Raw genomic sequence first — 72,089 nt, forward strand, 5'->3', positions numbered from 1 at the left:
ACAAAGCCAGCTTACAGCATGGCCACTGCTCTCCCTGCCCCCTGCCCGGGTCTGAATGTTACCTCTCCGCTCTCCCCCTCCTGCCCTGCAATTATACCAGAGCTCTGCAGTCGGGCCTCAAGAGGAGGGGAGGCTGCCCCACAGAGAAGATGGAAGAACCTGCATCATGTACAGAAAGGGTAAGTCCATGTGCAGTGTGTGTGTGTTTTATTTATATATATATATATATATATATATATATATATATATATATATATGTATATGTGTGTGTGTGTATGTATCTATGTCTATGTATTTGTGGACCATCAGAGGGGCTCACTCGCTGTCGTGGCCTGGGCTGCTTCCCCTGTGCAGGACCGCTGGCACTTCACCTGACATGGCCGTGAGCTGTGCGGCTGTGTCTGGTATTAATGACATGGCAGGGGCGACACTGCGCCTATAATTGTGCTTGTGTATTGCCCCTGCCGCGCCATTACTACCAGACAAAACCGCACAGCGCACGGCCATGTTAGGTGAAGTCCCGGCAATCAAGCAGCGCCAGAGGTCCTACACAGATGCTGTAGAAGCAGCCCAGGCCCCAACGGCGAGTGGGCCCCTCTGATGGTCCAGGGCCATGTCTGTGACATGCCGGCGGCCCTGCACTGAGACATGCCTGAGGAGCTGCTGGACAGGACAGTTTTATGTGTTTATAAGATATGTACGTATGCATGTGTCTTTGCGCATATCTGCGTACCGTGTGCATGTGTGCGCATATCTGCATATCGTGCGTGCGCAAGTGTGCTGGCCCGGCCGCATCACAGCTAGAAGACACGGCCCTGTGCGCGGCAGTGTCTGCTAGCGTGACGTCATGCAGTGTGCCCTGCACTGCTTCTTACCACCATAGAGGAGCTGGACGACTGGAGCCGAGCAGGGGGACGGTGAGTGATGTGTCAATGTGTGCAGATATCATTGTGTGATATGTCTGTTTATATGTATTTTTGTGTTTCAAATGTGTTTATGGCTATGTGCCCACGATGCAGAAATGCTGCATATTTTTTCCGCTTCTCCCTGGCAGGAAAAACGCATGCAGATTTTACATGCGTTTTTCCCCCCAGGTAGAAGTGTTTGTCAAGCGTTTTTGCATGCATTTCATGGCAGGTCCTTTCACACAACCGCGACGCATACAACAGACCGGACGTATCGCTGAGGAGACCGGGGGCCATCGGAAGGTGAGTATAATCTTTATTTTTTTTATTTTAAATTCTTTTTTTTACAAGTACTATGGTGCCCGGGTCTGGATGAGAGCCTCCTCTTCTCAAAACCCGGGTACCATCCGCACATTGAATCGCTTAATATCCGCATGTGCACATGTAGTCATGCGGATATTAAGCGATTCAATGCAAGTCAATGGCGGCAATTACGCTGCGTGTCCGCAAAATTAATTGACATGCTGCGTTTTTTTCCGCAATGATAATCCACATTGGAAATTTCCGCAGCATGTGCATAGCACATGCGGATTATCATTGGAGACCATGGGGCACGTATTACCAAGCGTTTTTTCAGCGTTTTCGCTGCGGAAATTCCGTGGCAAAAACGCTTGAAAAACGCACAGTGGGCACGCAGCCTATGCGTGTATGTATTTGTCTTTGTATATGTTTGTTTGTGTGTGTGCGGCCTCCTGCTGTATCTGGTGGGGGGCGCCGTGCGACCGCCGGCTGTATCTGGGGGGGGCACCGTGCGTCCTCCGGCTGTATCTGGGGGGGCCCCGTGCGTCCTCCGGCTGTATCTGGGGGGGCGCAGTGCGGCCTCCGGCTGTGTCTGGGGGGGGCGCCGTGCGGCCTCCTGCTGTATGTGGGGGGGGCGCCGTGCAGCCTCCTGCTGTATGTGGGGGGGCGCCGTGCGGCCTCCTGCTGCATCTGGGGGGGCGCCATGCGGCCTCCTGCTGTATCTGGGGGGGCGCCGTGTGGCCTCCGGCTGTATCTGGGGGGGCGCCGTGCGGCCTCCTGCTGTGTATAGGAGAATTATGTGAAAGCTCATATTATACAGTATGAGACCCTACATACATAGGGGGATGTCAGCATACTTAATTGTGCTCAATATTAAGTCATACAATTAATATAAAAAAATAATTATAATTAATATATTAATATTGTGCAGAATTAATTTCACATGAACTATCACATGATCTATCAAAGGGGATCATGTGACAAGTCATGTGATACATCAGGTGTGTGTGTGTGGGGGGGGGGCATGCCGTCTAAACTGCCCGGGGCCCTTGCTACTCTTAATCCATCACTGTGTGTATTACTCCTGTACTGTGACATCACTGTGTGTATTACTCCTGTACTGTGACATTACTGTGTGTATTATCACTGTACTTTGATATCACTGTATATTACCCCTGTACTGTGACATCACTGTGTGTATTATCCCTGTACTGTGACATCACTGTGTTTATTATCCCTGTATTGTGACATCACTGTGCGTATTATCCCTGTACTGTGACATCACTGTGCGTATTATCCATGTATTGTGACATCACTGTGTTTATTATCTTTGTACTGTGACATCACTGTGTGTATTATCCCTGTACTGTGACATCACTGTGTGTATTATCCGTGTACTGTGACATCACTGTGTTTATTATCCCTGTACTGTGACATCACTGTGTGTATTATCCCTGTACTGTGACATCACTGTGTGAATTATCTCTGTACTGTGACATCACTGTGTGTATTATTCCTGTACTGTGACATCACTGTGTGTATTATCTCTGTACTGTGACATTACTGTGTTTATTATCCCTGTACTGTGACATCACTGTGTGTATTATCCCTGTACTGTGACATCACTGTGCGTATTATCCCTGTACTGTGACATCACTGTGTTTATTATTCCTGTACTGTGACATCACTGTGTGTATTATCCCTGTACTGTGACATCACTGTTTATTATCCTGTACTGTGACATCACTGTGCGTATTATCCCTGTACTGTGACATCACTGTGTGTATTATCTCTGTACTGTGACATCACTGTGTGTATTATCCCTGTACTGTGACATCACTGTGTTTATTATCCCTGTACTAAGACATCACTGTGTTTATTATCTTTGTACTGTGACAACACTGTGTGTATTATCTCTGTACTGTGACATCACTGTGTGTATTATTCCTGTACTGTGACATCACTGTGTGTATTATCTCTGTACTGTGACATCACTGTGTGTATTATTCCTGTACTGTGACATTACTGTGTTTATTATCCCTGTACTGTGACATCACTGTGTGTATTATTCCTGTACTGTGACATTACTGTGTTTATTATCCCTGTACTGTGACATCACTGTGTTTATTATTCCTGTACTGTGACATCACTGTGTGTATTATCCCTGTACTGTGACATCACTGTGTTTATTATTCCTGTACTGTGACATCACTGTGTGTATTATTCCTGTACTGTGACATCACTGTGTGTATTATCTCTGTACTGTGACATTACTGTGTTTATTATCCCTGTACTGTGACATCACTGTGTGTATTATCCCTGTACTGTGACATCACTGTGCGTATTATCCCTGTACTGTGACATCACTGTGTTTATTATCCCTGTACTGTGACATCACTGTGTGTATTATTCCTGTACTTTGACATCACTGTGTATAATCCCTGTACTGTGACATCACTGTGTTTATTATCCCTTGTAAGGCAGTGACTGGGATCGTATACGAGGGACGTTATATATCCCCAGAATGTGTACAGAGACCTATTAAATCCATTGGAGTGCATTGTAGTCACAAACTCACCTGCGGCTGCAATGCAGAAATGAAGGTGAGCAATGACCTAGTCAGACTACCTGGCTAAGGCAGATTAAGTAAAACCCGGCAGGGCCTTCATTTCTTGGAGGAGGTCATAGGAGGCAGTGGGGCGGCCTCACCCCTTCAGCCCCGGTTTTCCAGTGGCTCTTGCCACAGGTTCTTTAAAACCCCGGCACTAAGGATTAGTGTTGTTCTATGTTGGGTCCTGCTAGGAGCATAGCAGGAAAGCTCAGCAGGATTGAGTGTGGCTGAACCACCGCCTGGGAAGGCTCTGCAACTGTCAGGCTCCGAGCGAACCAGCACGGCCGTTGCCCCCGGCAACCGTTGTTTATGGACTCATGTTAACCCGGCTGCGAACCGGAGGACTTTCTGTTTACCCGTGAGTTGCTGAATAAAAGCTGTTTATGTTATACTTGCTTGGGTCACTGCCTCAGTTTCTGCACGGTGTGAACACCGCCGCCTTACACCCTGTACTGTGACATCACTGTGTGTATTATCTCTGTACTGTGGCATTACTGTGTGTATTATCCCTGTACTGTGACATCACTGTGTGCATTATCCCTGTACTGTGACATAACTGTGTGTATTATCTCTGTACTGTGGCATTACTGTGTTTATTATCCCTGTACTGTGACATCACTGTGTGTATTATCCCTGTACTGTGACATCACTGTGTTTGTTATCCCTGTACTGTGACATCACTCTGCGTATTATCCCTGTACTGTGACATCACTCTGCATATTATCCCTGTACTGTGACATCACTGTGTTTATTATCCCTGTACTGTGACACCACTGTGTGTATTATCCCTGTACTGTCACATCACTGCCTGTATTATCCCTGTACTGTCACATCATAGGCGGATTATAATGAGGTCAATCCGGGCTACCGCCTGGGGCCCGGGGCTTCCAGGGGCCTGTGGCCAGATTGACCTCATTATAATGTGTGACAGGAGGGCCCAGGAGTCGGAAGATGGAATCTGCTCTGCTGTGTCCGGCGGCGCTGTGAGGATGACTCACCAGCAACTGACTGTGTAAGTGCAGGAGAGGAGGCTCCGCCCACCTGCTCCGGCCTCCAGCAGAGCACAAAGCCAGCTTACAGCATGGCCACTGCTCTCCCTGCCCCCTGCCCGGGTCTGAATGTTACCTCTCCGCTCTCCCCCTCCTGCCCTGCAATTATACCAGAGCTCTGCAGTCGGGCCTCAAGAGGAGGGGAGGCTGCCCCACAGAGAAGATGGAAGAACCTGCATCATGTACAGAAAGGGTAAGTCCATGTGCAGTGTGTGTGTGTTTTATTTATATATATATATATATATATATATATATATAATGTGTATGTATGTATGTATGTATATGTGTGTGTGTGTATGTATCTATGTCTATGTATTTGTGGACCATCAGAGGGGCTCACTCGCTGTCGTGGCCTGGGCTGCTTCCCCTGTGCAGGACCGCTGGCACTTCACCTGACATGGCCGTGAGCTGTGCGGCTGTGTCTGGTATTAATGACATGGCAGGGGCGACACTGCGCCTATAATTGTGCTTGTGTATTGCCCCTGCCGCGCCATTACTACCAGACAAAACCGCACAGCGCACGGCCATGTTAGGTGAAGTCCCGGCAATCAAGCAGCGCCAGAGGTCCTACACAGATGCTGTAGAAGCAGCCCAGGCCCCAACGGCGAGTGGGCCCCTCTGATGGTCCAGGGCCATGTCTGTGACATGCCGGCGGCCCTGCAAGGAGACATGCCTGAGGAGCTGCTGGACAGGACAGTTTTATGTGTTTATAAGATATGTACGTATGCATGTGTCTTTGCGCATATCTGCGTACCGTGTGCATGTGTGCTCATATCTGCATATCGTGCGTGCGCAAGTGTGCTGGCCCGGCCGCATCACAGCTAGAAGACACGGCCCTGTGCGCGGCAGTGTCTGCTAGCGTGACGTCATGCAGTGTGCCCTGCACTGCTTCTTACCACCATAGAGGAGCTGGACGACTGGAGCCGAGCAGGGGGACGGTGAGTGATGTGTCAATGTGTGCAGATATCATTGTGTGATATGTCTGTTTATATGTATTTTTGTGTTTCAAATGTGTTTATGGCTATGTGCCCACGATGCAGAAATGCTGCATATTTTTTCCGCTTCTCCCTGGCAGGAAAAACGCATGCAGATTTTACATGCGTTTTTCCCCCCAGGTAGAAGTGTTTGTCAAGCGTTTTTGCATGCATTTCATGGCAGGTCCTTTCACACAACCGCGACGCATACAACAGACCGGACGTATCGCTGAGGAGACCGGGGGCCATCGGAAGGTGAGTATAATCTTTATTTTTTTTATTTTAAATTCTTTTTTTTACAAGTACTATGGTGCCCGGGTCTGGATGAGAGCCTCCTCTTCTCAAAACCCGGGTACCATCCGCACATTGAATCGCTTAATATCCGCATGTGCACATGTAGTCATGCGGATATTAAGCGATTCAATGCAAGTCAATGGCGGCAATTACGCTGCGTGTCCGCAAAATTAATTGACATGCTGCGTTTTTTTCCGCAATGATAATCCACATTGGAAATTTCCGCAGCATGTGCATAGCACATGCGGATTATCATTGGAGACCATGGGGCACGTATTACCAAGCGTTTTTTCAGCGTTTTCGCTGCGGAAATTCCGTGGCAAAAACGCTTGAAAAACGCACAGTGGGCACGCAGCCTATGCGTGTATGTATTTGTCTTTGTATATGTTTGTTTGTGTGTGTGCGGCCTCCTGCTGTATCTGGTGGGGGGCGCCGTGCGTCCGCCGGCTGTATCTGGGGGGGGCACCGTGCGTCCTCCGGCTGTATCTGGGGGGGCCCCGTGCGTCCTCCGGCTGTATCTGGGGGGGCGCAGTGCGGCCTCCGGCTGTGTCTGGGGGGGGCGCCGTGCGGCCTCCTGCTGTATGTGGGGGGGGCGCCGTGCAGCCTCCTGCTGTATGTGGGGGGGCGCCGTGCGGCCTCCTGCTGCATCTGGGGGGGCGCCATGCGGCCTCCTGCTGTATCTGGGGGGGCGCCGTGTGGCCTCCGGCTGTATCTGGGGGGGCGCCGTGCGGCCTCCTGCTGTGTATAGGAGAATTATGTGAAAGCTCATATTATACAGTATGAGACCCTACATACATAGGGGGATGTCAGCATACTTAATTGTGCTCAATATTAAGTCATACAATTAATATAAAAAAATAATTATAATTAATATATTAATATTGTGCAGAATTAATTTCACATGAACTATCACATGATCTATCAAAGGGGATCATGTGACAAGTCATGTGATACATCAGGTGTGTGTGTGGGGGGGGGGGGCATGCCGTCTAAACTGCCCGGGGCCCTTGCTACTCTTAATCCACCCCTGTGTGACATCACTGTGTGTATTACTCCTGTACTGTGACATTACTGTGTGTATTATCACTGTACTTTGATATCACTGTATATTACCCCTGTACTGTGACATCACTGTGTGTATTATCCCTGTATTGTGACATCACTGTGCGTATTATCCCTGTACTGTGACATCACTGTGCGTATTATCCATGTATTGTGACATCACTGTGTTTATTATCCCTGTACTGTGACATCACTGTGTGTATTATCCCTGTACTGTGACATCACTGTGTGTATTATCCGTGTACTGTGACATCACTGTGTGTATTATCCCTGTACTGTGACATCACTGTGTGTATTATCCCTGTACTGTGACATCACTGTGTGTATTATCCCTGTACTGTGACATCACTGTGTGTATTATTCCTGTACTGTGACATCACTGTGTGTATTATCTCTGTACTGTGACATTACTGTGTTTATTATCCCTGTACTGTGACATCACTGTGTGTATTATCCCTGTACTGTGACATCACTGTGCGTATTATCCCTGTACTGTGACATCACTGTGTTTATTATCCCTGTACTGTGACATCACTGTGTTTATTATCCCTTGTAAGGCAGTGACTGGGATCGTATACGAGGGACGTTATATATCCCCAGAATGTGTACAGAGACCTATTAAATCCATTGGAGTGCATTGTAGTCACAAACTCACCTGCGGCTGCAATGCAGAAATGAAGGTGAGCAATGACCTAGTCAGACTACCTGGCTAAGGCAGATTAAGTAAAACCCGGCAGGGCCTTCATTTCTTGGAGGAGGTCATAGGAGGCAGTGGGGCGGCCTCACCCCTTCAGCCCCGGTTTTCCAGTGGCTCTTGCCACAGGTTCTTTAAAACCCCGGCACTAAGGATTAGTGTTGTTCTATGTTGGGTCCTGCTAGGAGCATAGCAGGAAAGCTCAGCAGGATTGAGTGTGGCTGAACCACCGCCTGGGAAGGCTCTGCAACTGTCAGGCTCCGAGCGAACCAGCACGGCCGTTGCCCCCGGCAACCGTTGTTTATGGACTCATGTTAACCCGGCTGCGAACCGGAGGACTTTCTGTTTACCCGTGAGTTGCTGAATAAAAGCTGTTTATGTTATATTTGCTTGGGTCACTGCCTCAGTTTCTGCATGGTGTGAACACCGCCACCTTACAGTTTGGTGGAGAATGCGAGCATAGTGACTGAGGCATACCCCACCGACAGCTGCATGACCACAATCCGACCTGCCACCTTTCAGTTCCTTTCAGTGGACAAAATGGACGAGCTGTTAAAACAGCTGGTACTTACCCAGCAGCAGCAGCTGCAGTCTCAGCGGCAACTGCAGGAGCAGTACCAGAGTCTCCAACGGCAACAGCAGGAGCGGGAACGGAAACAGCAGGAGTGGGAACGGCAACAGCAGGAGCGAGAACAGCAGCATAATCAACAGCAGCAGCTACTGTACCAGCAGCAGCAAAAAACAAACGAACTGTTGCTGCAACAGATTGCTGCCCTGCGGGAGACGCCGACGGTAACAGCCCCGGAACGTCGCGAGGCCCGGGACAAGGTTCGCTCAGCGTTGAGGAAGATGGGACAGGAGGACGACATGGAAGCCTTCCTGACCGTTTATAAGCGCACAGCGGAGCGGAAAAACCTACCAGCCTGCCAGTGGGCAGAAGTGGTGGCTCCGTTTCTGGTCGGCGATGCCCAAAAGGCCTACTTCGACCTCAGTCGGGAGGACGCCCAGGACTACCAGAGGCTCAACGGTGAGATCCTTGCCCGACTGGAGGTCAATACATACGTGAGGGCTCAGCGTGTATTTTCATGGGCCTATGTGGACCCCCGACCCGCCCGCTCTCAGGCTTATGACCTTTTGCAGCTGGTAAAGAAGTGGCTCCAGCCTGAGACTTTGTCTCCAGCCCAGATGGTGGAGAGGGTGGTGGTTGACCGGCTGGTTAGGACTCTGCCGGCCGCTATCCAATGTTGGGTGGGGCAATGGGACCCCGGCACCCTCGACCAGGTGGTCAGTCTGATTGAGCGCTACTCGGCCACTCAGGACTTCATTCGAGACTCTGCCCCCTCTCGGCTGCCACGCCGATCCCTGCCAACCCAGGAGTTGGGAAAGGGGTCGCGTCCCTCTGCTGGGGACAGTCAGCACCGTACCCGTGCTGAAGGGGAACCTCGGAGTGAGAATGACAGGAGACCGATTCCCTCCCAAACTGTCATAAGACCTAACAGTACCTCCACCCTTAGGTGCTGGCGGTGTCAGGGGCCGGGACATGTGGTTGCTAATTGTCCCCTGACTACGGAACCCATGAACTGCGGATATAGCTGCCGGGTCTCAATGTATGCCCAGACCGTCTGCACAGCGAGCGCCGACCCCCGGGACAGTGAACTCCAACTATGCCAGGTACTGGTTAATGGGTACCCCACGGAGGCCCTCCTGGACTCATGGAGCCTCGTGACTCTGGTACATGGGTCGCTGGTGGCATGAGACAACCCCAGTGGATGGCCAGTCGGGGTTGTGTGTATCCATGGGGACCTCCGAGAGTACCCAACTGCGGAGGTAGTTTTGTCCACGCCATATAAAACATGTGGTGGGGGTGGTAAAAACTCTTCCCTATGGGACTGTGTTGGGAAGAGACTTGCCCCTGTTCTGTACTCTGTGGAAAAACAAAATCCACTCTCCCCCGGTAAAATGTATTACAGGCGCTGTACCCGACGAACCTGCCGCAGGGGTGTTCAACCTAGGGACAGATTGTGACCCCGATAGGTTTCCCTTAGAGGTGCTGGCAGGAGAGGTCGAGGAGACCCCATCAATCCCCGAGCTGGAAGTGTCCCGGGACACGTTTGGGACGGCTCAGCTACAGGATCCCACCCTGAATCAGGCGCTGGAAAGGGTGGTAGAGGTAAACGGCGTAGCCCAACAGCCCGGTGCAGATACTGTATTTCCACGCATGGTAGACAACGGTGAGTTGCTCTATAGGATAGATAAAATCAGAGACGAGGTCGTGGAACAGTTGGTGGTACCTCAGTCGTACCGTCGGGTGGTTCTAGATTTGGCACACACACACTTGCTGGGTGGACACTTAGGGGTAAAAAAGACGCAAGAACGTATCTTGCAGCGGTTCTTTTGGCCTGGGGTTTACGTGGAGGTCAAAAGGTACTGCGAATCCTGCCCTGAATGTCAGTTGACCACACCCACCACAAGTTTCCATAGCCCATTGGTACCCCAGCCAGTGATAAAGGTACCTTTTGAACGGATTGCAATGGACTTGGTAGGGCCCATTGTAAAATCCGCCCGTGGCCACCAACATATAGTGGTGGTCGTCGACTATGCCACCCGGTACCCGAAGGCTATACCACTACGCCACACCTCAGCAAAACTGATTGCACGGGAGCTGTTTGCCATGCTCTGTCGCCTTGGACTACCTAAGGAGATCCTGACGGATCAGGGGACCCCTTTTATGTCCAAAGTGACAAGGAAACTGTGCAAATTGCTAAAAATTAAACAATTGCGCACCTCGGTGTACCACCCTCAAACCGACGGGCTAGTAGAATGGTTCAATAAAACCCTCAAATCCATGTTAAAAAAGGTGGTTTCTAAGGACGGAAGGGATTGGGACATGTTGCTACCCTATTTGATGTTCGCCATCCGTAAGGTACCCCAGGCTTCCACAGGGTTCTCTCCCTTTGAGTTATTGTACGGCAGACACCCTAGGGGTCTGTTGGTCGTAGCCAAAGAGACATGGGAACAAGAGCCGACTCCACATAGGAGTATAATTGAACACGTGGCTAGTATGCAGGACCGGATCGCGGCGGTCATGCCCATCGTGAAAGAACATCTGTTAGATGCCCAGGCAGCCCAGAGGCACACATATAATAAAAGAGCCAGAGTCAGGTCTTTTAACAAGGGCAATCGGGTGTTAGTACTGGTACCTACAGCCGAGAGTAAGTTCATGCTCATGGCCAAGTGGCAAGGGCCATATGAGGTTCGATAAAAAGTGGGAGAGGTAAATTACCGGGTGTATCAGCCCGGAAGGAGGAAACCTGAGCAGCTTTACCATGTAAACCTGCTAAAGCCTTGGAAAGATCGAAAGTGTTTAGTTACAGACGTCACCCCAGGCATATCGCCAGAGAGTTCTCTACCTTCAGCCAGGGAAGCGTCCGAGGGGGAGGTCAGGATAAGTGATGCCCTCACTAAACAGCAGCGACGGGAGGCTCGCTCGCTGGTGCAGCACAATACCGACGTGTTCTCAGAGCTACCGGGTACGACTACTATTATCCAACATGACATTGTCACCGAACCTGGGGTAAGGGTGCGAATAAGACCGTACCGGGTACCTGAAGCCCGGAGGCAAGCCATCACGGCTGAGGTAAAACAAATGCTTCAGTTAGGCGTCATAGAGGAATCACAGAGTGAGTGGGCTAGCCCCATCGTACTGATTCCAAAACCAGACGGATCGTTACGCTTCTGTAACGATTTCCGGAAATTGAATGAAGTGTCAAAGTTTGACCTCTATCCAATGCCCAGGGTGGACGAGCTGATTGAAAGACTGGGGCAGGCCCAGTACTTTACCAAGCTCGATCTCACCAAGGGTTACTGACAGGTACCTCTCACAGATTCGGCGAAGGAAAAGACCGCCTTCGTAACTCCGGAGGGTCTATACCACTATGTGGTCTTACCTTTTGGGTTACATGGGGCCCCGGCTACATTCCAGAGGTTGATGGACATAGTGCTCAAGCCTCATCAGGAGTACGCGTCCGTGTATCTAGATGATATTATCATCTTTAGCACCGACTGGCATACGCATCTATCCCAGGTACAAGCGGTTCTGGATTCTCTCAGAGCCGCGGGGTTAACGGCAAACTCCAAAAAATGTGCGATAGGGCTAGAGGAAGCCCGATATTTAGGATATGTGATAGGCAGAGGAGCTATCAAGCCCCAAATCAATAAAGTTGAGGCCATAAAAAACTGGCCTAAAGAGTCAAGTACAAAACAGGTGAGGGTGTTCCTTGGCATCCTTGGGTATTACCGCTGGTTTATACCTAATTTTACTGGGCGAACGGCGGCCCTGACCGATCTCTTGAAAGGAAAAAAATCGGTAATGGTTCGGTGGAACCCTCAGGCAGAAGAAGCTTTTCAGTCGATGAAGTTGGCCCTGTGTGGACAGCCGGTCCTCATCAGCCCCAACTTCAAGGAAACCTTCATTGTACAGACAGATGCCTCGGAGGTAGGCCTAGGGGCGGTATTGTCACAAAAAGTGAATGGTGAAGAGCACCCGGTCACCTACTTGAGTAGAAAACTTGTCCCGGCAGAGAAAAACTATAGTGTGATAGAGAAAGAGTGTTTGGCTATTAAGTGGGCCTTGGAATCGCTACGTTATTATTTACTCTGGCGTCAGTTTCGCTTGGTGACGGACTACTCACCCTCGGTATGGATGAGGAATGCCAAGGAGAGGAATGCGCGAGTCACCAGGTGGTTCCTGTCACTGCAAAATTTCAGTTTCTCTGTAAAGCATCGCCCTGGGAAGTTGCAAGCAAACAGGGATGCCCTGTCCCTGGCACCCTGTATGGTGACAAATGTTCAACCCTACAAGTTTGAACAGGGGGGGGATATGTGAGGCAGTGACCGGGATCATATACGAGGGATGGTATATAGCCACCAGAATGTGTACAGAGACCTATTTTTTGCCCTCCTCTGGATCAACTTTAGCAATTACAGAACTAATAGGTCGAACTTCATGGACGCAAGTCTTTATTCGGCTTTACAAACTATGTTACTATGTTACTATTAAATCCATTGGAGTGCATTGCAGTCACAAACTCACCTGCGGCTGCAATGCAGGAATGAAGGTGAGCAATGACCTAGTCAGGCTACCTGGCTAAGGCAGATTAGTAAAACCCGGCAGGGCCTTCATTTCTTGGAGGAGGTCACAGGAGGCAGTGGGGCGGCCTCCTCCCTCCAACCCGGGTTTTCCAGTGGCTCTTGCCACAGGTTCTTTAAAACCCCTGCACTAAGGATTAGTGTTGTTCTATGTTGGAACCTGCTAGGAGCACAGCAGGAAAGCTCAGCAGGACTGAGGGTGGCTGAACCACCGCCTGGGAAGGCTCTGCACCTGTCAGGCTCTGAGCGGCCCGGCGCAGCCGTTGCCCCCGGCAACCGTTGTTTATGGACTCATGTTAACCCGGCTGCGAACCGGAGGACTTTCTGTTTACCCGTGAGTTGCTGAATAAAAGCTGTTTATGTTATACTTGCTTGGGTCACTGCCTCAGTTTCTGCACGGTGTGAACACCGCCGCCTTACACCCTGTACTGTGACATCACTGTGTGTATTATCTCTGTACTGTGGCATTACTGTGTGTATTATCCCTGTACTGTGACATCACTGTGTGCATTATCCCTGTACTGTGACATAACTGTGTGTATTATCTCTGTACTGTGGCATTACTGTGTTTATTATCCCTGTACTGTGACATCACTGTGTGTATTATCCCTGTACTGTGACATCACTGTGTGTATTATCCCTGTACTGTGACATCACTGTGTGTATTATCCCTGTACTGTGACATCACTGTGTGCATTATCCCTGTACTGTGACATAACTGTGTGTATTATCTCTGTACTGTGGCATTACTGTGTTTATTATCCCTGTACTGTGACATCACTGTGTGTATTATCCCTGTACTGTGACATCACTGTGTGTATTATCCCTGTACTGTGACATCACTGTGTGTATTATCCCTGTACTGTGACATCACTGTGTGCATTATCCCTGTACTGTGACATAACTGTGTGTATTATCTCTGTACTGTGGCATTACTGTGTTTATTATCCCTGTACTGTGACATCACTGTGTGCATTATCCCTGTACTGTGACATAACTGTGTGTATTATCTCTGTACTGTGGCATTACTGTGTTTATTATCTCTGTACTGTGACATCACTGTGTGTATTATCCCTGTACTGTGACATCACTGTGTGTATTATCCCTGTACTGTGACATCACTGTGTGTATTATCCCTGTACTGTGACATCACTGTGTGCATTATCCCTGTACTGTGACATCACTGTGTGCATTATCCCTGTACTGTGACATCACTGTGTGTATTATCCCTGTACTGTGACATCACTGTGTGTATTATCCCTGTACTGTGACATTACTGTGTGTATTATCCCTGTACTGTGACATCACTGTGTGTATTATCCCTGTACTGTGACATCACTGTGTGTATTATCCCTGTACTGTGACATTACTGTGTGTATTATCCCTGTACTGTGACATCACTGTGTGTATTATCCCTGTACTGTGACATCACTGTGTGTATTATCCCTGTACTGTGACATTACTGTGTGTATTATCCCTGTACTGTGACATTACTGTGTGTATTATCCCTGTACTGTGACATCACTGTGTGCATTATCCCTGTACTGTGACATCACTGTGTATATTATCCCTGTACTGTGACATCACTGTGTGTATTATCCCTGTACTGTGACATCACTGTGTGCATTATCCCTGTACTGTGACATTACTGTGTGTATTATCCCTGTACTGTGACTTCACAGATACATAGATAGGTAGAAGATAAATAGATAGATAGATGATGATAGATATTTAATAGATAGATAATAGATACATAGATAATAGGTAGGTAGATAGATAATAGATAATATATAGATAGATAATAGGTAGGTAGGTAGAGGGATTTCACTGCATTTAGACATCAATCAGGTTTATGGCATAAAAGCAACAACCAATGTACAAACTTTCCTTTTCATTTTATAGAAGAGATGTATCTAAGATACACCATAAACCTCTTAAAGCATCTACTATTTGAATTATCCTTTTGTGGCCTCAAGAACATTATTTCAAGTGTTTATTGTTGCAACGTTATTATTATTCCTGGCTGCTCAGTCACAAATTAAATATGAATAGTCGCCTATCAGACTTCCTTGATGTGGTCTGCGGTGCCTGTACAGAGCAGCGGCCAATTTCCTTTTCATCTGTCATTGTTCCCAAAGGTAAACAAATCATATCCTCCTCCCTTATATCCACAACTTTTTTTTTTTTTTTTCGTGGGGCGCTATTATTTATATAAAAATAAAACACCTTTTATTTTGTCCCCCACCACCCCCCCAGGTATATTTTTCCATGGAAACGTCCGCATCCCAATATATTCGATGTAGAACTGAACCACTGGAGCAACGTTGACATATGAAGCTTTGATTCATGACTCCATGAAAGACTTTAATAAGTCTGTAGGACCAGGAGAAAAGGGAGATACTTAATTTATCTTTTACAAACAAGAGTCATTCCGTCTCGAGTCGACATGACGTCCATCCCTTCTTAATTGGATTTATTAGTTGAGTTGTCCTCCTCGGAAACACATACACATGAGGCAATTCAAAAAATCCCAAAAAGGACCAGGATGGCGACAGAAGAGCTGATCAAATATTGATGGAAAGGAATACACGGAAGCTTCTATTGTTCCGTGTTTCTGATTAAATCTTCTTGGGTTTATCAGCTTCAGGCAAATCAGCCTAATTTACAAATCTGGTCATATAAAAAGTGAGAACGTCCCACCTGGAGTCATTCACCTGCATTTCCTACACTGGGACGCAGCCTTACACGGTGAGTATAGAAGATTAAGACTGCTTTGATTTCAGTGGGGTTATAGTGAGGTTACACATTGGGAGCTGTAATTTCACAAGAGCTAAAGTTTGGATTCCCCACATCGAAAACAAATGTGCAAACTTTTTTTTTAGTATTTGCTATGTTTATGGTTTTTTTTTTATTCAATTCAGTTATTTCATTTTATTTTATTTTATTTATTTTTTTACATTTTTGAAAATTACTTTTTTTTTATGTTTTGTCTATTTAGGATTTTTAGGTTAGAATTTATCAAATAAAGAGTGTTTTAGGGTTTTTTTTTTGCAGCCGTTAAAAAGAAAATGGTAAATCTGTACAAAGTCTCTACTGTAAAATTTTTTGAACAAATTTACATATAGTTATATGTAAGTTTGGTCAAAAATTTTACAGTTGAGTTTTTGTACAGTTTTACCATTTTTTTAAGCATTTTTCTATTCTGTGGATGTTTATTTAGTACCAATGACGGAATCCAAATCTGTCCTATGAGATCAGGAAAGCTTGAGAAAGGTTATCCTGATTTTACAGGACAGGCTCTAATCCCAGCACTAATTGCACATTGTGGTCTTGGTGATTTACTTTTGAATTTTTTTATCTTAGGAACACAAAAATTTAAAGAATTGCTTACTTTGGCATTTTTTTTGTGTTTGCTTCACTAAACATTATCATTTACTGTAATCTGATTTCAATTTGTTTGGGTAACTATTTTTCAGAAGTGTTGGCTCCAGGGGTAAAAACTAAGATAAAAAAAATATATATTTTTTAATTGTACTTTAGAAGATGGGTTAGTGGAACATTAAGAGGATCTGTAAAACTTTCAAAAGTATTTTCCTATTAAGCAAAAATATTTGCATAACTCAAAAGAGACGATGAAATGTAATTTTTTCATGACTATGTCGAGTTATCTTTTTTTGTGGTGGTCAGTCCTAAGATACGGTTAAGAGATTTATACAAGATTGAAAAAATGGTTTTGGAGTTGGCACCTTCTATTGAAGACTGGTGACAATGTATTTGCCCATATAAAGTTAGAAATGTTGCTCTGTTCTGATATATATAACATTGCTCTGAATTTAAGAAGAGATGAAAGCACGTTTGCAGAATTTAGGCTAAGTTCACACGGCGCAGATTTGTGGTACTGATTCTGCACGGAAAATCCGCAGCAATTTACAGTACAATATGGGTTTTTCCCAAAATTCCCAAAATCCCAGTGAAAAAACAAAATCTGCATGAAAGTGTAAACACGGCGTGGATTTCAAATCTGCAGCATGCTCAATATTATGTGGATTTTCATTGCGGTTTTCACCTAATTCAATGCTTAGTAAATGGCACAGGGTGAAATCCACAGCCAAATCAGCATGTGTTACTGGATTTCGAGGCAGATTTGTGGCCAAATCCGCAGCGGAGATTTTAAGCAAAGTGTGAACTTAGCCTTAACATTCCAAACAACTGTTTGAATTTTTTTTAAAAATTCAAAAATGTTTCAAATGTCTCTTCAAAGAGATATCCCCACCTGAAGGACGGAGAAGACCCGGATTGTTAAAAATGAACATCGTTGTAGCGTGTATGGTCTTCTTCTTGGCTGCCACACAAGCATGGCCTGAAGAAAGCGACTGGACAGAAGGAAATTACTGGCCCTCCCAAGACCTAAACCAGGTAAGACTCTCATTCCATATGGAAGAATCATAGTACCGAATAGTGTACTGTGTATTGGAGCAATAGCTTCGAAACATGTATCAAATACATATAAATTATATTCTGATACTTGTGAAATATTAACAATATTTTGGGAAAAAAATTATCATGGACAAGTGATAATCTTATAACACAAACTCTATATTGGACCTTATTGGGGATGGGAGGGTTGATAAGGCATTCATAAGACCTATGGTCAGTCTTGATCCCATAGATGATAGATAATTATTGTCTCGTCCATATAATTTTGTCTCAGACATCCACAGATGATGGGGAAAGTTTTTTTGTTTTTTTTATTGAATTCGATTTATTCAACCGATCACAATTGTGTACCCCAAGATAAGAACTGTAGACAATGGGGATGTCTGTTTGGACTCCTGCAAGGATTGATATGCTTTTCCAAAAGATGATTTCCAACATTGGATTGTCTATGTCATCCTATAACCACCAATGGTCGCCTCATGGCCCGACACTCTCTAGACGGTGCACTATTATGAGTCCTCTTGTCATTGTTTAGCTTGTTTTTGTGATTATCTGTACAATGAATGGATATGAATGGCCAATTAACACAAAAACTGAGCTTGCAAGTTTTTAAGAGATTTTCAATCAAGATGATTTAGGATCTCCTTTTCTCTTGTTTCCAATCCTATGGTGTGTGTTACCCAAAGACAACATATGATGTCCCCATGGGGTAATCGGTCTATGTGCATGCTGTGTATTTATCAATCATCACTTTATATGATCATATACTTGGGTGTACTTTGGTTTGATTTGTTTGAGTAGAGGTTACTTGTCTCAACGTTGAGAAGCTCTTTCCTACACAACCTCAAGACTCCAACTTCATTTTTTTTTTAACTCAACCAATATTATCTTCTAATATGTCTATGGAGAACTTACCGATAGATCTAGAACCCAAATACTGAACCAGAACCTACATACCGATCCAGAACCTGAAGGCTATTCTGTAAGACAAAGATAAATCTAGAACACAAAGAATGACCCAGTGTAATGCTGTTGGGTGTGAACCCACTGCGCCACTGGCCGGGCTTACCCTGGAAGGGTGTGACTAAGTGGCTACCTAGTCTTCATGAGCGCCTCTGATGGCAAAGATAGGCTTGGCCACAGGATAGCCACCAGGTGCCACTGCAGAGTAGAGTCCAGACCTGCAGCGGCTGAGTGTTCCAAAACCTAAAGACTGAACCCAAACCTGAATACTAACCCAAAAAAACAAAGACTGATTCAAACTGATCCATCATTCACAACTTGCAGACTAATCTAGAACTTAAAGACTACTTGAGAAGCTGGAAGCTGATCCAGAACTAGAAAACTGACTGTTCCAAAACCTAGAGAATGAACACAAACCTGAAGATTAACCCAATTAAACAAACCTTGTTTCAGAACACAAAGAGTGACTTAGGCTGATCCAGAACCAGAGAACTGACCTCGATACTTTATTCTCTTCCAAAACCCAGAGACTGAACCCAAACCTGAAGAATAACCCAAAAAACAAAGACACAAAGACTGATTCAAACTGATCCATCATTCACAACCTGAAGACGAATCCAGAACTTAAAGACTACTTGAGAAGATGGAGGCTGATCCAGAGATCCAGAGAACTGACCACGATACCAAGACTGTTCCAAAACCGAGAGACTGAGGCAAAGCCTTAAGAAGAATCCAGAAAACAGACTGTCCCTGAGCACAAATACTGATTCCAACTGATCCACAACTTGAAGACTGATCCAGAACTTGAAGGCTACTTGAGAAACTGTTGGCTGATCCAGTATCGGAAAAACCCAGAATCTGTAGACTCTTCCATTCAAAGATACTCATCTTGTGCTTTACTTTAACCATTTCAAGCCTTTTTCTTCCAGTAAAACTGTGAGTATAGTAGAAGAGATAAAAGTGTGAATGGACACCCGACGATAGACATAATCAGGTCTTGATTACCATGAAGAATGTTTTTTTCGAGAATATGCAATTGACAGAAATTATCAAGGGAGCAGGATGGCGCAGGAGATACTGGAGGAGAAATCCATTAGGCTAAAATTATACTAATGTTTATTTAATTTCACAGTCCTCTTTAGTTACTATGAATCTGTGTGAATCGAGCTCATTCTGTTATGCATGCGAAAATATTACAATAGTCAAAGAAATGTAGAGAAATGTTCAAGGTCCCGGAGGCTTCTGAGGTGGAGACATTCTCAGAAGTGTCTGTAAAGTGTAAGTAAATGCTTCCTGATGGATGAGCAAGGAAGGGGCAATAAATAAGAGTCTCTGATAATCTGTTGATAGATCCGGTTGTACAGCTCAATATCTACTAAATATGGATAATTACTTGCACAGCAAAAATTCATCAATGAGATATAGATGGGAAAATATAGAGTGCGTGTGTCCAAATGGGCTGTATTTATCTCAACCTAGGAGCAGTAATGCCTCCATCAACAGGCTCAGTGATTACGAACACCAGGGAATCTGAGCGGTTTCTCAGTAATTACATGGAAAACCGATTGCAATTATTTACTAGTTATAAAGAAGACTAATTAAGAAAAATCACTCGGTGACCAAGACCACTGGGGAAAGTGGAGGGGATCACTCAGAAATCATGAGCACCAGGGAAAGTGGAGGTGAGCACTCCGTGATCGTGATCACCAGGGAAAGTGCTGGGGATCACTCAGTGATTATGAGCACCAGGGAAAGTGGAGGTGAGCACTCCGTGATCGTGATAACCAGGGAAAGTGCTGAGTGGGGATCACTCAGTGATCATGAGCACCAGGAAAAGTAGTGGTGTTCACTTAGTGATCATGAGCACCAGGAAAAGTAGTGGTGTTCACTTAGTGATCATGAGCACCAAGAAAAGTAGTGGAGATCACTTAGTGATCATGAGCACCAGGAAAAGTAGTGGAGATCACTTAGTGATCATGAGCACCAGGAAAAGTAGTGGTGTTCACTTAGTGATCATGAGCACCAGGAAAAGTAGTAGTCTTCACTTAGTGATCATGAGCACCAGGAAAAGTAGTGGAGATCACTTAGTGATCATGAGCACCAGGAAAAGTAGTGGAGATCACTTAGTGATCATGAGCACCAGGAAAAGTAGTGGAGATCACTTAGTGATCATGAGCACCAGGAAAAGTAGTGGAGATCACTTAGTGATCATGAGTACTAGGAAAGTGGAGGTGATCACTTAGTGATCATGAGCACCAGGGAAAGTAGGGGTGATCACTTAGTGATCATGAGCACCAGGAAAAGTAGCGGTAATCACTTAGTGATCATGAGCACTAGGGAAAGTGGAGGCGATCACTTAGTGATCATGAGCACCAGGGAAAGTAGTGGAGATCACTTAGTGATCATGAATACTAGGAAAGTGGAGGCGATCACTTAGTTATCATGAGCACTATGGAAAGTGAAAGTGAGCAGTCAGTGATAACGAGCACCAGGAAAAGTGGAGGTGATCATTTAGTACTTTTGAGTGCCAAGGAGATTGCTGGTAATTGCTCAGTGATTATGAGCAGCAGAAAAAAATGAGGGGAAAGTCTGTGATTTTGAACTGCAAGACGAGTGAGTGTTACTACTTACTGAATACGAGCACCAGGCAAAGCATAATGAGTATAAGGAAAAGTGAATGTGAACTCTGTAGATATTAGAACTAGGAAACTAACATGAATGTTCAGCAGGTATGAACATCGGGGTTACTAAGGATGATGGCTTAGTGATTATGGACACCAGTCAGTGTATGTGCAATTGCTCATTAATTATAAGCACTAGAGAAATTAAGTGTGATCTCCAGGACTGATTTTGTGGCGGCTTAGTGATTATAATTATTACCAGAAAAGGGAAGAGATGGTGTTCAGTAATTACAAGCGCCAAGAAAAGTGAGTTTGAACAGTCAGTGACTTTAAGCATCAAGGACAGTGAGAGTAATAAAACATGATTATTGCTCAGTGAGTAAGAGCACCAGGAAAAGTGAGTGATTATGAGAGTCAGGAAACTTATATGATTGTTCAGTAATTATCAGCACCAGAGAAACTAATGGGAATAATTTATAGATTAAAAGCACCAGGGAAACAGAGTGATGGCATAGTGATTATGCGCACCACTAATGTGTGGGGTGATTGTTCAGTGGCATAGTGATTATGCGCACCACTAATGTGTGGGGTGATTGTTCAGTGGCATAGTGATTATGCGCACCACTAATGTGTGGGGTGATTGTTCAGTGGCATAGTGATTATGCGCACCACTAATGTGTGGGGTGATTGTTCAGTGGCATAGTGATTATGCGCACCACTAATGTGTGGGGTGATTGTTCAGTGATTGTAATTACTTAGAGAAAGTAAGAATGATTTCCAGTCGGGATGTTAGATATCACTGGTCTTTACATCCGCACTGCAGAAGAGTAAGCCAATGATGACCTGGCACCCCAATCCCTGTGTAATACTGACCATCAAAAACCAGATGGCTCAGTGAGTATGAGTACACAGGGAAAATGATAGGGATTTCTCAGTGGTAACTAGCACAGTGGCTGTTGAAAGTGATGAATTATTGATCTGAATTTTGGGCACACAAAAAATTAGGAATGGAATACTCTAGTAAATGGGGGCTAAGCTGCAATTCCAGACACAGCCAATGGACAAGTGTGGCGCTGTTTGAAAAAAAAAATGTTTTCTAATCTATCACAGACCCTTTAAATTCCCTGTAACTTCTGTATAAAGTACAATCCACATTTGTATTTGTTTTTTTTACCAGTCATGAGATTTGCATTAAGAAGCCTAAATGCGACTGACATGGTAAAAGGAAAGAAATTCAGTCAGATCCACAATGGTGGTGATAAATGAGCAGCGCTGCGGTGACAGGAGCAGAATGAGATATCACAGCGACTAATTATTGTCACTGAGCATCAGAAGAGCTGAATGTTCTCTGTACAATGGGTAAATCCTTTTGTTTCACCGCAGCAGAGAGGATTAGCTCCCGTGCCCGGATGAGATACAATGTCTTCATTCTCTATTATTTTGAAACATTGCACTTTCTTACATTAATTTATCCATCCTGGAAACACTTTATTTATCACTATTTTTCAATATCTCTGCTTGCTTTCAGTGAACGGAAACATTCTTGATCACAGCTTCTTCTTCTTCTTCTTATACAGTATACCTATAATACTATGTATCTCTCAAAGTCCATTTTTTTACACTCCTGTCTATGATACAAACCATAAAGAAGAGGGGTTAACACATCAATTTTCAAAACAATACACCTTTCTGTCAATTAGGGGATAAGTATGGAGCAGGCTGGAACTTAAAATTGGAGCTCAAATATTTAGAGATAAGAAAACACATTATATCAAAGTATAAAATGTATCAAAGTATAAAAGCAAGGGAGAGATTAGTGATGCAAAGATGATTGCCTACAGCAGCATTCCCATTCACTGGCTGCAATATGAGATCTTGAAAATGGCGGTGAATAGAAACACAAAGTGTATTAAAAAGTTGTTGAATTGGCACAAGTAGGACCCAATAGGTGCAGGACTACCAGATAATCTGTGTTACCAGATGTTATAAAAGTTTATATATTAAATAAAAGTTTTAAAAGTAATTTTATTGTAAGGGGTATCATGACCGACACCCTAGATACATACTAGTAATGATACATACATGATGCAGATAATGACCTGTATCCCTCTAGGAAGATCTGGAGGAACCTGCATATGACAGATACCCTATGAGAATTGCAAGAAAGCCCCGACCAGATCAATTTTATGGAATAATGGGAAAAAGAAATAGTGGTGAGTAGAATAAACTGCAATTCACATTATAGCAGATATAGTATATACTGTCATGCTGTTCATGTATTATAAATAATCCAGTATTGCACACTATATTTATGCACCATTTTCCTCTACTGGAATCTGTCATATGACACAAATAGACTATTTCCCAGTGGTGAAGCTACCATACTGGAGACCATGTGGCTGCTTTTCACTCATTTCAGAAGGTCCCCTGCATTATGCTTTGTTAGCGGCTACCCACAGCCACCACCAGAGGGAGCTCCTGTGTAGAATCATAGAATCATAGAATCATAGAATGGTAGAGTTGGAAGGGACCTCCTGGGTCATCTGGTCCAACCCCCTGCTCAAAGCAGGTTTCACTAAATCATCTCAGACAGATGTCTGTCCAGCCTCTGTTTGAAGACGTCCATTGAAGGGGAACTCACCACCTCTCGTGGCAGCCTGTTCCACTCATTAATCACCCTAACTGTCAAAAAGTTTTTTCTAATATCTAATCTGTGTCTCCTCCCATTTAGTTTCATCCCATTGCTTCTAGTCTTTCCTTGTGCAAATGAGAATAAAGATGATCCTTCTACAATGTGACAGCCCTTGACATATTTGTATACAGCTATTAAGTCTCCTCTCAGTCTTCTTTTTTGCAAGCTAAACATTCCCAAATCCTGCAACCGTTCCTCATAGGACATGGTTTGCAGACCAGTCACCATTCTGGTCGCTCTTCTCTGAACTTGCTCCAGTTTGTCTATGTCTTTTTTAAAATGTGGTGCCCAAAACTGTACACAGTATTCCAGATGAGGTCTGACCAAAGAGGAGTAAAGACCGATAATGACTTCACGTGATCTAGACTGTATGCTTCTGTTAATACATCCCAGAATTGTATTTGCCTTTTTTGCTGCTGCATCACACTGTTGACTCATGTTCAGTCTATGATCTATTAATATACCTAAGTCTTTTTCACATGTACTGTTGCTTAGCTCTATTCCTCCCATTCTGTATATGCTTTTTTTCATTTTTATTGCCCAGATGTAGTACTTTGCATTTTTCCCTGTTAAAAACCATTCTGTTGGTTGCTGCCCACTGCTCCAGTTTATTTAGGTCTTTTTGAATCCTCTCTCTCTCTTCTCTAGTATTAGCTATCCCTCCTAGCTTTGTGTCATCAGCAAATTTAATCAGTTTACCCTCAATTCCTTCATCTAAATCATTGATAAAGATGTTGAACAATACAGGTCCCAGGACGGAGCCCTGTGGTACCCCACTTGAGACATTCATCCAGCTGGATGTGAAGCCATTTACAACCACCCTTTGAGTCCGATCACTAAGCCAGTTATGAATCCACCTAACAGTTGCCTGGTCCATTGCATACTTGGTCATTTTTTCAATAAGGATGGTGTGAGATACTTTGTCAAATGCTTTGCTGAAGTCAAGATATACTATATCTACAGCATTTCCCTGATCCACCCAGTCAGTGATTCTGTCATAGAAGAAAATTAAGTTAGTCTGACATGACTTGTTAGTTACAAACCCATGCTGACTCTGGTTAATCACTTCATTCTTATCCAGGTGCTTACATACATGTTGTTTAATAATTTGTTCAAAGATCTTTCCTGGTATAGAAGTCAGACTCACCGGCCTATAGTTCCCTGGGTCCACCTTCTTCCCCTTTTTGAAGATAGGAACAACATTTGCTCTTCTCCAGTCTTCTGGGACTTCTCCTGTTCTCCAAGAATTTTCAAAGATTATGGAGAGTGGTTCTAAAATTTCTTCTACGATCTCCTTCAGTACTCTGGGGTGTAATTCATCTGGACCTGGAGACTTGAACTCATTTATGTTAGCTAAATATTCCCTCATAATCTTTCTGTTTACAGATAACTTGGATTCCTCTATTCCTTTAAAAGGACAGTGAAGATCAGTTGATGTTACATTTTCTTTCTGAGAGAAAACAGATGCAAAATAGGAATTAAAAAGTTCGGCCTTCTCAACATCCTCTCTTACCATTTCTCCATTTTCATCCTGTAAAAATCCTATAGCATCTTTGACTTTTCTTTTACTTTTGACATACCCCCAAAATCCTTTTTTATTGCTTTTGACATCTCTTGCAAGCCTTAATTCATTGTCAGCTTTAGCTAACCTGATACGTGCCCTACAGGATCTGCAGACTGCATTATAATCTTCTTTAGATATGCCTCCCTCTTTCCATTTAATAAACATTTCTTTCTTTCTTTTTAGCATGTGTTTAAGTTCTGTGTTCATCTATCCTGGTTTCCTTAAATGCTTCCCATTCTTCCTACTTTTCGGGATTGTTAACGATTGTGCTTTGAGAATCTCATTTTTAAAAATTTCCCATCCTTCCTGGACATTTTTGTCCTTAAGGACATCCAGCCATTGGATCCCTCCTATTCTCTTTCTGAGTCTCTTAAAATCTGCCTTTCTAAAATCTAACCTTGAAGTTTGAGTCTTCACATGTCTTCCTCCTCTAGTTATCCAAAATTCTATAATAGCATGATCGCTGCCTCCTAGGGTCCCAGCCACCTTTACCTCCTCAACCATTTCCTCCCTGTTTATAAGGATTAGATCCAAAGTAGCAGATCCCCTTGTTTTCTCCCCTACCTTTTGGAAGATAAAGTTGTCAGCAAGAGAGGATAAGAATTTGCTTGACCTGTTAGTTTACAGACAGACAGTTTCCATTGAGATCCTTGCCAGCTGTAAAAATTCATATGCAATGAGCTCCCCCTAGTGGTGGCCATGGGTAGCCAGAATCATAGAATTTATTAAGTCAAACACATCAAAGTTACCCAGCACAAATATGTTATGAGATTAAGCAGCAAATAAAATTATATATATATATATATATATATATATATATATATATATATATATATATATATATATATATATATATATATATATATATATATATATATATATATATATATATATATATATATATCCTGGTATGGAATGTACCTAAATAATGAATATATATGTTTTCTATTGTAGAATCTAAAAGACCATCACCCAAATGTAAGTAGTGACAATGGGATCTCATGTCTGTAGGGAAACTGGCTATATAGGACGGTGAATTATAATTCTGTATGAAAAGATGAGAAAGCGAGTGAGAGAGAGCGTGAGAGAGAGAGCTATAGAGCAAGAGAGAGCGCGTGAGACAGCGAGAGAGAGTTAGTGAGAGAGCGAGAGAAAGAGCAATAGAGCAAGAGATAGAAGGAGCGAGAGAGAGAGAAAGTGCGTGAGAGAGTGAGATCGAGAGAGTGAGAGAGAGAGAGAGCGAAAGAGAGCAAGAGAGTGAGAGAGAGGGCGAGAGAGTGAGAGAGTGATAGAGCGAGAGATCGAAAGAGTGAGAGAAAGAATGAGAGAGCGATAGAGAGAGAGTGATAGAGAGAGAGCGCGTGAGAGAGCGAGAGAGTGAGATCAAGAGAGTGAGAGAGAAAGAGAGAGAATGAAAGACAGCGAGAGAGCGTGAGAGTGAGAGAGCGTGAGAGTGAGAGCGCGATAGAGCAAGAGATCGAAAGAGCGAGAGAGAGTGAGAGAGAGCGATAGAGAAAGAGAGCGATCGAGAGAGCGATAGAGAGAGAGCTATAGAGCAAGAGAGAGAGCGCGTGAGAGACCGAGAGAGAGTGTGAGAGGGAGCACAAGAGAGAGAGAGAGTGAGAAAGAAAGTGAGAGAGCGTGAGAGCGAGCGAGACAGTGAGAGAGAGAGCGCGAGAGAGAGCAAGAAAGCGATAGAGCGAGAGAGAGAGCGAGAGAGATGCACCTGGTAAGGATCGGAAGAATTTCTCTCCTGGAGTCTCATATCTGATTTTTTCCCACTAACTCATCAGAGGTAAAAAGGCACCGAGGAAAACATATCTGGTTATAAAAAATTCACTGCAGTATTAATTATAGATTTGGGACAAGGAAGTTTAAGCTGAAAACAGAGATTATGTTCAGCAAATGTTTAGCAAGGTGGACGATACGAGAGGCAGGACAGCTGTTCACAGCGCAGCAAAGATATCAGACAGGAAATGGCAGCCTGGCACCGCACCAGCTGGACAGGTCATATCATGCAGCATGGCAAGGACACCGGAGACATCTTAGCAACTGCTGCAGTTTAGTAAAGAATAAAATATACATTATGTAACATGTACCAGTGCTGAACTACATCCTGTATTGTACTCCAGAGCTGCACTCACTATTCTGTTGGTGGAGTCACTGTGTACATACATTACATTACTGATCCTGTACTGATCCTGAGTTACATCCTGTATCATACCCCAGAGCTGCACTCACTATTCTGCTGGTGCAGTCACTGTGTACATACATTACATTACTGATCCTGTACTGATCCTGAGTTACATCCTGTATTATACCCCAGAGCTGCACTCACTATTCTGCTGGTGAAGTCACTGTGTACATACATTACATTACTGATCCTGAGTTACACCCTGTATTATACTCCAGAGCTGCTCTCACTATTCTGCTGGTGCAGTCACTGTGTACATACATTACATTACTGATCCTGAGTTACCTCCTGTATTATACTCCAGAGCTGCACTCACTATTCTGCTGGTGCAGTCACTGTGTACATACATTACATTACTGATCCTGAGTTACATCCTGTATTATACTCCAGAGCTGCACTCACTATTCTGTTGGTGCAGTCACTGTGTACATACATTACATTACTGATCCTGAGTTACATCCTGTATTATACTCCAGAGCTGCACTCACTATTCTGCTGGTGCAGTCACTGTGTGCATACATTATATTACTGATCCTGAGTTACATCCTGTATTATACTCCAGAGCCGCACTCACTATTCTGCTGGTGCAGTCACTGTGTACATAAATTACATTACTGATCCTGAGTTACCTCCTGTATTATACTCCAGAGCTGCACTCACTATTCTGTTGGTGGAGTCACTGTGTACATACATTACATAAATACAGGATCAGTAATGTAACGTATGTACACAGTGATGGCACCAGCAGAATAGTGAGTGCAGCTCTGGAGGATAATACAGGATGTAACTCAGGATCAGTACAGGATCAGTAATGTAATGTATGTACACAGTGACTGCACCAGCAGAATAGTGAGTGCAGCTCTGGAGTATAATACAGGATGTAACTCAGGATCAGTATAGGATCAGTAATGTAATGTATGTACACAGTGACTGCACCAGCAGAATAGTGAGTGCAGCTCTGGAGTATAATACAGGATGTAACTCAGGGTCAGTAATGTAATGTATTTACACAGTGACTGCACCAGAAGAATAGTGAGTGCAGCTCTGGAGTATAATACAGGATGTAACTCAGGTTCAGTAATGTAATATATGTACACAGTGACTGCACCAGCAGAATAGTGAGTGCAGCTCTGGAGTATAATACAGGATGTAACTCAGGATCAGTACAGGGTCAGTAATGTAATGTATGTACGCAGTGACTGCACCAGCAGAATAGTGAGTGCAGCTCTGGGGTATAATACAGGATGTAACTCAGGATCAGTACAGGGTCAGTAATGTAATGTATGTACACAGTGACTTCACCAGCAGAATAGTGAGTGCAGCTCTGGAGTATAATACAGGATGTAACTCAGGATCAGTACAGGGTCAGTAATGTAATGTATGTACACAGTGACTTCACCAGCAGAATAGTGAGTGCAGCTCTGGGGTATAATACAGGATGTAACTCAGGATCAGTAATGTAATGTATGTACACAGTGACTGCACCAGCAGAATAGTGAGTGCAGCTCTGGAGTATAATACAGGATGTAACTCAGGATCAGTACAGGGTCAGTAATGTAATGTATGTACACAGTGACTTCACCAGCAGAATAGTGAGTGCAGCTCTGGAGTATAATACAGGATGTAACTCAGGATCAGTACAGGGTCAGTAATGTAATGTATGTACACAGTGACTTCACCAGCAGAATAGTGAGTGCAGCTCTGGAGTATAATACAGGATGTAACTCAGGATCAGTACAGGGTCAGTAATGTAATGTATGTACACAGTGACTTCACCAGCAGAATAGTGAGTGCAGCTCTGGGGTATAATACAGGATGTAACTCAGGATCAGTAATGTAATGTATGTACACAGTGACTGCACCAGCAGAATAGTGAGTGCAGCTCTGGAGTATAATACAGGATGTAACTCAGGATCAGTACAGGATTAGTAATGTAATGTATGTACACAGTGACTGCACCAGCAGAATAGTGACTGCAGCTCTGGAGTATAATACAAGATGTAACTCAGGATCAGTAATGTAATGTATGTACACAGTGACTGCCCCAGCAGAATAGTGAGTGCAGCTCTGGAGTATAATACACGATAAGTACTGTATATAATATTTTTTATGTAACTTCCGCTCTTGTTGTCTTTTCTGCTGCTCAACACATAATATAAGACCATTCTGAATTTAGAGCTAAAGTAAAACTAGAATTTACTTGATTAATCTGAATATTGATTGGTTTCCATTGATTCACAAATAAGCTGCTGCATTAGATAATATATCCATATTATAGTCCTCTCTCTGTAAATATTCCTTGTATATTTCTGCACTTTAAAATTCAGGTCAGGAAAATCGAAGCTAAGAAAATATTGTCCTCGTTGACTTCTATAAATACTCTGCCTTGTAAATGTATTTTTTCTCTTGCCGCATAATAATTCACCGATGTTTTATACCTCAGTACAGAAAACAGATTCCTTCTTCGGCCTGATGGGCAAGAGATCATTAAGTTCTGGTAAGTGTGGAGCTGAATCTACACAAATAAACACATAGATGTAGCAGAGCTGAACTTGTCATTTCACATTTCTTTGTGGACTGTGATTACTCTGTATCATTACCTATTGTCCTATAGAAAACCATTAATAATTTATTGGACCTGATGACAAAGTCAGCTCTCTTTCACAAGTGTTAGTAGAAACTAGTGTACATGTAGAGATCTACATTTTATTCAAACTACTCAATTTTTAGTTGGTCATACTGGAAAAAAAAAGTAAGTAAATGAGTAAGTAATTCAAAGAAGACAATCTTTCGACTTTGCTGTTGTAAAATTGAAGTTTAGTTTAATCTTTCGTATGAGAAAGTAGAGAGCAAGATAACATTTTGCAATTTGCCTTATATATTTAGTGTTGTTCCTTTGCAATCTAGAGCACATAGTTGACTGATAACACAGTTTCTTTGTGTAGTCAGATCCCCCATTAACTGGTCCCAGTGGTTTGTTCCACAATAATGCAGTAAGGCAGGATCAGACCAGTTTATCTAGGTAATGGGGGATCTGACTACACAGTACAGTTATTTTCGCTCTATTATTCTTCCTGTTATAAAAAGCAACTGCATGAAGTTTAATACTGAAATTTTTTTTTTAACCTGCTATGTATGATTAGCTATTCTTCTGTAAAAAGTAATTCAGCTGTTTAACTCTTTAGCACAAACTGACGTAACTGTCCATTCATGCTGGGGTCCGCAAGCGTGGAGGGGGCTCAGCAGCTGAGCTCTCCCCACAAGCAGTAAATGCTTGCTGCGTTACACAGCCGGCATCTCTTTCTGACAGCAGCGGCCAGAGCTGAGCTCGGATTGCTGCTGTTAACCATTTAGATGCCACTGCCAATCTTCCATCAGTCCTGTGTGACATGATTAAAGGATACAAATGGGTTACCATTCCAGCAGGTGGCTCGTGTCACTGCCATCTTGGTGCTCTGGTGAGGCTCAGCTACGGGATGAGCTCCATGGGCAATGATGATTATTCCTATATACTGCAATACTACGGTACTGGAATGTATAGAACAAGCAATCAAAGGATCACAGGTTTAAATCATCTGAGGGGACTAAGAAAATAAAGTAAAATATAAAATAAAGCTCTCAAAAATATTTAAAAAAAAATACAAAATATAAATATTCGAATCTCATCCCTTTTCCCCAGTTAAAAGTAAATAAATAAAATAAACATATTTGGTATCGCCGCATAATGAACAAAAAAAATCATAACGTCAAAATTCAACTTTTTTTTACTACTGCATCTCCCTAGCAAAAATCAGTGTCAATAAAATTGTCCGCTCACCACCAAAAAATAAAAAAGTTATGCGTCTTGGAAGAAGAGGGGGGGGGGGGGGACAAAAGTGCAAAAACAAAAATTGGCGTTGGAGTAGGGAAGGGGTTAAAGAGAACCTGTCGTATGTAAAATGGCGTCCGATCTGCAGGAAGCGCGATTTAGAGCATTGAGTTCAGCTGAATGATATAGTTGTGACGCAAAAGTTTGTATAACTTTTTCTACTGTGTAACATTTTATTCTTTGCTTATCTGGGTTTAGGAGTCCAGTAGGCGGTCCTGCTTAGTGATTGACAGTTTTCCCAGGTAGATTCTGACTGAATGGCTCCGCCCACTGGACTCCTAAGCCCAAAATGAGTTTATTAAATTACTAGTTCTAGTAAATATGATGTATTATTCTGCTCAGTTTTTCTGCTCTGAAACATGGGATAATGTGTGCAAGTGGGTAAATAGCTGGCTGAGTGATAGAAAGCAGAGGGTGGTTATCAATGGAGTAAGCTCAGGGGGTGTCAGGGTTACTAGCGGGGTGCCTCAAGGGTCTGTCTTGGGCCCTATATTATTTAATATATTTATTAATGATCTAGTGGAAGGGTTGCATAGTAAAATAGCAATATTTGCAGATGATACTAAACTTTGTAAAGTAGTTAATACAGATGAGGATAGGGCACAGCTACAGGAGGATTTAGATAAATTGGGGAGTTGGGCCAAAAAATGGCAAATGGGGTTCAATGCCGATAAATGTAAGGTCATGCACATGGGAAAGAAAAACAGCAGTCACCCATACATATTAAATGGGAAACCGTTGGGGAAATCTGACATGGAGAAGGACCTGGGCGTCTTGGTTAATAGCAAATTAAATTGGAGTGCCCAGTGTCAGGCAGCAGCTGCGAAGGCAAATAGAGTCATGGCATGTGTAGCACCCTGAGGATTCGGCTGCTACAGGAGTATTGCACCTCAACCCAGAGGTGTGATATTCCACTCCCGGGCAAGGATGGAGTGTGGAACTGAGCTCGGTAGGCTGCATGCACTACACACATCCCATTTCCGGGGAACAGGCCGACGGTACTCCCACTTAGAAATGTGCAGGTACGACCGAGTCTGTTCCTGGCTGGAGTGGGAGGGGGGTGGTACATCCCAAGTAGTGTAGGGGCAGATAGGGGGAGCAGCCTGGGTAAAGTTAGGAGCTCATTGGGTGCTGGTCACCTGAGCTCACACATAGAGGGTGTATATAAGGTGGGCACCAACTAAGATCAGGGTCAGATGCAGAGGATCAGATGCAGAGAGTCAGTCAGCTGCAGAGAACAAGTCAGGAGCAGAGGAGAGAAGAAAGACAAAGACCCAGAGTGAGAGAGGAGAAAAGAGAGAGACCCAGAGCACAGAAGAGAAGGACTCTGAGATCCCAACTAAAAGCACCGGGTGAAGAGTCGGCATCAGGGTACCGGAACCCAAGCTGGTGGGGGTAAAAACATTCCCCAGCCAGAGACCGGAGACCGTGGGCAGCGTCTGCCACGGTCACCCATCACATCCACCCCGAAGGCACACCACATGAAGGGTCAGGGAACCCAGGGCCAAGGGTGTCCCAACAGAAGGCCCGAGGGAGCTGGACCTAGGTGGATTACTGGTGGGGACGGCCAGAGAACGGGACAGAAAGAGAGCTCAGGGCCACGCTCCGGACTTGTTTGGGGGTTGGCTGGATCCAGGACCTGGTGGACGCAGCACGGCTCGGGTGGTCACTAGCAGCTGGAGTGACCAGTACAACATCTGCAGTAAGTAAACACCCTTAACTGCACAACCCGACTCTGTCTTCACTGCCGTCTGCACTACACCACCACAACCCCCATCCTCTGCGCCTGTCCCCTCTGAGGCTATACCCCACCCGTTGGGGGTTATACCATCTCAAGCTGCACCTGCACCATCAGCCTCAGCGGACCCTGCTGCAGCGGCGGCCACAGTGACCGCATCACAACGGGTGGCGTAGTCGACACAAAAGAACTCTTAATAACATCTGTAGGACTGCCACATAACACTGAGCTTGACGCCCTGGGCACGGGCCGGGTCACAGCCGCTCGGCGACTACAACCCCCCATCTGATCCGGTGCCGGGTATTCCCCTCAAAAAGGAATATGTCCCAGGGGGCGCGTCAACTTTGGCGTAGTCGGCAGGATTACGTGCCCGCAGCACCCGGGTACTGCGTGCCTGAAGAAAAGTGCAAGTTTACCTCAGAAAGAAGTCTCCCGCCGGTTCCGGAGGGTCCACGCCATCGGACCCCATCACAGGTCGTTTCCCGCCGATTGTCCGCCATTTCCAGCTTGTTCCCGCCATCTGCAGAGTTTCCCGCCACTGGGCGACGCTTCCCGCCAAATCCGAAGATTTCCCGCCTTGGAAGCGCAGCGGACGCCATTATGGGCGTGCCAAAGGAGGGCAAGAGGCCACCTCCCATCGTGGGCCAGGACAGAAAATGGCGCCAAAAGTGGAAACCGCCCCCACCAACAGAGACTGTGATGCTGGAGGTGTCTGTCAGCGTGAAAGAACTACCCCTGGAGCTGACAGTCACCGAGTTGCCCCGGGACCGCCCTCGAAGTGGGAGGAGACGAAAGAAGAGAGCGAAGATGGGTGCCGCCTGGAGCAGTCTGGAGCGAGCGCACCCGGAGGCAAGAAGCCTGGAGAGGAGTAGCAGAGAAGCTCACCCGGAGATGTCCAGAGAGCAGAGCAGCACCGGCCCGCTGGCCAGGAGCCTGCTGGAAGAAGAGCAGAGCAGCACCGACCCGTTGGTCAGGAGCCTGCTAGACACCACGACCCCACTAGGCCTAGTGGAGGTCCTTGCACAGCTCCCCCGAGACCGGGAGTGTGCACAGACTGCCCTGGAGGGCCTCGCACGGAGGATGGCCCGGGTACAGCGCGAGATATTGGCGGAATGGAGCCGGGAGATGGCCCAGCAAGCTGAAACCAAGACCCGGAGCACGCCAGCCGAGATGAGGAAGGAGACCGCCTCTGAGGATGGCGCGGGAGGACCCAAGGCCGGAGACGGCGCCGAGGAGGGAGCCGAACGCATGGAGGCAGGTAAAGGGGACGCCTATACCCCAAGCCGTGACACCGCTTACCTGCCCCAGCTCCCCGTCGCAGAGCCCGAAAGTCCCCCTGCTGTGCCCGAAAATGCCATGTCACCGACGCAGACTAGGCCCCAACCGGAAGCCGCCGCCGCGACCCCTGTGACGTCACACGCCTCGACCCCGAGCGTGACCAAGCAGGAAGTACCACCAGCCTGGTCGCAGGGCCTAGAATTCCCGGGCGCCGCAACACCAACAGCGCCCCCTACCTCTGCGGAGCCTCCGGCCTGGTCGCAAGGCCAGGTAGCCCAGGGCGCCGCCGTATTAACGGTGCCCTTCACCTTCCAGGTGCCCCAGGCCTGGCCGCAAGGCCTGGGCAACCCGGGCGCCACCACCACCGCGCCCGCACCCGTAAAACCAAGGGTGCCGCGTCTGGGAGAGGACTTGTTTGCCCAGCACACGTGGCCGGACGGGCAGCCTTTCATCTGGCCCCAGAAGTATTACGAACTGGAGCACCAGAGGAGGGTTGGGGCCATGTGTGCACCCCTGATTCCGGCTCCGAAGCCCGTAATAAGGATCTCGCCCCCGCTAGCGGAAGCACAGTTTGAGTGGGACCCCACCGGAGAAGATCTAATGGGGTTCACTCAGGAAACTAGGGCAGCTGCAGCAGAGCGTGCGGAGTGCTGCCGCCAACAGCTCAAGGAGTTTGCGAGGGAGCGGAGAAAGAGGCGGGTCCGGGAACAACAGGCCCAAATAAGGAGCGCCGAGCAAAAGAGCCGGACCAGGAGGGACCCCCGTGCAGCGCACAGTCCCCGTACCACCGGGACTGTAATCAAGTTTAACCAGCAGCACAGGTGGGGCTTCATCAGAGACAACAACACCCCCGGCGACGTCTTTGTCACGCGCAGAGACGTGGAGTCCCATCTGCCGGAGGGGCACAGAGGTCGTGACCTCTACATCGGAGACGAGGTCACCTTCACCCGGCACAAGTGTGCCAAAGGACCTTACGCCCTCCACGTACACCGCCTGACGGAGGAGGAGTTGCGGTGCGAGGAGGAGGAGCAAGAGGACCCGGACGGGTCTGAGGTAACAACCAGCTGTAAGCAAAGAGCAGGAGGAAGACGCCGTTGAGTGCGGCAGAGAAGTGATGTAAATAGTTACCCGACCGGGTACCAAAGAAACTGTTGATACTTATATATAGTCCCCGTTGGGACCAGCTGAGTGAACTGTTTACCCGTTAACCCCTTAATCCCACAGGCTGAGGACTGTGAGCAGCCATTCCCTTCCCTCTACCTGGCCGAGGACTGAGAGCGGCCAACTTCCCCTGTATATAGTTGCGCGTCCTAAAGCGCCCCCTACCGGTTTTATAGTAAAACCAGTTTTTCTAAGAGACTGTCGCACTTTTCCCGGACACACGTTGCACAGTGTCCGGAGGAGGAACCTGAAACAAGAGACGACGAGAATGTTTATATGAAAAGTTTTATATATATAATGTTTTATATGTTTTATTATGTTTATATGAAAAAAAAAAAAATTTTTGTATGTTTTGGTGTTTTTGTCTTTACAGCCCGAGGACGTGCTGTGATTTACCAGGGGGGAATGTAGCACCCTGAGGATTCGGCTGCTACAGGAGTATTGCACCTCAACCCAGAGGTGTGATATTCCACTCCCGGGCAAGGATGGAGTGTGGAACTGAGCTCGGTAGGCTGCATGCACTACACACATCCCATTTCCGGGGAACAGGCCGACGGTACTCCCACTTAGAAATGTGCAGGTACGACCGAGTCTGTTCCTGGCTGGAGTGGGAGGGGGGTGGTACATCCCAAGTAGTGTAGGGGCAGATAGGGGGAGCAGCCTGGGTAAAGTTAGGAGCTCATTGGGTGCTGGTCACCTGAGCTCACACATAGAGGGTGTATATAAGGTGGGCACCAACTAAGATCAGGGTCAGATGCAGAGGATCAGATGCAGAGAGTCAGTCAGCTGCAGAGAACAAGTCAGGAGCAGAGGAGAGAAGAAAGACAAAGACCCAGAGTGAGAGAGGAGAAAAGAGAGAGACCCAGAGCACAGAAGAGAAGGACTCTGAGATCCCAACTAAAAGCACCGGGTGAAGAGTCGGCATCAGGGTACCGGAACCCAAGCTGGTGGGGGTAAAAACATTCCCCAGCCAGAGACCGGAGACCGTGGGCAGCGTCTGCCACGGTCACCCATCACATCCACCCCGAAGGCACACCACATGAAGGGTCAGGGAACCCAGGGCCAAGGGTGTCCCAACAGAAGGCCCGAGGGAGCTGGACCTAGGTGGATTACTGGTGGGGACGGCCAGAGAACGGGACAGAAAGAGAGCTCAGGGCCACGCTCCGGACTTGTTTGGGGGTTGGCTGGATCCAGGACCTGGTGGACGCAGCACGGCTCGGGTGGTCACTAGCAGCTGGAGTGACCAGTACAACATCTGCAGTAAGTAAACACCCTTAACTGCACAACCCGACTCTGTCTTCACTGCCGTCTGCACTACACCACCACAACCCCCATCCTCTGCGCCTGTCCCCTCTGAGGCTATACCCCACCCGTTGGGGGTTATACCATCTCAAGCTGCACCTGCACCATCAGCCTCAGCGGACCCTGCTGCAGCGGCGGCCACAGTGACCGCATCACAACGGGTGGCGTAGTCGACACAAAAGAACTCTTAATAACATCTGTAGGACTGCCACATAACACTGAGCTTGACGCCCTGGGCACGGGCCGGGTCACAGCCGCTCGGCGACTACAACCCCCCATCTGATCCGGTGCCGGGTATTCCCCTCAAAAAGGAATATGTCCCAGGGGGCGCGTCACATGCATCAGAAGAGGAATAGGGGCATATGATGAGAACATTGCTCTTCCTCTGTATAAAGCGCTGGTAAGGCCGCACTTAGAATATTGTGCACAGTTCTGGGCTCCGGTGCTCAGGAAAGACATTTTGGAGCTAGAGAGGGTACAAAGGAGGACGACTAAGGTAATAAAGGGAATGGAGGGACTAGAATACCCAGAGAGGTTGTCAAAATTAGGCCTATTTACATTGGAAAAAAGAAGGCTTAGGGGAGACCTCATAAACATGTATAAATACATCAGGGGGCAGTACAGAGATCTCTCCCATGACCTGTTTATACCAAGGATGGTGACAAAGACGAGGGGGCACACTATGCGTCTGGAGGAAAGGAGGTTCCTGCACCAGCATAGAAGGGGATTCTTTACGGTCAGAGCCGTGAGACTCTGGAACTCTCTGGGAGAGGAAGTGGTGATGTCCAACTCACTTAAAGAGTTCAAGAGAGGCCTGGACGCCTTTCTTGAGAACAATAAAATTACATCTTATGCTTAGTTAATTAATCCAGGGATTTAATCTGACTGCCAGATTGGTGTCGGGAAGTGAATTTTTCCTCAATGATGTAAATTGGCCTATTCCGCATGGGTTTTTTGTTGCCTTCCCCTGGATCAACGCTGCGGAATAGCTGCAGTGCACAAGAAATAGGCTGAACTGGATGGACGCTTGTCTTTTTTCGGCCTTATAAACTATGTAACTATGTAACTATGGTGCCTGCAGATTGGACTGAATTTTCAGCGTTTTTTATACTCCTTAGTATAGTGGTTCTCAGTAATGTTTGTTTTGTCGAGTTCTTGATTAGTTTTTTATCCTGTCCCTATATATCATCTCTTCACATTATCCTATCCCATTCTGTATCCTGACCCAACTCCTATTTGGGACTATTGTGATCATAACTGGCTGGAGCAGCTGGGATCATAAATGATCCTGAAATAAGCAGTCCTCGTCCCAAACAGATCACCAATGTCACCGATAACCTCTAATTAAAAAAAAAACACATTCAAATTTTTCTCTAACTAGTTATTTCCTTTGTCTAAGGGTTGGCAGAGAAGGGGGGAGAGGAGGTACCATTGTCCGCCATATCGTAGATGTGAGCACGCTTACTTTCCTATAAAGGACTCCGTTTTCTAATTTTTACATTATCAGGACATGCTGGCAAAGCCCTCAACAAGCTGCAATTCCCTTCATGACCACTGAGTGTCCACAAATAGGGACATAAAGCGTAATCATCTCCCAGCAGAGTATCGTAAAATTATATTTGTTTTTTAAAGCTGGCCATCCTGCTCCACTCATCTCAGGATATGTTAAGCCAAGAGAACTGATAAGGAAGGACACATCTTTAGCTGTTTGATTGTTGTATCACCAGGGTGTTCTGACCCGTAGCTAGGCTTTCCATAACCAGGAGGAAAAGTATTATTCTTCTGCCTTAATGTTGTATCTTATTACCCTGAATAAAGCTAGGAGATTTGTTCTTGCCCACTTGGCACTCAAAATTTGGTACATGCCTCCTGTTAGCATTCATAATGTGGCACATGCCTCCTGTTAGCATTCATAATGTGGCACATGCCTCCTGTTGGCATTCAGAACGTGGCACATGCCTCCTGTTGGCATTCAGAACGTGGCACATGCCTCCTGTTGGCTATCAGAATGTGGCAAATGCCTCCTGTTGGCTATCAGATTGTGGCACCTGCCTCCCGTTGGCATTCAGAACATGGCACATGCCTTCTGTTAGCATTCAGAATGTGGCAAATGCCTCCTGTTGGCTATCAGATTGTGGCACCTGCCTCCCGTTGGCATTCAGAACATGGCACATGCCTTCTGTTAGCATTCAGAATGTGGCACATGCCTCCTATTAGCATTCAGAATGTGGCACATGCCTCCTGTTGGAATTCAGAATGTGGCACATGCCTCCTGTTGGCAGTCAGAATGTGGCACATGCCTCCTGTTGACACTCAGAACGTGGCACATGCATCCCGTTGGCACTCAGAGAGTGACACATGCCTCCTGTTGGCTATCAGAATGTGGCAAATGCCTCCTGTTGGCTATCAGAATGTGGCACCTGCCTCCCATTGGCATTCAGAACGTGGCACAGGCACATGCCTCCTATTAGCATTCAGAATGTGGCACATGCCTCCTGTTGGCACTCAGAATGTGGCAGACGCCTCCTGTTGGCATTCAGAACGTGGCACATGCCTCCTGTTGGCACTCAGAGAGTGACACATGCCTCCCGATGGCACTCAGAACGTGGCACATGCCTCCTGTTGGCTCTCAGAATGTGGCTCATGCCTCCCTTTGGCAATCAGAGTGTGGCACATGCCTCCTGTTAGCAAGCAGAATGTGGCACATGCCTCCTGTTGGCATTCAGAATGTGGCACATGCCTCCTGTTGGCATTCAGAATGTGGCAGATGCCTCCTGTTGGCACTCAGAGAGTGACGCATGCCTCCCGATGGCACTCAGAACGTGGCACATGCCTCCTGTTGGCATTCAGAACGTGGCACATGCCTCCCGCTGGCACTCAGAGAGTGACACATGCCTCCTGTTGGCTATCAGAATGTGGCAAATGCCTCCTGTTGGCTATCAGATTGTGGCACCTGCCTCCCATTGGCATTCAGAATGTGGCACATGCCTCCTGTTGGCATTCAGAATGTGGCAAATGCCTCCTGTTGGCATTCAGTACATGGCACATGCCTCCTGTTGGCATTCAGAATGTGACACATGCCTCCTGTTGGCATTCAGAATGTGGCACATGCCTCCTGTTGGCATTCAGAATGTGGCACATGCCTCCTGTTGGCACTCAGAATGTGGCACATGCCTCCTGTTGGCATTCAGAATGTGGCACATGCCTCCTGTTGGCATTCAGAATGTGGCACATGCCTCCTGTTGGCATTCAGAACGTGGCACATGCCTCCTGTTGGCATTCAGAATGTGGCACATGCCTCCCGTTGTCGCTCAGAACGTGGCACATGCCTCCTGTTGGCATTCAGAACATGGCACATGCCTCCTGTTGGCATTCAGAACGTGGCACATGCCTCCCGTTGTCGCTCAGAATGTGGCACATGCCTCCTGTTAGCATTCAGAATGTGGCACATGCCTCCTGTTGGCATTCAGAATGTGGCACATGCCTCCTGTTGGCACTCAGAATGTGGCACATGCCTCCTGTTGGCATTCAGAATGTGGCACATGCCTCCTGTTGGCATTCAGAATGTGGCACATGCCTCCTGTTGGCATTCAGAATGTGGCACATGCCTCCTGTTGGCATTCAGAACGTGGCACATGCCTCCTGTTGGCATTCAGAATGTGACACATGCTTCCTGTTGGGATTCAGAATGTGGCACATGCCTCCTGTTGGCATTCAGAATGTGGCACATGCCTCCTGCTGGCATTCAGAACGTGGCACATGCCTCCTGTTGGCATTCAGAATGTGGCACATGCCTCCTGCTGGCATTCAGAATGTGGCACATGCCTCCTGCTGGCATTCAGAATGTGGCACATGCCTCCTGCTGGCACTCAGAATGTGGCACATGCCTCCTGTTGGCACTCAGAACGTGGCACATGCCTCCTGTTTCCCTCTCCCCCAGTTACTCACCCTTTACTATGCACCTGCAGTTTCCAACCACTCCTTTCCGTTCAGCACCGTACCCCTCGGAGTGCCATTTTTTCTCCCCCCGTTAGTTTCTGCCTCTGCCCCCATTATTAGCCCTTATAACTGCTCTCTTGGGTTTTCGCCTGCCATTTCCTTCTGCATGCAGCTCCTCTCCGGTATAATTCCCAGGAATCAATACTAACGGGCAGATAAGATATTCCGGATCCATCAGCCTTATCATGGCTGATTATGCCGGGTAGTCTCTGACCGGATCCCAGCGGTGGATGTGCTGCAGATAGACGTCGCTCGCAGGTCATCCTTCCTTAACCCCTATAATAACATTCCCTCCGGGGGATCATTAGTCAGCGCTGTGCCTTATGCTGGGTCTCAGAGCAATGTCCAATCTGTATATTATTGCAGATGGAGCAGGTACATAACCTCTGCGCCGAGTATAATTACATTTCCTCCTATTTTTACACTCAGTATATTTATTTCTGCACAATGAATCAGTGATGGACAGTAATGATTATTTAGTAACAGCAGGGAAACAACGACCTAAAAATATTTACCGCCAGCACCGACCGAACTTATTGCAGCTTTGGTCTGCCAGGAAGATCTGAGAGAGGATCCTCTGCATTTTTTTTTTGCAATGGTTCCCTATGGACGTATTTGTCAGTAGGGGTCTGGGTGCCAAGACCCCCAGCAGATTGCTAAATGAATGGGTAGAACTGCTGAGCTGGACACTGCGCCCCTTCATTTCTGGTCTGCTCAGCTTGGAGAGCAGATTCGTATCCGAGCGCCCCTGCCTCTTCTTTTCAGCGATTAGTGGGGGTCTCAGCACCCGGACCCCACTGATCAAAACTTTTGACATGTTGTCACGGGTGTGTCAGGTGTAACAGACAGTCGTCCTGGATCCAGCTGTAGGAGGTCCTTGCGTTTGACTCTGCAGGCTCTGTAGTGATATCCTGCTCCCTCTATGACCCAGCAGTAACCTCCACTTCTGCTGCTAATTGACACACCCTTGCTGGATGTTTAAATACCTGCAGTCTCTCCAGAGAGTCGCCGGTGATAGTTCTATATTCCTCTGTCCTGCTCTGAACTACTTGTAGTCGGCTTGTGTCTTCTTGGAGTTCCCTTGGAGGAACTTAAGGTATTTAAACATTCAGCAAGGGTGTGTCAATTAGCAGCAGAAGGTGGAGGTTACTGCTGGGTCTTAGAGGGAGCAGGATATCATCACAGAGATGGAAAGATCAAGGAGGTGCCTGCAGAGCCAAGCACAAGGACCTTCTACAGTTGGATCCAGGACGACTGTCTGTCACACCTGACACACCCATGACTCATGTATTTGAAAATAATTGACACTAGAAATGAGCGAATGTCCCAAAATTCATTTCTGGCAGATTTGCTTCAGTAGGAACAAAATTGGGTCCAAATAAAAAATAAAAAAAAGTATGGCAAGACCACGAGGAGCCTCATCAGTGCCGAAGGATCCGGACCAAAGACCGATCCAAAGCGAAAGGAGGTTCCTCCCTGGGACCTACAAAAATGGTATTTGACTGCGCGCCATTTTGCTGGATGTCTTCACGCAGAATCTTAAAAGATTTGGATTTTGGCAAATCAGGAAATTTGTAAAGATTTTGAATAATTACAAATTGATTCGCTCATCCCTAATAGTTCCCCTTTAACTGTGACATCTATTGCAATGCACAGCGCAGCCGCAGAGGAACGTGTTACATCCAGCTACATCTCTACCTAACGATATACAGTCTATTGTCATCATCTCGGCCCCATAGTATCCCCACGACCTTATAATGTAACCACCTTCCCATAATGTACCCATGCAACATTGTAGGCTTGGCATTGCCCATGTGAACAGGATTTACCAGGCAGAATGACCCCATGGCTGCCGGAGCCTCTCAGCTTTCTCTTTACATGGCAGACGCTGTGGCGGAGTCCGCGCCTGTTCTTACTCCCAGACACAAAAAAAGGTAATTTTCCAAAGCAACACTAAAAAACGAAGTCATATAAAATTCTAGATCAGCCCATCCCCCACCCGTCATACAATAACAGGTGCAGTGTGGAGCCATTGAAAGAGCGCGAAAAACCCGAAGGGAATGAGACGTAATGGATCCTATTACCGTAATGAATCCTGCAAATGCAAAACACAACTAAATCTCCTGGATATAGAAACAAAGCTTCATCGTCCTGTAATGAAAAGTTTTGTTACTTTCTATCAGACTTTATTCAATCATTAACAATTTTCAAGATTTCTTCCGCAGCCGGTGAAAAATAACATATTGTCAGAGACTGGAAACATGTCTGGACCTAATCTGTTTTTATTTTATTTATTTATTTGCAATAGAGGCTTCATTATAATAGTATCCAAGGTAAAAACAATCTGAGGCACATTTCACCTGTACTGATACATTGTAACAAAGTATCTCATATCTATCTATTATCTATCTATTATCTATCTATTATCTATCTATTTATTATCTATTATCTATCTATTATCTATCTATTATCTATCTATCTATTTATCTATCTATCTATTTATCTATCATCTATCATCTATCTATTATCTATCTATCATCTATCTATTATCTAATATTTATCTGTCTATTATCTATCTATTATCTATCTATTATCTATCTATCATCTATCTATTATCTAATATTTATCTGTCTATTATCTATGTATTATCTATCTATCTATTTATCTATCTACAAGTGTTGCATTTTTTGAGATTTGTGCTGTTGATCTGTTGAGCATTTGTCCTCCAGACTGCCTACAAATGTAGCAAACCCTCAGCTGTGAGTGTAATAGGTTTGTTTAGATTTTCAGCATCTGACATTCACTGACAGCAAGAACAGATCTTCAAAATGGTAAAGAATTGTGTTTGGACAATTTCTAGTTCTTGGGGACATTTAACTTTGCCATAAATGTAAACCGCCTGCTCAGTTTTTTCTATTCCAAAAGTTTTTTAACCTTTCTACGCCAGATTTGCCCGTGTATACAGTACAGACCAAAAGTTTGGACACACCTTCTGATTTAAAGATTTTTCTGTATTTTCATGACTATGAAAATTGTACATTCACACTGAAGGCATCAAAACTATGAATTACCACATGTGGAATTATATACTTAACAAAAAAGTGTGAAACAACTGAAAATATGTCTTATATTCTAGGTTCTTCAAAGTAGCCACCTTTTGCTTTGATGACTGTGATGCGCCCCCTGGGCCTGTGTTGTGCAGGGGAACCCGGAACCGGACCTGTTGTAGAATGCTGGGGGTTGTAGTCTCCGTGTGGCGGTGACCCAGTCCGTGCCCAGGGTGGTCAAACCAGTGGCAGTCTTAATGTATAGCAAATGTCCGACTACGCCACCCGTGGATTGCCGTCAGTGGGGACCGCCGCCGCGCTGCAGACCGCTGAGGCTGATGTTGTTTGCGCAGCTGAGTATGGGATAACTCCCCACGGGAGAAGTATTGCCTCAGGGCAGCTAATGTGAGAGATGATGGGAGTGATGGTGTGAGCGTCCCAGTGCTAATGGTGCTGGTGCGGCGAGGAACCACAGAGACGTGCGGTTGCAGTTTTCAATGCTTTACTCACAGTTGTTGTTCATGTCAATGCTGCAGACGATGACTGCCCGAGCCGTACTGCGTCCACCAGGCAAGGGACTCGGTCAACTCCCAGGTAATTCCAGAGCGTGGCACAGGGCTCCCTTCTCTACCTTTCTCTGGCCGTCCCCACCTTTGTCCAGCTTCCTCGGTCCTTCTGTTGGCGAAACCTCTCCCGGTTTCCCTGACCCTATACGGTATGCCTTTCTGGTGGATGTAGTGAGGGGTCGCACCAAGATGTGGTAACAACCTCCGGTCTTTGGCTGAGGAATCTGTTGCCTCCACCAATTTGGGTTCCGGTACCCTGTTCTGCCAACCCTTCACCCTGTATCTCCTCTGGGCATATGGGGTTCCTTCGGTCCTCGTGTCTCTGGGCCTTTCTCTGTGTTCCTTGCTTCCTTTCTCCTCTGTTCCAGTTCCTTTCTTACTTTCCTTTTCCGTTCCTTCTCCTCTCTCTTTCTGCTGTTTCTGGCCTCCACTCCAGGCCTGCCTCTGGAGCTGGGCCCAGACTGAGCCACAGCTCCCTGTCAGCCCTCTCTGGCTGAGCTCCTGTCTTCTTCTCCTCCTCTCTGAACTGAACACAACACTGTCCTAAGATGGTGCCCACCATATATACCTCCTTCTAACACCCGAGCCCAGGTGACTAGCAACCAATGGGCTCCTACCTATGCCCAGAGACCCACCCCTATCTGCTCCTACACCACTGGGTGTACTTTCCCCTCCCCACTCCAGTCAGGGACAGATGCTGTCGTGCCTGCACTTCTATCTTGTGGGAGCACCGTTGAGCTGTCCCTCGGAAATGGGGTGTGTGTGGTGCAAGCAGCCTACTGAGTCCTGGTCCACACTCCATCCTTACCCGGGAGTGGAATATCACACCTCTGGTTTGAGGTGCAATACCCCTGTAGCAGCCGAGCCCTCGGGGTGCTACATTCCCCCCTGGTAAATCACAGCACGTCCTCGGGCTGGAAAAGAATAAAACTATTTAAAACATACAAATTTTAAAGTGCACTCACATATAAGATATTAACCAGAAACTCATCCCTTTATGGGAGGTACTCTTTTCTTTTTAACATTACTGGTATTCCTTTCCATAAAACATCTTGCTAATGCCACTGGAACTCTTTTAGCATATAAAACATCACATAAAACATTTGCAGTATTATTCTAGCAGCATATAAAACTTTCCAATATAAGACATTTTCAAATAAAACATTTTCTTCAAAAACACATTCTGGAGCTCTGGCCGCTGTGCAACTTGTGACCAGGCAAAGGTGCAACAGTCCATTTAATTCTGAGGTAGACGTTGTAGTTCTTTTATAAAACCAGTAGGGGGCGCTTTAAGAAGCGCAACTATTTACAAGGGATTGGCCGCTCTCAGTCCTCGGCCAGTGGGGATAGGGGAATGGCTGCTCACAGTCCTCAGCCTGGTTAGGGATTGAGGGGGTTAACTTGCACACGGGTAACAATCCTTTAACTATTCCACACTAGTCCCAACGGGGACCACACTTCAATCAGCAGCAGTTCTCATAACAGTTCTTGTAACAGTTCTGGTACCCTGACGGGTAACTATATACAGTTCCACTTTACCGTTTACTGGTAACGGTGTCCTCCTGATGCTCCTTGCTCTTCCGGGTAATCTTCTGGTCCGTCCGGACCCTCAGTGTACTCCGTGTCTGGGCGGTACTGCAGTTCCTCCTCCGTGAGCCGGTGAACGTGGAGGGCGTACAGTCCCTTTGCGCCCTTGTGCCGGGTGTAGGTGACCACGTCACGGGGGTACAGGTCACGGCTGTGATGTCCCTCTGGCAGGTGGCTTTCAACGTCCCTTCTAGTGACGAAGACGTCGGTGTCAGCCTCCGGGTCTCTGATGAAGCCCCAGCCATGCTCTAGCTGGAACTTGACTACGGTCCCGGTGGCTCTGGGACCGCGGATGGCGTGGGTGTCTTGTCGGGCCCTCCTCTTCTGTTCCGCGCTCCTGGCCTGGAGTCGCTCCTCCCTGATGCGCCTCTGCCGCCGCTCTCTTTCATAGGTGGCCAGCTGCTGACGGCAGCAATCCAGGCGCTGGGCTGCTTCCGCCCGGGTCTCCTGGGTGAACCCCATGAGACTCTCGCCGGTGGGGTCCCATGCAAACTGGGCATCCTCCAGCGGGGGTGGAGCGATGTTGGCGGGCTCCGGGGCCGGGATCAGAGGCTCGATCAGGGGTTGTTCTCCCCGGAGACGGGGGTTGTCAAACTCTGGTGGCCACTCAAAGGGCAGCCCGTCCGGGCTGGTATGTTGGGCGTACAGGTCCGCACCCAGGGGCGGCACCGCGGGCTTCGGACGTGTGGCAGCGCCCGGGGGCACTCGGCCTTGCGACCAGGCCGGTGGTCGCTTGTTGGTCGCGCCCAGGGGTGGCACCGCCAAGGTAGGGGGCGCTGGTGAGGCAGCGGCGCCCGGGTGTGCTGGGCCTTGCGTCCTGGCCTGTGACGTCTCCCGCGTTACGGCGCCCGGGTTCAGAGGGCACAGCGCGGGGCGGGGCGTGATGACGGTTCTCGCTGCCTGAGGCCTAGCTGGCGGCGGTGGAGGCGTGGTGTCAGGTACGGTCCCCGGGGCTTTGGGTCCCGCAACGGAGGGTGAGGGCAGGCTGGTGTTCCCAGGGCTTGGGCTAGTGGCGTCCCCATTACCTGCCTTGGTCTCCATGGCCTCCTCCGCGGCATCATCTGCAGCTGCCGGTCCCGCCGGGGTCCTCCGCTGGCTGCCTTCGTGCTGCCGGGTCATCTCCTCCTTCCACCCGGCAAACACATCCCGCTGCGCCCGGACCATTTTTCTGTTTAGGTCTTCCAGTGCTGCGCGCGCACTGCCCGGGTCTCTAGGCAGCTGGGCCAGCAACTCTGTCAGGCTGCAGGGTGGCTCAGCTTGCAGCAGGCTGCGGGCCAGGGTGCTGGTGGAGTTCTCTGCTCCTTCCATCTCCGGGTGCAGCAGGTCCAGACTGATCAAGGCCGCACCCAGCCCCTCAGTTTTCTTTCCTATCCGCCCCCATGGGGGTTGGTCTTGGGGGCATCTGCTGACAATCACCCTCAGGGGCAGCCCCCCCACGTTGATGGACATCTCCACTGCTGCACTCATGGCTGGTGGGGGCGGGCTCCTTCTTCGGCGCCATTCTGGGACCTGGCCCACGATGGGAGGTGGCTTCCTGCTGTCCTTTGGTGCGCACATAATGGCGTCCGCTCTGCCAGGGCGGGAAAAACGGATGAAGACGGCGGGAAACGGTCCAAGATGGCGCCCGATGGCGGGAATCGGCTCCGGACGGCGGGAAACGACTCCGGACGGCGGGAAATTTCTGGAAATGGCGGGAGACTTCTTTTTAAGGTACATGTGCAGTTTTCTCCAGGCACGCAATACCCGCTTGTGGCGGGTTGGTAATGATCCTGCCGACTACACCAAAGTTGACGCGCCCCCTGGGCCTGTGTTGTGCAGGGGAACCCGGAACCGGACCTGTTGTAGAATGCTGGGGGTTGTAGTCTCCGTGTGGCGGTGACCCGGTCCGTGCCCAGGGTGGTCAAACCAGTGGCAGTCTTAATGTATAGCAAATGTCCGACTACGCCACCCGTGGATTGCCGTCAGTGGGGACCGCCGCCGCGCTGCAGACCGCTGAGGCTGATGTTGTTTGCGCAGCTGAGTATGGGATAACTCCCCACGGGAGAAGTATTGCCTCAGGGCAGCTAATGTGAGAGATGATGGGAGTGATGGTGTGAGCGTCCCAGTGCTAATGGTGTTGGTGCGGCGAGGAACCACAGAGACGTGCGGTTGCAGTTTTCAATGCTTTACTCACAGTTGTTGTTCATGTCAATGCTGCAGACGATGACTGCCCGAGCCGTGCTGCGTCCACCAGGCAAGGGACTCGGTCAACTCCCAGTTAATTCCAGAGTGTGGTTCAGAGCTCCCTTCTCTACCTTTCTCTGGCCGTCCCCACCAGTGACCCACCTTTGTCCAGCTTCCTCAGGCCTTCTGTTGGCGAAACCTCTCCCGGTTTCCCTGACCCTATACGGTATGCCTTTCTGGTGGATGTAGTGAGGGGTCGCACCAAGATGTGGTAACAACCTCCGGTCTTTGGCTGAGGAATCTGTTGCCTCCACCAATTTGGGTTCCGGTACCCTGTTCTGCCAACCCTTCACCCTGTATCTCCTCTGGGCATATGGGGTTCCTTCGGTCCTCGTGTCTCTGGGCCTTTCTCTGTGTTCCTTGCTTCCTTTCTCCTCTGTTCCAGTTCCTTTCTTACTTTCCTTTCCGCTCCTTCTCCTCTCTCTTTCTGCTGTTTCTGGCCTCCACTCCAGGCCTGCCTCTGGAGCTGGGCCCAGACTGAGCCACAGCTCCCTGTCAGCCCTCTCTGGCTGAACTCCTGTCTTCTTCTCCTCCTCTCTGAACTGAACACTGTCCTAAGATGGTGCCCACCTTATATACCTCCTTCTAACACCCGAGCCCAGGTGACTAGCAACCAATGGACTCCTACCTATGCCCAGAGACCCACCCCTATCTGCTCCTACACCACTGGGTGTACTTTCCCCTCCCCACTCCAGTCAGGGACAGATGCTGTCGTGCCTGCACTTCTATCTTGTGGGAGCACCGTTGAGCTGTCCCTCGGAAATGGGGTGTGTGTGGTGCATGCAGCTTACTGAGTCCTAGTCCACACTCCATCCTTACCCGGGAGTGGAATATCACACCTCTGGTTTGAGGTGCAATACCCCTGTAGCAGCCGAGCCCTCGGGGTGCTACAACTGCTTTGCACACTCTTGGCATTCTCTTGATGAGCTTCAAGAGGTAGTCACCGGAAATGGTCTTCCAGCAATCTTGAAGGAGTTCCCAGAGATGCTTAGCACTTGTTGGCTCTTTTGCCTTCACTCTGCTCACCCCAAACCATCTCGATTGGGTTCAAGTCTGGTGACTGTGGAGGCCAGGTCATCTGGCGTAGCACCCCATCATTCTCCTTCTTGGTCAAATAGCCCTTACACAGCCTGGAAGTGTGTTTGGGGTCATTGTCTTGTTGAAAAATAAATGATGGTCCAACTAAACGCAAACCGGATGGAATAGCATGCCGCTGCAAGATGCTGTGGTAGCCATGCTGGTTCAGTATGCCTTCAATTTTGAATAAATCCCCAACAGTGTCACCAACAAAGCACCCCCACACCATCACACCTCCTCCTCCATGCTTCACGGTGGGAACCAGGCATGTAGAGTCCATCCGTTCACCTTTTCTGCGTCGCACAAAGACACGGTGGTTGGAACCAAAGATCTCAAATTTGGACTCATCAGACCAAAGCACAGATTTCCACTGGTCTAATGTCCATTCCTTGTGTTCTTTAGCCCAAACAAGTCTCTTCTGCTTGTTGCCTGTCCTTAGCAGTGGTTTCCTAGCAGCTATTTTACCATGAAGGCTTGCTGCACAAAGTCTCCTCTTAACAGTTGTTGTAGAGATGTGTCTGCTGCTAGAACTCTGTGTGGCATTGACCAGGTCTCTAATCTGAGCTGCTGTTAACCTGCGATTTCTGAGGCTTGTGACTCGGATAAACTTATCCTCAGAAGCAGAGGTGACTCTTGGTCTTCCTTTCCTGGGGCGGTCCTCATGTGAGCCAGTTTCTTTGTAGCGCTTGATGGTTTTTACAACTGCACTTGGGGACACTTTCAAAGTTTTCCCAATTTTTCGGACTGACTGACCTTCATTTCTTAAAGTAATGATGGCCACTCGTTTTTCTTTACTTAGATGCTTTTTTCTTGCCATAATACAAATTCTAACAGTCTATTCAGTAGGACTATCAGCTGTGTATCCACCAGACTTCTGCACAACACAACTGATGGTCCCAACCCCATTTATAAGGCAAGAAATCCCACTTATTAAACCTGACAGGGCACACCTGTGAAGTGAAAACCATTTCCAGTGACTACCTCTTGAAGCTCATCAAGAGAATGCCAAGAGTGTGCAAAGCAGTCATCAAAGCAAAAGCAAAATGTACAATTTTCATAGTCATGAAAATACATAAAAATCTTTAAATGAGAAGGTTTGTCCAAACCTTTGGTCTGTACTGTATGTGCCTCCATAAGGTGTTTCATGGCACAAATGCAGTATGCAGGCACATAGAGAGTATAGAGGTATATAGGGGTATGGAGATCATACAGAGTATAGAGGAGTATTGAGGAACATAGGGGTATGGAGGTCATATAGAGTATAGAGGAAAATAGGGGATATGGAGGTCATAGAGAGTTTAGAGGAACATAGGGGATCTGGAGGCCATATAGAGTATAGAGAAACATAGAGGATATGGAGGTCATAGAAAGTATAGAGGAACATAGGGGATATGGAGGCCATATAGAGTATAGAGGTACATAGGGGATATATAGGCCATATAGAGTATAGATGTACATAGGGGTATGGAGGCCATATAGAGTATAGAGGAACATGGGGGATATGGAGGCCATATAGAGTATAGAGGAACATGTGGGATATGGAGATTATAGAGAGTATAGAGGAATATAGGGGTATGGAGGTCATATAGAGTATAGAGGTACATAGGGGTATGGAGGTCATAGAGAGTATAGAGGAACATAGGGGTTATGGAGGCCATATAGAGTATAGAGGAACATGGGAGATATGGAGGTCATAGAGAGTATAGAGGAACATAGGGGATATGGAGGCCATATAAAGTATAGAGGAACATAGGGGGTAAGGAGGCCATATAGAGTATAGAGGTACATAGGGGTATGGAGGCCATATAAAGTATAGAGGAACATAGGGGTATGGAGGCCATATGGTGTATGGAGACATGAAGGAGGTATGGAGGCCACAGGGACTATAGAGGCACACAGGGTATATGACCCTATATTGTAGAGATATTCTTCTATGGTAGAATAGCAACTTTTAATAGTTGTCTTGCCTCATAAACCAGATATATACCCATATCATATATCCACACTGGATGATAACGGTATGAAGATGAGCTGTGACGTCCACTGATCCCAAGAGTAACGGTCCAGAGTTATCCATGTGAATGACCGGTAGAGAGCATGTGTGACCCTGCCCCATTCAGTATCTATAGTAGTGATGGTCTCACATGCTCATTATCACTTCATTCGTCCAGGGGACTGTGGACTCTCATTCTTGGGATCGATGGGGATCAAGGCAGCACTCGGACCCCAGTGATCATATATTTATCATCTATCTTGTGGATATATGACAAGTTTTGCCATGGCTGGGGCCACTCTTTTATTAGTATGGCAGCCATACATGGCCAGGGTTGCTGTATGTCGGCTTCATAAAACTACTAGTTATTATATTTGGATAAGCCCCAAGTTTGCGTCAAATTAGAAAAAAAGGTTAAACATCGCCTTTAATCTCCATCATTACGTTGTTTTTCAGAATCCGAAGACAGAAATACTGAGTACGAGTCCATCAGAAGACGTAAATAATCAGCGGCTGCCATCATGTGTGATAGACATGTACAATAGACAGTGAGGTGTGGAGATCGGGATATTAGCAGAAGTCGTGTGCAATAAAGTATTTATTCTCTACACCCGGCACTGAGTTGTTCTTACAACGAAATCCATATCTTTATAAAGGTCCATTATACCAAAGCCACCAAGGAGGTCACAGGACAACCAGAAGTATTTCATGTATAAGCCTTGGTAATAGCTATGGCATTATCGGGATCAATGAGATTGATGGGTGACCTCGGGAAGTCGGGACTGTATGCAACCGGCATGGATTTATATAGTGTGACCCCAAAGAATGATTAAAAAATAAAAACTAAATCTATACTTGCCTTCCGATGGCCCCCGGAGTCTTTATTCGATGTGTCTCGGCTTGCCGGCAGCTTGCGGTACACTGAAGGACCTGCCGCCACATGACTATGACGTCAGCGCAGGTCCTTCAGTCCACCGCGATCTGCCGGCAAGCGAAGACAAGCGCACCGCGGGCCATCAGAAAGTAAATATAATATTTATTTTTTATTTTATTCTTTTTTTACAGGTTCTATGGTACCCGGGTCCGGAGGAGAGTCTCCTGTTCTCTAGACCCGGGTACCATCCGCACATTCAAACGCTTCTATTCCGCATGTACAGATCCAGTGATGCGGATTCCATGCGTTCCAATGCAAGTCAATGGCGGCGAAAACGCAGCACTTCCCGCAAAATAATTGGTAGTGCTGCGTTTTTTTCCGCAATGATAATCCGCAGCGGAAATTTCCGCAGCATGTGCACAGCACAAGCGGATTATCATTGGGGAACATGGCAGGCCTTCTACCAAGTGTTTTTTAAGCATTTCTGCAGCAGAATTGTCACTGCAGAAACGCTTAAAGAACGCATCGTGGGCACACAGCCTACAACATACAAAAACAAAATCAAAATGGATTTTCCTGGGAAATATGTTAAGGAACATCCTTTCCAGGGTAATGACTTGTATATAAGGCAAAATAAATAACCAAAAACAAAAATATTCCTCCACACCTTGGGCTATGTACACACGTAGTGTTTTTGATACATTTTTGCACTTTTGCATTGCTTTCAACCAAGACAAATGCATTCACCAGGAAATGTCATTTTAACATTTTACAACCTTATCTGGCCATGTGGTGTGTGACACATCATCAGACACATGCATACAGAGCTGAAAAGACATGGGAACAGTATGGGGAAGACCTCTAGAAGCATCTCTGACTCCCAGGTCACTGCCTAAAAGTCTGCCCATCATAAGTGATCCTTGGCGCATGCGAAGATGCCTCCCGCCATGCACCTGTCATTGCAGACTTGTAACAGTCACCGTCCACCTCCTTGTCCCAGTGCAGCGTTCAGTTGTCCCTACCCCATTCCTTGGAATGCAAGCGCAAGCATGCAGCCAGCCACCCGCCCACCCACAGGCTGCAATACTATACTGCCAAATTTTTGACAGCTGCTTGCACTTGAATTGTGGCCTTTTAGGCTCGTGGAGGCAGATGCTTTTCATAACCTCATGCCGGCAGCGGCCTGGTGTCCCCAGCCGCCACTATTTCTCCCGGTGTCGTCTCCGCCTTCCACAAGCACGGGTCCCACAACATTACCCGTGCCCGCCCCAGTGCACTTACTGGGAAAGACCGCCTAACCACAAACACGTGGACAGGTGAATGTGGCCAGGGACGGTACGGAGCCAGTCCACAGCTTTTGTTGCTGAGAGTTGTATTTAGCTCGGTGAAAGGGCTGGCATAGCTGTATCTACCCTGCATGTCATTTCTCCCAGGAAGTCCTCTAATGCAGCTTTTGCAGAAGCAATGGCAGCCCCTCCAACATCAACTCGCACTTCTCAGTGGTGCTTTGACACACAAACATCTTTCTTTGCGCATTTAATTTCATGACTACAGAGTTGGGCAATGGCCTGATCTGCAATCCGGTTTGAGAAATAACATGCATAAGTGTAGCACCCTGAGGATTCGGCTGCTACAGGGGTATTGCACCTCAACCCAGAGGTGTGATATTCCACTCCCGGGTAAGGATGGAGTGTGAAACTGAGCCCAGAAAGCTGCATGCACTACACACATCCCATTTCCGAGGAACAGACCAACGGTACTCCCACTTAGAAATGTGCAGGTACGACCGAGTCTGTTCCTGGCTGGAGTGGGAGGGGGGTGGTACATCCCAGTAGTGTAGGGGCAGATAGGGGGAGCAGCCTGGGTAAAGATAGGAGCTCATTGGGTGCTGGTCACCTGAGCTCACACATAGAGGGAGTATTTAAGGTGGGCACCATCTAAGATCAGGGTCAGTCTTTGCAGAGGAGTCAGTCTGTGAGAAGCAGTGGAGGAGAGAGAGAGAGCAGAGCAGCCCCAGAGAGAGAGAGAGGAGAAAGGAAGAAAGACCCAGAGGGGGTGAAAGAAAAGGACTCTGAGAACCCAAAGTCCATCACCGGGTGAAGAGTTGGCAACTGGGTACCGGATCCCAAACTGGTGGGGGCTAAAGCACACCCTAGCCAGAGACCGGAGGCCGTGGGCAGGATCTGCCACGGCCACCCACCACATCCACCCTGAAGGCAAACCACATGTAGGGTCAGGGAACCCAAGGCCAAGGGTCTCCCAACAGAAGGCCCGAGGGAGCTGGACCTAGGTGGATCCCTGGTGGGGACGACCAGAAGACAGGACAGGAAGGAGGGCTCAGGGTCACGCTCCGGACTTGCTTGGGGGTTGGCTGAATCCAGGACCTGGTGGATGCAGCACGGCTCGGGTGGTCACTTGAAGCTGGAGTGACCGGAACATCAGCAGTAAGTAAATACCCTAAACTGCACAACCCGACTCTGTCTTTAATTACCATCTATGCTGCACCACCACAACCCCCATCCTCTGCACCTGACCCCCTGAGGCTATACCCCACCCGTTGGGGGTTATACTATCAAAAGCTGCACCAACACCATCAGCCTCAGCGGACCCTGCTGCAGCGGCGGCCGTAGTGACCGCAATACAACGGGTGGCGTAGTCGACATAAAGAACTTTATAACATCTGTAGGACTGCCACATACTCTGAGCTTGACACCCTGGGCACGGACCGGGTCACAGCCACTCGGAGACTACAACTCCCATCTGATCCGGCTCCGGGTATTCCCCTAAAGAATATGGCCCAGGGGGCGCGTCAACTTTGGCGTAGTCGGCAGGATTACGTGCCCGCAACACCCGGGTACTGCGTGCCTGAAGAAAAGAACGAGTTTACCTCAAAAAGAAGTCTCCTGCCGGTTCCGGAGGGTCCCCGCCATCGGACTCCATCACAGATCGATTCCCGCCGGTTGTCCGCCATTAACAGCTTTTTCCCGCCATCTGCAGAGTTTCCCGCCACTGGGAGACGATTCCCGCCATTTCCAAAGGTTTCCCGCCTTGGAAGAGCGGACGCCATTATGGGCGTGCCAGAGGGTGGCAAGAGGCCACCTCCCATCGTGGGCCAGGACCGAAAATGGCGCCAAAAGTGGAAACCGCCCCCACCAACAGAGACTGTGATGCTAGAGGTGTCTGTCAGCGTGAAAGAACTGCCCCTGGAGCTGACAATCACCAAGTGGCCCCGGGACCGCCCTCGAAGTGGGAGGACTGAGAAGGAGAGAGCAAAGATGGGTGTCGCTTGGAGCAGTCTGGAGAGAGCGCACCCGGAGACAAGAAGCCTAGAGCTGAGTCCAGAAGAAGCTTACCCGGAGATGGAAGAAGAGCAGAGCAGCACCGGCCCGCTGGCCAGGAGCCTGCTGGAGACAACGAGAGGAGAGCAGAGCAGCACCGACCCGTTGGTCAGGAGCCTGCTAGAAGCAACGACCCCACTAGGCTTAGTGGAGGTCTTGGCACAGCTCCCCCGAGATCGGGAGTGTGCACAGACTGCGCTGGAGGGCCTCGCACGGAGGATGGCCCGGGTGCAGCGAGAGACGTTGGCGGAGTGGAGCCGTGAGATGGCCCAGCAGACAAGAACCCGTCAGCGGAGCACGCCACCCGAGACGAGGAGACAGACCGCCTCTGAGGATGGCGCAGGAGGACTGAAGGCCGGAGACGGCGCCGAGAAGGGAGCCGAACGAATGGAGGCAGGTAAAGGGGACGTCTCTACCCCAAACCGGGAAACCGCGCACCTGCCCCAGCTCCCCGTCGCAGAGCCCGAAGTACCCCCTGCCGTGCCCGTAACCGCAACGTCACCGCCACAGACTAGGCCTCAACCGGAAGCCGCAGCCGCGACCCCTGTGACGTCACACGCCTCGACCCCGAGCGTGACCAAGCAGGAAGTACCACCAGCCTGGTCGCAAGGCCTAGTACCCCCGGGCGCCGCAATACCAACAGCGCCCCCTACCTCCGCGGAGCCACCGGCCTGGTCGCAGGGCCAAGTAGCCCAGGGCGCCGCCGTCCTTACGGTGCCCTTCACTTTCCAGGTGCCCCAGGCCTGGCCGCAAGGCCTGGGCAACCCGGGCGCCACCACCCCCGCGCCCATAAAACCAAGAGTGCCGCATCTGGGAGAAGATCTGTTCGCCCAACATACGTGCCCAGATGGGCAGCCCTTTATATGGCCACCGGAGTTTCACCATCCCCGACTCCGGAAAGAGAGACCCCTAGACGAGCCCCTGATTCCGGTTCCAAAGCCCGTAAAAAGGACCTCGCCCCCGCTAGAGGAGGCACAGTTTGAGTGGGACCCCACCGGAGAAGACCTCATGGGGTTCACTCAGGAGACTCGGGCAGCCGCAGCGGAGCGTGCAGAGTGCTGCCGCCAGCAGCTCGAGGTCTTTGAGAGGGAGCGGAGAGAGAGGCGGGTCCGGGAACAACAAGCCCAAATAAAGAGCGCTGAGCAGAAGAGCCGGGCCAGGAGGAGTCCCCGTGCAGCTCATGGTCCCCCTTCCACCGGGACTGTGATCAAGTTCAATATGCAGCACGGGTGGGGCTTCATCCGAGATCACCGCACCCCAGGCGACGTCTTCGTGACAAGAAGAGACGTTGAGTCCCACCTACCGGAGGGACACAGAGGACGTGACCTGTATATAGGGGACGAGGTCACCTTCACCCGGCACAAGTGTGCCAAAGGACCCTACGCCCTCCATGTGCATCGCCTGACGGAGGAGGAGCTGCGGTGTGAGGAAGAACAAGAGGACCCGGACGGGTCTGAAGCTAAAGGTAACCACAAAGAAAGAGCAGGAGGACGTCGTCGTTAAGTACAGCAGAGTACAAGCTGTATATAGTTGCCCGTCGGGGCACAGTGAACTGTTGATAATATAGTCCCCGTTGGGACCAGCAAGTGTGAACTGTTTACCCGTTTATCCCTTAAATACCTGGCCGAGGACTGAGAGCGGCCATATCCCTTGTAAATAGTTGCGCGTCCTAAAGCGCCCCCTACTGGTTTTATAGGAAAGCCACGAGTTCCAAAGACTGTCGCACTTTACCCGGTCACACGTTGCACAGTGACCGGAGGAGGAGCCAGAGGCGACGAGAATGTTATCAATATGAAAAGTTTTATGATGATGCTGATATATATATGATATTTTATATGTTTTTATTATGTTGTTTATATGAAAAAAAAAAAAAAAATGTATGTTTGTGGATGTTTTTTATATCTTACAGCCCGAGGACGTGCTGTGATTTACCAGGGGGGAATGTAGCACCCTGAGGATTCGGCTGCTACAGGGGTATTGCACCTCAACCCAGAGGTGTGATATTCCACTCCCGGGTAAGGATGGAGTGTGAAACTGAGCCCAGAAAGCTGCATGCACTACACACATCCCATTTCCGAGGAACAGACCAACGGTACTCCCACTTAGAAATGTGCAGGTACGACCGAGTCTGTTCCTGGCTGGAGTGGGAGGGGGGTGGTACATCCCAGTAGTGTAGGGGCAGATAGGGGGAGCAGCCTGGGTAAAGATAGGAGCTCATTGGGTGCTGGTCACCTGAGCTCACACATAGAGGGACTATTTAAGGTGGGCACCATCTAAGATCAGGGTCAGTCTTTGCAGAGGAGTCAGTCTGTGAGAAGCAGTGGAGGAGAGAGAGAGAGCAGAGCAGCCCCAGAGAGAGAGAGAGGAGAAAGGAAGAAAGACCCAGAGGGGGTGAAAGAAAAGGACTCTGAGAACCCAAAGTCCATCACCGGGTGAAGAGTTGGCAACTGGGTACCGGATCCCAAACTGGTGGGGGCTAAAGCACACCCTAGCCAGAGACCGGAGGCCGTGGGCAGGATCTGCCACGGCCACCCACCACATCCACCCTGAAGGCAAACCACATGTAGGGTCAGGGAACCCAAGGCCAAGGGTCTCCCAACAGAAGGCCCGAGGGAGCTGGACCTAGGTGGATCCCTGGTGGGGACGGCCAGAAGACAGGACAGGAAGGAGGGCTCAGGGTCACGCTCCGGACTTGCTTGGGGGTTGGCTGAATCCAGGACCTGGTGGACGCAGCACGGCTCGGGTGGTCACTTGAAGCTGGAGTGACCGGAACATCAGCAGTAAGTAAATACCCTAAACTGCACAACCCGACTCTGTATTTAATTACCATCTATGCTGCACCACCACAACCCCCATCCTCTGCACCTGACCCCCTGAGGCTATACCCCACCCGTTGGGGGTTATACTATCAAAAGCTGCACCAACACCATCAGCCTCAGCGGACCCTGCTGCAGCGGCGGCCGTAGTGACCGCAATACAACGGGTGGCGTAGTCGACATAAAGAACTTTATAACATCTGTAGGACTGCCACATACTCTGAGCTTGACACCCTGGGCACGGACCGGGTCACAGCCACTCGGAGACTACAACTCCCATCTGATCCGGCTCCGGGTATTCCCCTAAAGAATATGGCCCAGGGGGCGCGTCATAAGCATGGCCAATCCACATTAAAAAAGCAGCCATAGAGTGTCTGGGAACCTTCCCCCACACTTTTCTTAGCCAGGGCTGCATCTCGGCAGGGTTGGAAGGACCCACCAGAAAACCGGAGACTCCTCCAGTGGGCTCTGGCTTCTCCTTCAGAGTTCATAGTGCCAAGGTGAGGCCATGATGATGATAGAGGCCACCATCTGCTTAGTTTTCTGTTGCTTGGAATGCAAGCTCAAGTATGAAGCCAGCCACCCACCCACCCACAGGCTGCAATACTAAACTGCGAGATTTCTGGGCAGCTGCTTGCACTTGAAATGTGGCCTTTTAGGCTCATGGAGACGGAAGCTTTTCACGACCTCATGCCTCATGTCCATACCCGGTCCTCAGCCGTCACTATTTCTCCCGGTGTTGTCTCTGCCTTCTACAAGCGCGGGTCCCTGAACATTACTGCTGGTACTTTTCTGTGGGAATTTGCTTGCCTCCTACCAGCCTGGAATATTTCCAGTAAACTATGGTACGAAACCACGCTATTAGCACTGCCCCCAGTAACAGTAGCGAAGCCATCCCCAATTTCCTTCTCAGGAATTTTATTTGGTAGACTGAGTAGCTGCCGAAATACATTTTCTCACAAAGGAGCTGAAGATAGAGTGGCAGTAGGTGCAAGTTTCTCCGGTCTGTTAGATATTAGAGGGTGAACGGCAGCACATTGGATCAGTGGTTAGCACTGAAGCCTTGCAGTGCTGAGATCCTGGGTTCAAATCCCAGCAAGGACAACATCTGCAAGGACTTTAAAGCAAATGACGTACAAGAACATCGTAATACATAAAAGTACAAAGTTTATTGTCAATTCAAAGTTAAAAATTGACATATTCAATAGACATAATGACACAAATACATTAGTGGTAAGCTATAAAAAGATACCAAGGGCTGAACAAAACATATTGTACGAAACTAATGTAAGTAATCGCTAGAATGGGACATATGCAAATATGGATATGTCAAACATATACCATAACCCAACTAATAATATAGGGGCTATCAAAAAGGCTCCAAAGAGCCACTAAAATACACAATGCATAACTAGATGCAAAAGGAGCAGTCACCATTTAGCATAAAGAGAGTATATGAAGTAATACAACTCACATGTGTAGTGGTCAGAGACGTCAGCCCAGGTTTCGTAACGCCTACGCGCGTTTCGACGCTGTGCCTTCTTCTGGGGGTAATGATATACTGAAACCGGTATCATATATATATAGTGCACTTAGCCCAATCAATATAAGGGATGCAGAATGAATTTAGAAACTAACCAATCATTAGTGGTGATACATACCACCAAATAGACGTATATCCACCTGTTGAACCCTCCCCTCCAGGAAGTATATATCGCTGTTAGTTTGCACAGGATGAATGCAGCATTAGAACCGCCCCGCGGTCACGTGATCGCGAGGAGCTGATCACGCCCCTCGTATCACGTGAACGCTAGTTGTTAGTGCCACCCTCAAAGTCACGTGATCGTATGTCACACCCCCCGATGATGTGGACAGGAGTCTCTATGTCATCGCAGTGAGATTAGAGGGGGCAGACCAGTTGGAAAGCGCATATTGGCGGTGCGGTTGGTGAAGAAAAATAAAGTATATGCTGCCACTAATTTACACGAGATAAATACAACATCAGAGCTACCCCGCGGTCACGTGAGGGTAAAAGGTGAGCCCTCAGAATCAAATCCTCTGGTGGGCACAATGTTTTTCAATCTGAAGCAACTTCTCAGTGGGAGTTGTATTTCAACACAGCCATATTCTTTAGCTCGGTGAAAGGACTGGCATAGAGGGAAACCGTATCTACACATGCTGTCATTTCTCCGTCACCAGGTTCCACCCATTGTCACACACGACCATGCCTGGCTGTATGTTCAGCGGTGAGAACCACAGATCAGGCTGCTGTGTTACAGCTTTCAACAACTCTGCATCTCTGGGCGGTTTGTCAATTAAGCATTAAGCATGTTATCTTCAGCACAGCCTGTTGCCGCTTGGCCAAGGCAGTGCTGCAGTGCTGTCAGCTTGTGACTGATGTGGTAATTTCGGAGATGGAGGAGGAGGTGCAGGAGCTGAACAATGTGATTACATTGAGGTTACATTGGCAACTCTGTTTTTATACTACAGAAAGATCCTACTGTTTTGTTTATTTTTACTTTATTTTTTAAGGCAAATGCATTCACCGGGAAATGTCATTTTAACATTTCACAACCTTATCTGGCAATGTGGTGTGTGACACATCATCAGACACATCCTGTTTCATTGATGACGGAGGGACTCTGAAAGACACATAGAGCAGGGCCACAGTAACGAGTACGACATGTTCCCATTAGAAAGGAGAGAGTCTGCTATACAGTTATAGGGTATGCAGTGAGTCCAACGGCTGACCAAATTTAGGAAAAACCCCACTAACAATATAAAGAGACATAGAGCAGGGCCACAGTAACGACAAATTCCCATTAGAAAGGAGAGAGTCTGCTATACAGATATAGGGTATGCAGTGAGTCTAACGGCTGACCAAATTTAGGAAAAACCCCACTAACAATTTAAAGAGACATCGAGCAGGGCCACAGTAATGACAAATTCCCATTAGAAAGGAGAGAGTGTCCCATAGTGTTGGCCTATGCAGTGAATGCAAGGGCTGCCAAAACTTTGGAGGCACTTCAATGCCCCTTGGAAGAGATGTGGAGGAGGGCCTCATAAAAAAAATGTTCCCATTAGAAAGGAGCGGGCCTCCTATACTTATAATGCACATGCACTAAGTGTATGGGCTGACAAACATATACCCCTAGGGGGTATACATGAACATACTGTATAAATTTTTTATTTTACGGGCATCATAAACACCCTTTAAAAAAATTATGTGGGTGTTGCATCACGGACTACGGTCACCCTGGTGATATGGTGGTGGAGAAGGAGGAGGACAAGAGCAAATAGCCAAAATCAGGAAGCGTATACCCATGTCTGGGTGTGAAGAGGTGCATGGGAATACACCTCCCAAGAAAAGACACTGGATTTGAGTTTATGTTACGCTGCTATCATTCGGTGGTGTTGAGAAGTCTGGCCCAATCCAGCCCTTGTTCATTTTAATAAGAGTCAGCCTGTCGGCATTTTCAGTTGACAGGCGGATGCGCTTATCAGTTATAATTCCACCAGCGGCACTAAAAACCCGCTCTGATAAAACGCTGGCGGCAGGGCAGGCCAGGACCTCCAAGGCATAGAGAGCCAGTTCATTCCACGTATCCAGCTTGGATACCCAATAATTATAAGGCACAGAGGAATCACGGAGGACGTTGGTACGGTCGGCAAGGTACTCCCTCAGCATCTTCCCAAACTTTGCACTCCTTGTGAGAGTACCCCGCGCCTCAGGGCCTGTAAGATGGGAGGGTCTGAGAAAACTCTCCCAGAACTTTGACAGTGTTCCCCTGCCTCTGCTGGATTGAAGTTGTGTCTCTCTCGCCTGTAATCCTTGGTTCTCCAACGAAGTGTGCCCTCTGCCGCCAGCGTTTTCAGATGGGAATTTTTTTAATAGTTCCGCAACAAGGGCCTTCTGGTACAGCCCCATTTTTGTAGACCTGTCCGCCTCAGGAATTAGAGATATAAAGTTCTCCTTGTAGCGTGGGTCTAGAAGTGTCACCACTAGTAATGACTGTCACCCAAAATTTTGAGAATGCTAGGGTCATGGGAAAGGCAGCATAACATAAACTCAGCCATGCGTGCCAGACTACTAACAGGCAAGACTTCCGTGTCCTCACCAAGAGGATGACTGACCATGCTCTCCTCCTCCTCCTCCTCTCTGTCCTCTTGCCATCCACGCTGAACAGACGGTATGACAGCTGTGCAGGTAGTACCTTCTATAGTGCATGAAACCAGCTCCTGTCCTTCCTCCTCCTCCTCTTCCTCATTGTCACCCAATCCACGTTGGGATGAGATGAGGCTGGGCTGTGTGTAATCACCCTGTATGGTTCCTTGCTCCATCTCATCGTGCTCCGCCTGCAATGCATCCTCTTTGATTGTGAGCAGAGAGCGTTTCAGAAGACAGAGAAGCGGGATGGTGACAGTAATTATGTCATCGCCGCTCGCCATCTTGGTGGAGTCCTCAAAGTTTAGGAGGATGGTACATATGTCTGACATTCATGTCCACTCCTGAAGTCTTATACGTGGAGTCTGAACTGAATACCGACAGCATTGTTGATGCTGGTACTCAACAACTGCCCTCTTCTGCTCTCAAATCCTCCCCAACATTTGCAGTGTAGAGTTCCAACGCATGGGGGCATCACACACCTGTCTGTGAGCCGGAAACTGCAAACGCTGCTGAAACACGGCAAGGGCGGCGGAAGCTGTAGCTGATTTTCTAAAATGGGCACACAGGCGGCGTACTTTAACAAGCAGATCCGGCAGCTGCGGGTAGGATTTGAGAAACCGCTGAACCACGAGGTTAAGCACATGGGCCATGCATGGTACGTGTGTGAGCTCGCCTCGCCTCAGAGCCGCCACCAGGTTCAGGCCATTGTCACACACGACCATGCCTGGCTGTAGGTTCAGCGGTGTGAGCCACAGATCTGCCTGCTCTTTCAGAGCTGTCCACAACTCTTCAGCATTGTGCGGTTTGTCACCTAAGCATATTAGCTTCAGCACAGCCTGTTGCCGCTTCGCCGAGGCAGTGCTGCAGTGCTTCCAGCTTGTGACTGATGTGGTCTTTTCGGAGATGGAGGCTAAAGAGGAGGAGGAGGCTGAGGAGGATGAGGTGCAGGAGCTGTAGACCAGGGGGGCAACCCTGATTGACCTAGGGCCTGCAATCCTTGGCGTCGGGAGGACATGTTCCGTCCCAAGGTCCGACTGGGTCCCGGCTTCCACTATGTTAACCCAGTGTGCCGTCAGTGAGATGTACCGTCCCTGCCCACAAGCACTTGTCCACGTGTCCGTGGTTAGGTGGACTTTACTGGTAACGGCGTTTTTGAGGGCACAGCTAATGTTTTGGGACACATGCTTGTGTAATGCGGGGACGGCACACCGGGAGAAATAGTGGTGACTGGTGACTGAGTCCCGAGGGATGGCCGCCGCCATCAGGTTGCGGATTGCTTCCGTCTCTACGAGCCTAAAAGGCAACATTTCAAGCGCAAGCAGTCATGAAATGTGAGAATTTGGTAGCATGGTCTGTGGGGCATTGGCTGCATATTTGCGCTTGCATTCCAAGGACTGGGTATGGACAACTGAACGCTGCGCTGGGACAAGGACATGGACGTGCTTCCTGATGCTGCTACTTGAGCGTGCGCAACGACAGGTACAGGGCAGGAGGCATCTTCACATGCACCATGGACAGGGGATTGGCTTGCATGCACAACAGCGGAAGAAGCAATGGTGCCACCTGCAGACACTGTTCCTGGACCCTGCGGTTGGGCCCACAAAGTTGGGTGCTTTGCTCTCATGTGCCTGATTATGCTGGTGGTGGTCAGGCTGGTCGTTTTGCCACCCCTGCTTATGCTGGCCTGGCAGGTGGTGCAAATGGCCTTTTTGGTGTTATAGGCAGAGTCTTTAAAAAACAACCAGACTCGGGAAGACCTAACAGTTGTACTAGCAACTTCCTTCGTGTTGGTTTTACGGGGAACGGTTGCCTGCCTTCTGTCTGCGGCCACCACACTGCTTCTTCCTGCCTGTTGGGGTGCTCTGCCTCCCTACCCCTGTGTGCTGCTGTTCTCGCTCTGCATGTCCTCCTGCCAGGTTGGGTCAGTTACTATATCATCCACCACCTCGTCTTCCACTTCCGCACCCTGGTCCTCCTCCTGACTTTCTGGCAATTGTATCTCATCATCGTCCACCTCTTGTGACACTTTCCCACCGTTGCCTTTGTGTGACCATGGCTGCTCAAATATTTGGGCATCGCTACACGCGATCTCCTCTTGCCCTGCTTCAAGTGGACCGGGCGAGAGGCCCGAATCTATAAATGGAAAAGTGAACAGCTCTTCAGAGTGTCCAAGTGTGGGATCAGTTGTCTCTGGGCACTCGGCATGGTGGGAGGAAGGAGGATCAGGGTGAGGAATATGCGGTCCAGACTCACGGCTACTGAGACTTGATCGTGCGGAAGACAGGGTGGTGGTGGTGGTGGCTAAGTGACTGGAAGCATTATCCGCTATCCAACCAACAACCTTTTGACACTGCTCTGGGTTCAATAGTGGTATGCTGCGGTCCCCTAGGAATTGGGACAGGAAAGTCAGGCGAGAAGATGTGAGTGTTTGTTGTGGCACAATTTCAGCTTGCCCACAGCCTTGTCCTCGGCCTCTGCATGCACCATCACCATCACGTCCAGTTCCCCATCCCTTGCCACGTGCCTTGCCCATTTTAAATGGAGGACAGTATCTTCCACGCTCACTAAAAATGACTGAGTTTGGAGCGAACTTATATGTGATCCGTGTGACGAAGAAAACACAGTTTTAAATACCTGGCCTGTAGGTAAGTAGTTTGAACAGCAAACAGCGGTGAATTGCTCAATGACACACTAAAGGAAATTTTTAATGGAGGCCAGAAATGGCAGTATTTTCTGACAACGTATATGTGATCCTTGTGATGGAGAAAACACAGTTTTAAATAGCTGGATTTCTAGCGCTCTAATATGGAAAGGACCTGGCTGTATTCTGCAGTGCCAACAAGCAAATGGCGCAGAAAAACGGTGTTCTCTGGATTGCTTTTTAAGCAAGTAATGAGGATTAAGATCCAAAGAAAAGTATTCCTCGCCCCTGAGACCTGGGCCTTTGTATAGAAATATCTAACAGCAGCAGAACGCAGAATTGGAATGGAGCCTCTTGTGCTATATACCCTGCCTGCCTGCCTATATACCCTGCCTGCCTGATATCTCTGCAGATGGATTAGTCCTCAGAAGGACTGTTTGTTGAGATGGATATGTGCAATTTACGGTTTTTCTCCCTACACTACCTAATACACAAGCAAATCTCTCTCTAGCTCAGCAGCACCTCTCCCTACACTGTCTGATTCCGGAGTGACTGTGACGAGCATGGCGGCGCCAGGTCTGATATAGACCTGATGACTCTGTTTGGCCAGCCAATCACTCTAATGCCACAACCACCATGGCTGCGGCATTACAATGAGTGGCAGGTAGTGATGAGCGAGTATGTTTTGTTAACCCTTTCGCCGAGTATGCTCGGGCGAGCACCGAGTATTTACAGCTGCTCGGTGATATGTTTGAATCACTCCCGTGTGCATTATTTGCGACTGTTTGACAGCTTTAATACATGTGAGGAATGTCTGCTTCTTACACATTCCTTACATGTATCTGTAAATAGTCGCAAATCATGCACATGGGAGTGATTCAAACATAACACCGAGCACGCTGTAAATACTCGGTGCTAGTCCGAGCATACTCGGTGAAAGGGTTAACAGAACATACTTGCTGATCACTAGTGGCAGGCAATCCCTGCATGTTGATTGGCGCTCTATAGTGATGAGCGAGTATGTTTTGTTAACCCTTTCGGCGAGTATGCTCGGGCGAGCACCGAGTACTTACAGCGTGCTCAGTGATATGTTTGAATCACTCCAGTGTGCATGATTTGCGACTGTTTGACAGCTTTAATACATGTGAGGAATGTGTAAGAAATAGACATTCCTCACATGTATTAAAGCTGTCAAACAGTCACAAATCATGCACATGGGAGTGATTCTAACATAACACCGAGCAGCTGTAACTACTCGGTGCTCGGCCCGAGAATACTCGGCGAAAGAGTTAACAAAACATACTCACTCATTATTAGCGCTCTAAAGAGCGACAAACATGCAGGGAGGGGACCCGAGCTCCCGCCGAGCAACCTCGGAAATACTCAGCGAGCGCCGAGCATTTCAACCAGTGAGATGTTCGGGCGAGCACCGAGCAGTAGCGAGCTTGCTCGCTCATCACTAATCCTGATATTATAGTAAGATGGTCTAAATGGCAAACATAGCTCTGCCACATTTATTGAAGGTGGCACCGAAATCGCTGCAGCTGCAAAGCGATCTCTATTAGGGAATAGTCAGACAGCCGCATGACTCGGCCGGGGATCTCGACGCAATGCTCGGACTGGCCGTTGTTTCTCCCGCATAGAAATACATGAAGCCATTGGCCAGTCCAATCGTTGCGTTGCAATCCCCGTCCGAGTTGTATGGCCATCTGACTCTTCCCTAAGAATTGAGCAAAATAATTTGCAGCACGCAGGTACAGCGCCTATGCCAGTTGTTCATTGCAGCCGGACCAGAGCCTTGCGAGCCTCCTCCTTCCTGCCAACATCCCTGATGTCTCTTATGAGTGGCAGGCAGTTTAGGTGGGGCCAAGGATATTCAGGGAGTCTGGGAGCTCTCCGCTTGTTTGGGAGCCACTCAGACATCCAGAAGAGTTGGCTAGTGTTTTATCCCATGAATGGATGGCTGGATCCTGGTCAGACGCCTCTCACTCAGCCAAACCAGATCTCACACTTTGCACTGACGAGGGGCAGTACCCCGAAACACAGTGTCTGCAAATTGAGATTTTGGTTTTGGCTTTAATCCTAAGTCATGCGACAAGGCTCTTTAGAGAGTCGATATTGACTTTTAGGATTGCTACTTCCTATAGGTGGCACTAGAGCTCTAGTCCTCTTCCTCTCTGAAGAGACAATTTGCATATTTTCCAAAGAGCATTGCGGCTTAAAAGTCTCCTCACATCGGCATCTCAGGCTTGACATGTCATTCTACACAAGGAGAAACATTACCCCTTGGATCCGATGTATGAGTACAGTCTAATGAATTTTCATGTACAGCAGGGTAGGAATGACCCATTGGAGAACCAAAGGATCTTCCAAAAAGCCAAGGTTCTGAAATGATTCTAAAGCCCATGGAGACAAGATCACACTTAATGGGTTTGTCCCATCTTTATCCTCTTTACACAAGATAGCTGATTTCTGGGACCCCCACAATCCTTAAATTGAGGCTTTGAAAGACCTTTGGTTGCCCAATCACACCAGGTTTCATTCACTGTCAATGGGATTGCTTGAGATAAGTGAGGACAGCGGACAGGTGTCTCTGACAATGATCAGCCAGTTATGTCCTACCCTGTGCATAGGTGATAACTTATGAAGTTCGGAATAACCCTGTAAAGTCTATTTCCCGGACAACATCATCTGAAGCTGACACGGGAGCAGATATTATTCGCTGTTGTCCTTTATCCCAATTAGAACCCATTAGATTTTGGTGTTAATCGCTTCCAGCCATAGGGAAGCCAAAAGGATAATGCTCCCGATGATGTCCATGATAACCCAAGCCTGAGAGCGAGCAACACTATGAAGAACCTATTGGTGTATAGAGACGGAAAAGAATATATTTTACATTTAATATCAGAAAATGAAATGTTTCTTGCTGTATTTGTAGATGATTTGAGCGAGGTATTTGTTCTACAAGATTACGGGTATTATCTCCAACACTCGGGCAGATGTCAAGGGATCTGGAGATTTGGAAGGAAAATTACAAAAGGCGTCTACATTTCTTCTTCCTTGCGCTGTTGGTTCAGAATAAAACAGCAGCTACTTTCTCGGTTATCAGCAGTCCTCATCTATATGGTATGAGCTCCTGAGTAGTGATGAGCGAGTACGTTCGGTTAACTCTTTCGGCGAGTATGCTCGGGCGAGCACCGAGTATTTACAGCTGCTCGGTGGTATGTTTGAATCGCTCCCGTGTGCATGATTTGCGACTGTTTGACAGCTTTAATAAATGTGAGGAATGCTTAAGAAACAAGCATTCCTCACATGTATTAAAGCTGTCAAACAGTCGCAAATCATGCACACGGGAGCGATTCAAACATATCACCGAGCAGCTGTAACTACTCGGTGCTCGCCCGAGCATACTCGCCGAAAGAGTTAACCGAACATACTCGCTCATCACTACTCCTGAGTATAAGGAGAGAAATTGTCCTCCAGCCGTTATTCTTATTCTATAAAGGCATGTTATATTATATTCCAATAAATATACATTATAAATGTCATGAAAATTAAAACAAAACTGTTTCACCAAATGAAAATGTCAGGTTCAGTTCCCAGGAAAATCATTGCAAATTATGGTGCGGGTGCTTTACAGGTAATAAAACTATATTTCTAAACTAAAAGGACATGGTAACAATGGGGTTAAATATTGTATCCAGAGTAGACAATGCTCTGTACACTCCAGACTGATACATTGTAGCAAATGAGCAGTCAGAGCTGTGCAGCTGCTTCTGTCCAGACTGGATACAATTGTATTCCCTGAGAGCAGGACCAGCAGAGTCTTCTTATTCACTTACAGCAAGCAGTGATCTTGAAATAATGATCTAAAATCCTAAATTGTAGACATTACCAGTCATTAACAGGAACACTGAAAAATAATTTACTCTCTAATGTAATTTTCAGAATCCCCTCAAAGACTTCCAGAGTGACCAGAGCCAAAAGTGGTCTTCTTCTTCTTGCTTACATCTGTTCTTTACTCTTTTTCCACCTTTACATCCACAAAACCCATGATTATTACTTATTCCTGGTTGCTAAATTATTTAAAGGGAATCCGTCACCGGGTTTTTGCTACCTCATCTGAGAGAAGCATAATGTAGGGGCAGAGACCCTGATTCCAGCGATGCATCATTTAGTTTACTGGGTGCAGCAGTTGTGACACAATGAGAGTTTTTAGATGTAGCATGCAGCAGAGCTCAGAAAGCTAACTCCACCCAAACTACAGGTTTTTATGTACATTGTCTATTGACAGTAAGCTGCTTGTCATAGGAGGGAGCGTGGTCAGGCTAGTGCTCATGAGAACATCAGTCCAGGCAGTGATAATCTCCTGGTAATAAAACATTAATTCTATGGAAACAACAGCACACAGCCTAATGAGTGACACATTTCTGAAATCTGTGTCTCAACTGCTACCTCATTCTGTCCTCGGATTACATAGCAAAAACCTGCTGACAGATTCCCTTTAACTGAATCAACCCTAATACAGATCTAGCTGAGGAGTCCTTAAAGGGGTCATCCACAGATTGTTCTGATGTGATTTGGACCCTACGGCACTAGATGGCGTTTCTTTCACCCTTTCCTCCTTGTATTGATAAAACCAGTAGCCTGCACTGAGTATAGGGGGGCTCTATAGCAAAATCTATAATGGGCTTACATTATAGGGGTGGGTTATGCCAGCCAGGATGCAAGGACCTTATGTTTGCACCGGGGTCCATGGCAATCCCCAATTCACACTCGTACTAAGAATGAGCCCTGTACTGAACATCACAGCCCAGTAGCTAAGGGGATGGGACCACCAGGGCTGGGCCCCTCTCTCTGAGATCTCCACATTCTGTTACTACGGTATGTTTGCTCCTGTATGTAACATGGGGCGTGAGGCTTCATTTTTATTTATTTTTCAGACATTACTTTTCCCATGTTATATAACAGAACATTAGAGCAGTGCCGGGGTTCTTAATTGGAGCTATGACTTTGGGATTGTACATATTTTATGGTCAGTTGTCAGAACAGAAAATCCTTGTTTGTTTAAGGAGTTAATTAAGAAACTCCTGAGCTGACAGCTACTCGATGGCCCTAATGAATAACCCATTGTGCACAGTGTAGAATATAATTCATCACTGGCTCTAAATGAATCAGTCTGACAGATGGAAATCACAGCGGGAAGATGATCACTGCATGTGCCAGAAGTATTGGTGCAGCTTCCTGGTCAGGGGTCCGCTACTGGGACCCCTATATGGAGCCGGTTACTTTGTTACATCATTGACATAAACTACTTCCTCATTTCCTATATTCCCGGGCTGGTAATTCCACAGATTCTAGATATCACTTGATTTATTCTATAGGGGATAATGCAATCACGTTTTAAGAAGAAAGAAAGTCATACTGTTATACCACCATACCATGTAACAGTGCCGTAAAGTCATAGGTCCTGATTCATCATACCTTTTGCTCCAGAATTCTAGCGTAAAAGCTCTGAAAAGTCACAAAATTTAGACTCAATGCCAAGTTGTGTCAAAAATTTGCAACTTTTGTCGTTTTCACGCCTGATTCTCCAAGCATTGACAAAATTGGCGGAGCTGGGATTGGGGCGTGAGATTTCAGGCGTGTCGCATGGAGGCACACGCCACTTGTCAGACACTCCAGATTCATGAATCAGGAGTGTCTGACTCCAACAAGTCCCCTCGTCAAGACCAGCAAGAACAATGCCGGACTTGATGAATCAGGCCCATGGTTTAATAATACAACGGTAGAAAACAAAGACGTGGATCACGCATCCAAAACTCAAAAATTTACCAAACTGAACACGAGGTTCTTAGTTAACATTTGGATCAGACTGTATGAAGTCCACTACCATGTCACCTCTTAATGGCTTCCCGTCCTTAAAGGTGCATCGCCGAAGTGATACTGCATCAGTAGGGGTAGCAACCCAGATACCCCATGGCTCTAGGTCACCCCACCCCACAGGCTGAGCACCACAGCAACAATGGCTGTTACACAGCACTAACAGCAATTGAAAGGAGCTAAGAAAAAAACTCAAGTTTCATATGATCTTACAGCATTGAGGGCAAAATAGGTGGAAATCCTCTTGCATGATTTAAAAACACCTGGTCCAAATGGGGGAGAGTGCTGGTAACAAATAAAAAAAGAAAAGGAGATTGGCCAGTATGAAAAATGCTACAACCAGGGGCGTAACTACAATTGGCGCAGGGGTTGCAATTGCCCTGGAGCCTAAGGGGGCCCAAAAAGACCCTTTGGCTTATATGAAAAGTACACCAACACTATCAAAGCCTCGCAATAGTTGGGGGGCCCAGTTGGAGCTTTTGCGTTGACACTCGCAAGCTTCATGTTACGCCACAGGTTACAACAAAAGCTGACGTGAATCGTGCATTAAGGGTGGTCCATATTGTATCGATACTCTTTGGTAAAATCACCTAACTTTTTTCTTTCCCTCTGCCTCAATTACTCATGGGTTTTCCATAGATTACGTTTTTTTTTATGGATTTTCTCAGTGACATGTACAGTATGTAACATATCTCTACTGTTCTGACTCCATAACTAGGCTGCAAGTGTGGGGCTCTAGAAAAATCGTTTCTATGGATGTCTGTATGTATTAGTACTCACACAATGAGATTTAATCAGATAGCTTGACTCGACTGCAGAGGCATGTATGAAGATTCCAGAAGAAGGTTTATTTTCAAGATAAATCCATGTAGCTATGCACAATTACAGTAGTGTTACACGCACGCCGCTAGGTTCAGATAGGGGCGAGACAGGTTACATGAACCGTTACCCAGGGCGACCATAGACCATGTGCTGCAGCTTCTCTCAGGCACACAGGGGCATTGACCCTCAGGCACAGACAC

The 72,089-nt window shown here is 47.5% G+C and overlaps 1 protein-coding gene across 1 annotated transcript; it reads left to right on the forward strand.

The window, feature by feature from the left end:
• The first annotated feature begins 15,353 nt into the window (after nucleotides 1-15,353).
• Nucleotides 15,354-51,955, forward strand: LOC141264165 (protachykinin-1-like). Its single transcript, XM_073676475.1, has 6 exons — nucleotides 15,354-15,785; nucleotides 17,299-17,453; nucleotides 23,172-23,271; nucleotides 26,269-26,292; nucleotides 29,952-30,005; nucleotides 51,804-51,955. The coding sequence occupies exons 2-6, from the start codon at nucleotides 17,343-17,345 to the stop codon at nucleotides 51,851-51,853; spliced, it is 339 nt and encodes a 112-aa protein (XP_073532576.1). The 5' UTR covers nucleotides 15,354-15,785; nucleotides 17,299-17,342; the 3' UTR covers nucleotides 51,854-51,955.
• The last annotated feature ends 20,134 nt before the right edge of the window (nucleotides 51,956-72,089 follow it).

The sequence above is a fragment of the Phyllobates terribilis genome, unplaced genomic scaffold (genome assembly GCF_046119375.1).
Source record: "Phyllobates terribilis strain yellow unplaced genomic scaffold, ASM4611937v1 Scaffold_4__5_contigs__length_816908805, whole genome shotgun sequence".
Taxonomy (NCBI): Eukaryota; Metazoa; Chordata; class Amphibia; order Anura; family Dendrobatidae; genus Phyllobates; species Phyllobates terribilis.

Coding starts and splice junctions, on each gene's coding strand:
- LOC141264165 (XM_073676475.1), top strand. CDS start 17,343: ATGAACATCGTTGTAGCGTGTATGGTCTTCTTCTTGGCTGCCACACAA. Junction 23,272..26,268: donor AATGGGAAAAAGAAATAGTG/GTGAGTAGAATA, acceptor TTTCTATTGTAG/AATCTAAAAGACCATCACCC. Junction 30,006..51,803: donor CAAGAGATCATTAAGTTCTG/GTAAGTGTGGAG, acceptor GTTGTTTTTCAG/AATCCGAAGACAGAAATACT.